We start from the raw sequence: 72,089 nt of genomic DNA, 5'->3' as shown, positions 1-72,089 counted from the left end.
GGAAAAACTTATACAGGATCTTTATTTATTTTCATGTATATCTAATATTAAATAAATTAATACGAGATAGCCTAAAACATGTTTCTAAAATTGAATTCAAAGAAAAACAAAGATTAGAATACTTACAGTATATGCAGCGGAATTAAAGAGTCATTCCTTCAGTTTCTCTAACTCTTGTATCCTCTATGTCGCAGAGTATTATCAAGAAACTGAATCGATCTTCTATTTTCTTCACGATCTTCCAATGTATCCTTAGAACCACCTAGAATAGTGTGGGCAATTCTCAACACATGAGATAGATATAGAGAGAAGAAGAGAAAATAACAAAGTGGCTTAGAAAAGGACTTGTGTTTAGAGAGAATATAAAACTATCAGAAAATCTGACTTGTGACTTATCTGTCGTCTCTAAAATCTTCTCTCTAAGCACTCCTTTTATAGACTCAATTAGGCCATTTAATTTAATTAAAAAATCAATAAAATAACAGCTATTTTGAAGCCCTAGGTCGAAATTACCATGGGTTATAGGCCCGTGAAATTTCCCATTTGATTATAAGCCCATTTGACTTAAAATCAAGGCCTGTATTATTTTCTATTGATTTAATTAATTAAATAATTATTTAAATCCTTTATCAAATTAATTATTTATAATTTGAACCTTGATTCAAATTTATTTATTAATTTAGATACCAATTTATCTTAATTAATAAATCTGCCATAATTTTTCTTTTCTTCTCAAAATTACACAACTCTGTGAAACTATCCAAAATTGACCTGGTCAACTTTGATAATTCTAATTGATAATTAAATCAATTAATTGAGACTATCTAGATGATTTTATCCAAGGTACAATGGGGACCATGGGCCTATGAAATCAAGCTCCAATAAGTTATCATAAATCTAACAAATAAATTTACTAACTTATTAATTCCTCGTGACTCCACTATAGACTTGGAATTGCACTCTTGAATTCATAGAACGCTCTATAACAAATATAGATACACTATTAATTATCCATTGTTACAACCATAATTGTCACTCAATCCTCTATAGACGGTCTACAATGAGATAGGACTAAAATACCGTTTTACCCCTCATTGTATTTTATCCTTAAAACACTTAGTTCCTTGTAAATGATATTTCAGTAAACTAATTTAATTACTGAAATGAGATCTCTATCATTTAACACCTTGAACCAAACTAAAAGGAAACCATCGTTTCAATTCTTCATTAGAAGCTATAGATGTTCATATCTATGATTAACACTCCCACTCAATTATACTACCGAGTTCCCAAGATGTAAGTATGGGCTAGTCCGTAGGGTAAGCTGGTAACGAACAAGTCAAAGAACTCAAATAATACAATCAGTTAGAATACTAACCACTCAGAATTGAGATTGAATTGACCTATGGTCAACTATATGATATGACTAGAATAGATAATAACGGTATGTTTACTTATCTTATCAACTGTCAATATCAGTCCTGTCCGATGTAACAAATACATCCGATCTTATCTACTTTGCTAATGTTCTAGAAAGAACATAACACTGTAATGTGCAAGTAGATCATATCGTAGATTGGCAAGTCAGTGTAAATCCGGTGCACTGACTAATCTTAGGACTAACTTATTTTGAACATATAATCATATTTATATTCCACTGTGATTACGTCACTATAAATAAGATTATCTATATGCTCGGGATTTAATAGAAGTTTATATTAAACAAATAATCATGAAAATAAAACATGTGAGCAAAGTGATTGACCAAGTCAAAAAATGATTTCTATTCTTTTATTGATAATAAAATGAGATTACAAAGAATTTGGGTTTTAATTAGGGCATAAAACCCCAACACCACCGTATAGCTTACGGTTTCATAAACCATCCCTCAAAAGGCCTCGGGGATTTTCTCCAAGGCCTGAGTGTTGACCGGGATGCGCACAGTGGGAGCTGGAGCTGCCACGGTCCCGGTTGAAACCTCATTTTCCCGACCAGGTACAGGAGGTCGCGAGGGAGGTGGAGCCATCTTCTCTACTGCGGGAGGGGGTGGAGGCACTTTCTCTGTGGCAGAGGGACCCTGGTTTTTCCCCTTGGCCAGGGACTTGGAGGTAGTCCCGACATCTTTCTTCGCCAACCGGAGCCTCTTCACCAAGGACCCGGACGACTCAGAGGAAGGGTTTCCCCCTGGAACATAGATCGCAGATTGTTATCCCCGGGATGTGACATTTCCTCACCTGAAACAAGGACAGTAAGTTGTCAGTACACATGTAAAAATATGATTGCAGAAGCTAAAGCATGTATTTAAAAAGGGTCCTACCCTCCGAGTTAGAGGAGGATTCTATTGTCACGACCTCCGGCCCTGGGGCTTCTACAGGGGAGTCTAAGACGATGACTTCACGGGTGAGAAGAGGCTCTAGGTCCGGATCCGCCTCAGGACTAGACTCCTCTACGTACTGCCTAAGACCCGAAGCTACTACACCCTCTCGAAGGGAGGGCCACGACCTAAGATTGGTCTCGTACTCCTCAAAAAAGGCCGACCTAAAGGCCATGGTATTATCTACTACTACAGTACCCCTAGGGTAGCCCATATCATAATGCAACACGAGATGGTCAACACACTGGAGTAGAGTGGTGTTGAGGTTTGGGTCGTTTTGGTGGCGGTGAACGAGTTGGATGGGGTTAAACCTAGCAAGCCGTAGGTCTGCGGCGACCCTGTCTAAGTCCCTAAATAAGTAAGGGTTACCTTGGCCAGATGGGTCGGCTGCTGCCCCGGACTGGGTCCTCTCTGCACTGATCTCCTGGGCGACCTCCAGAGCCCGCTTCCGGTGCACAAGGGGCACCTCGTCCTCCTCGTCTTCGTCCTCGTCCACGGCCCCCTCCTCGGGGGTGGGCGCCATCTCGCAAGCAGCGGGTATGGTCTGCGGCCTCCTCAAGGCCAGAGTCTGGCCTGGGGAAATTAACTTACACGCCAGCATCGTCTCATCAGACACGAGCTAGCGGTAATATTTTTCACTTGGGGGGAGCCCCGCCAAGGTTTCGTACTGACCCCCAAGGGTCACGGACTTAGCCGTCCTCACGAAAATAGTTGCATGATAGTTTTAAGTTAGCAACGAATGGAAAGAGACTAATCAGCGACAAGCTAATGAGCTAAAGTTAGAAGGGACTTACGAGGACGGTTGAAATAATGGTATTCGCAGTTGCGAAACCCCTTTGACATGAAGAATTGATCCTTGAAGTCATTGGGGTGGCTGGGCAGCTCGATGATTGCTGCCGAATTGGGAAAACGGGTTAGGTAGTAGAATCTGTCACCTCGCCCCCGCTGCTCCGGGCTGGCTTTGAGGCAAAAGAAGTAAAGGATGTCCGCCGGCATGGGGACCTCCCATTCCTGCTTCAGGAACAAATACTTCAACCCCGCTAATAGACGATAGGAGTTAGGGGGGAGCTGGAAGGGGGCCAGCTTCACGTAATTTAAAAAATCTGCGAAGTACTAGTCCAGTGGAAGGAAGGCCTCAGCCTTGAGATGCTCATCGCTCCAGGTGGCGTACTCCTTATCGAGCGGGGCGCAGCTCCGCTCGCCCTCAAGGGGAGGTCGGGCATCCAGAGTGCCCCTCCCTATCTCAATATTATGGGAAAGCATAATTTTGTTGACTTTCCCCTGGGTGGTGACCTTTGAGGCGATCCTCTCGGCCTCGAAAAAGGCGTCGGGCCCCACCTCGACCTCCTTCTCCTTCCCTTTGCTGGCTTGCTAGGAAGACGAGCTGCCAGCACTCTTCTTGGATGCGCTCTTCTTGGGTGCCATCTAGTCGCCTAATGAACAAAGAAGAAAGTTTAGAAAAGGCGACCTAAGCATAAGAAAGAATCTAGCGCGAAGGGTTTCCTTTACATGGGCTGACGTAATCCCAGCCCGCGGCGAGTGAGACAACGCAGTTCTATGAACACGCGCCTGTGCTCCCAACAGGTCCCCGATTGCTTGGGATCCGTGTGTCAGGAGGGTCAGGATAATTTTTGCCTTGGAAGGAAAGTTTCAAAAGGCAAAACCGCCTATGAAGCGTGTCCCCTAAGCTACCCAGTTTTTGCACCCTAAAAACTTGTTGTTCCAAACAGGCATAAAAAATTTTACCCAGAAAAGCACCCCAGAACTTTGTCCTATGAGTCATGTTCCTAAGCATCCTCTTTCCTACGGTCGATACCCCTAGGATAAATGCATACGCACAAAATACCAGCAAAGAAAGACAAAATACAAGCACCCTACTGCATGCGTCTAAGAAGAAATTTTACCTAAGCAAGAGAGAGAAAACATTTAAAGCATGCAACAAACGGAGGACTTACAGAAATTATTTGTTGTATGAAGGGTGAAAGGAGCATCTGGGTTGAAGCCCTGTTGGAATCATTGGTACCGAAGTCACGGAAGATCCCTCGTGCCTGAACCTCTGGAACGTTGGGAATAGTGACCGGAAGAAGGAAAGGGTTTTGATTCTGAGAAGAAAGAAGAAGAGGAGAAAATTTTCAAATAAAAGGGTGGCTCATGCGAAAGGTGGCCAGCCTTATATATACGTAAAAGGCCAAAGGATGAAGGTCATTCGATTGTCTTGATGGGGGATACGAGGATCACTACTCGAAAGACGAAACGACGGTCGAAGATAAGCTAGGCCATTTAATGCGGTTCTCGGAAGACAGGCCGTCACCAACCACGATGCTCCACGTATTCGATACCAGCGTAATGGGCGGGATATGAAGAGTCTGCAAAGAAGCCTAAAAGCCCCTACTGTGGCCCCAGGTGACGTCACGTGCCACGAGCAGGGGCTTGGGGGGCAAATGTACGCCCTAAATATCCACAGGTTATTAGCGAGCTGGAAAAGGGCTTAATTCTATCAGCCAAGTAGAGGCCACCTCCCCGGAGCTGTTGTTACAAGTCTCTACCTCTTTAGCCTGAGATAGGCAAAGGTTGTGAGATTACTAAGGCATCGGATCAGCAGCGTGGACACAACGAGTTGAGACTACATCAAGCTCGGGTACGAGCTTGAGCTGACACCTCCGACTCTTTATAAAGTCAACCACGCAATGTAAACGTGCATATATCAGACATCACGTGTCTACTCCATTCCTAAATTCTTGGACACGCAGCATAAACGTGCGTGTTCAGACACCCCACGACTGGTTTGGGCCATGCGGCCCATTATCCCCCTTACCTATTGATTAGACCACACTTCATTGTCAGGTTTTAGGAATTAATCATGAATGTCGCAGAAGTGACATGATGGGTAAGAAGGTCACGGGATGACCTCCTTTGCCAACACCCAGGTGTCCTCTCCCTATAAATATGGAGACCCTGGGAGTTGCAAAGGGTTGGCTTCCAATTTGTAAAGAAATCCCCTGTAAGGAATATCATAGATATATCAATAATATTGGTTGGTGGACTAGAAGGATTTTAACCTTTGAACCACCTAAAAAAGTATTTGAGTTATAATCTTCCTTTGAGATCATTCATCTATTACGGTTCATCACTTAGCACTAATCCCTCTCCTTATTTATATAATTATCTATTGCCTAAGAACAACGTCAACACCTAGTTTATCACAGGTTGGTTCCTTGTCTTGGTTCCTCAAAAAGAGCTTGAAAATTCAAAGAGAAATGGAAGAGAAAAACTATCAGGAGAGAAAGAGGAAGTGATACTCTATTTTTGGCAAGCTTCTACAGCCTCAATGGCTGATATAAATCCATAAGGGTGAAAAGACCTAAATGCCCTCAAGTCTAAATAAAAGCCTTAACAGCCACCAAGGGCATAACCGTCCTTTCCCGCCTATTTCGTTAATCATAATTAACACCCTCCAATTCCCGCTATTCTCAATATTCTCAAATACCAATAAATCATATCCCATTACCCTTTAATTCTCGGTAATGTTCTAACCATTAAAATCACCCCGAGACTCACCCCGAGCCCCGAACTTAAACCCGTTATGACCAGATCGAACACTTACATTTCTTGATCGTCTCATGCCGAAAGGCTCGAACAAATACACATATAATGTGGTACCATTCATAACTTACCCACATACACAAAAATACACAATTACGCCCTCAACGGACCAAATTACCAAAATGCCCTTATAATAAAATGTGGATTCATATGCATGCATTTATCATCATATAATAATATAATTCACATAAACATGCATATGATCATTTAATAATATAATAAATCAATTATGGCCCTCCCGTCCTCTTATCAAGGTCCTAAACCTTACTAGGGATTTTGGGGCATTACAAGGACACATCCAATGGATTTTATTGGATTGGATCGGTTGAGACAAGTTAATTGGATTGGATCGGTTGTAAAAATTCAACATCTAATGAATAATTGGTTCGGATCGGATCGGATCGACCTAAGAACATTGGATGTGATACAATGAGCACCCCTAGTATAAACCCTACCAGAGCGTTTTGTTACTTTATTTTTATCGTTTTATCAAATATATATTTATATACATGAAACAATTAGTTGGTTTGAACTTTTTATAAGAAATGTTAAGGGGAATTAATGGTATACAATACCATCTTATACGGTAAATTGTTATTAATATAATTTAGTATTGGGTCCCATATTTTATATATTAAATTAAAATATGTGAGATCCGATACTAAATTGCATCAATCAATGCAAGGTGGTATTGGACACCATGACTACCTTATAGAAATATTTTTTTTATTAGCAAAAAATTATAGTTGAATTAATTTTTTTTTTAATATTTTATCAACTCAAAATTATTTTTGAATTCAACAAAATTAATTATATAGAGTATGTTATATTTTTATGTTGTCAATCAATTTATATTCAATTTTTAAACTAAAAAATAATAGACGAACAACAAAACTAATTAATTATATTTTTATAAATGAATTTTCACATAATAAATTCAATTTTCTTTTTAGGTTCTTTCGAAGAGAAAAAATATGTCAACGTCAAAATTTATATTTTCTACATAGAGAAACTAAGGAAAATTCTTCTATAGGGGCTACACTTTAAGCGCTACCAGTGGGGCTCTCATTGTTGCAAACACGCTTGAATTTCTTCCCAGACTTTTTTTTCTTTGTTCCACTCTGTTCGCTCTCACCATTTCTCTTACTTTTGTTACTTCCCCCTTAGTTATTCTGGGTAACAGTTTAAGTTGTAGCTGCAACGTCCGTTACCACTCCAACGGGCTGGACAGGGATCTGGCTGATTCCTGCGATGGAAGCTCGCACCTCTTCCAGGTTAATCCATCTTTGAGATCGTGTCAAGAACTTGTCCACACTATTAACTCCTTTTCTATGTAATTCTTGCCACAAGTCGCCCCCAACAAGGATTCTCGTCCTCATTGCCATGAGCTTGGAGTTGTCATTGGCACCCCTAGCTCGTGCAGCGACATTGGCAAATCTACTTAGATATGCCTTCAACATTTCGCCAAGTTGCTGCTTTACATTGGCTAATGAATCAGCCTTAACCCGAGCTATCTAGGAAGCCCAGAATGCTTTCTTGAAATCAGAAGAAAACTTCATCCATGAACTTATAGAATGCCTCTTGTACTGTTTAAACCACTGCATGGCTGGCCCAATCAGAGTTGAAGGGAATAAAATGCACCTTAGATCAAGTTCGACCTTATGGGCCATCATCATGGTGTTAAACATCCCGAGGTGATCTGATGGATCTCCATCTCCATCAAACTTTGACAAGTGTGACATTCTGAAGCCTATCGGATATGTGGCTGCCACAATATTTGGAGTGAAAGGCCCGAGCTCATCCTCTGAGTCGCAATCATCTTTATCTTTTCCAGATAAAATCTTCTTCATTTGCTCTTCCATTAGAGCTAGCCTCTCGAGGGTTTGTTCTCTGGTCCCTAGGTTATCTGGGGGTTGTTCAACAACTCTCATCCTATCGTATGCGTTTGATGGGTTATTGTCCCTCCAAGCTCGAGCTTGGTTTGGTGGGGCATTCCCATTATCACGTACTATGGAAGGACCTCCCTCTTGTCGAGTATAACTAACATCTTCATTCCGAGCTGGATTCCTTCTCTATGAACTTAGGCGATCACGCAAATCAGGTTGTGAATCATATCGAGGGCTTTGTGTCGAACTCAGCTGATTTCTCAGATCGCCCTCAAACTAACCACTTCGACGACTTTCAGTCCAATAACTTCCATTTGTGAAGCTTACAGCTCATGGTTAAGGCCGAGGATCTGGATTTTCAACACGTGTCTGTGGGACGTAAGTTTGGGCAGACGGATGAGGATTTCTCCTATTGTCTCCATAAGTTGAAATGTCCCGCATAGGCCGTTGGATGTCTAATAGGTGACGGGGGATGCCTTATTGGTGAGTCAATCCTTGTCCCATCAGGGCGAACTAGATTAGCATGCCTCTGCTCTCCCCCACTGTCTCTTGCTCTCTGCGCCTGACAATCAAGTCATGGCGTAGGAGGGTTTGCTGGAACATTTTGTCTCTATGAGCCTGTCCCATCCCCTCTTCGTGGATTGCCATGGGTATTCCTAGGTGCTTGTGAATGAGTCATCGAACTTGGGGTTGCAGTTTTAACCAATCGACTTACATGCTGATGACCCCTATGAGGGCCACTGGGTTGAGCATTCTGGCGATCTCGCCCTGTAGGCACAAAACTTGGGGTGGCAGTTCTGACTGACCGACTTGGTTTGGATCGGTTATTCCTGTGGGACTTATGAGACCCACTTTTCCTATTTCTGACATTAACGTCGGTTTCAAGAAGGAGTAACTGAGCCAAAACCTCCTCAATTTGCCTGTTTGCCTTAGCGAGATGGCTTCTTAACTGCATGTTTTTCATCTTAACGACAGTTAAGTAGCCTGGATTTGTATTCGGTGGCAATGACGCCGAACTCCTACTGTCGTCATGACCCACCGGTTGTTTTCCTGGACGTTGCTAGACTTCAGGGCCATGCTCGTTTGAAACAGCAGTATGATGGGCCTCCTGCCAACTAGGTTGTTCTATCTCATTGTCGTGCATTGAGCGAGTGAGCACTAGGATGAGATTCGACTAGGATTTTGATAAAGCACTAATTTTCCTCTCAATGAAAGCACCAAACTATTGACACGGTTTTTCGCCAACAATGTATTAAGATATAATAAAGTAGATTAGTGCTTAGTAATAAACCGTAATGAAAAATGAAATGAATTCATAAGAACACAAATCTTTTACGTGGTTCAGTGGTTAAAATCCACCTAGTCCACGAGTTTATATTATTGTTGTTTCTCTCTCTATTTTGGCAGAGTTTTGGTATTACAGAATAATTGGTACCCTTCCCTGTCCAATATTCCCAGTATTTATAAGGGAATTTCATGGACAGATTTGGGTAACCGCGTGAGTCAATCATGCATTTACATATTTATTACATTTAATACATATACTTCCCATTTATAATGGGATCTGATTTGATCACAAAGTAAATGTTCTCCTAATATCTGGGACATTAAATATGATAGTTTGGTCATAAATAACCGTATAAAAGGACCCGAGTCCTTGGGGATCCGAGTGTATGCAATATATTAGAATTACAATGAGCTGGATATCTCTCCAAGCTCAGACTTTGACAGCTGTTTGAATATTCTGAGCTCGTGCTTCACAACCTTCGTGTTCATAGCTCGGGTTAAACCTAGGACGCCTAATACCACACGTGTCCACATGAAATTGGGGTTGTCTACATGGATAATAAATAGATATCTTCCTTTGTTATTTTTCTGTATATTTATTTTCCAATTGTACCCGAGCTAAGTGAATGAACTCGGGCTAAAATTAGGGCACAACAGTAAGAAGTATGTTCTTCAAACTCACCATTTGATTCTGTAAGACATTCCATTCTTTCATCATCATCACATCGAGGTTTAGAGTAATTTTGAATTGGCTCTGTCATGTTATCTACTTCAACTGAGATTAAATCCCCTGATTGTTTTTTCTTTGAATTGCCATGCTCCTCACTAGTACTTTGTCTAATTGTATTTTTCTCCTCTTCTGTAACTCCCTTGTCCTGGTGAAGTAAAGCATAATTCTCTAATCACTGACTCTCTATGCCTTGGTCAATCAACATTGTCTACTCTCTATATCCCTTTCAGAGCCTCCATCATAATCTCCATTCTTATTTGCCTCTCGTAATTCCTCTGTAAATCCATCTCTAACATTACTATTTGATCTCAACCAAACCCCACATGCCCTGGCTATATCTCTGTTAGACCCTTGAAACATTATGAGTTGCTCCTACACCCCTTTTGTTCATGACCGATCTTCCCACATTTAAAACACATAAATGGTAACCTTTCATATTATAAAGGAATCCATTTTCTTTGTCCCCAATCGGAAGAGAAACCCTAGACAGATCAGAGATTCGATAGACATCCACACTTTAAACTTGAAGAAACAATTAATTATCATACGAGTGACATCTCTGTTTTGAACTTCTATAATCTTCCCTGTCTTATTTGCTAACCTCTCTGTATTCCTAACTGTGAGATAGTCGGCTGGAACACCAAGCACTCTGCCCCAAATTGGAAATTGTAGTAATTTATGGTCCCAAGATTCGTCCTCATCCTCTATTTTCCCCAAGATTAATACCCTGTTATGCAAGAACCATGGCATTTTACAAAGGATATTATGCATATGACTCTCAAATTTAAGCTTAAAAATCAAGAAAATGGCTTCCTTAGATCTCGCTTTAATTTTCACCTCCCATTCATTATCCTTCATCTTCCACACTTCATAAACCCTCTGCTAAAGTCTCTGTCTGTGAATAATCAGCCCAACAAACACAACTTTCCAGCTTCTTCCTTCAACCCAATATCCACTTCACAGTCATCTTCATCGTTAACGTTCAGCTCCTTCGTCTTCATTTACAGTTCATCCATCTTGGTTACGCAACTAAGTGCAATCTATAGCAGAGGCCCTTCTCGCGAGAGAGAGCATAAAGTATGCTTGTGCAAAAATTATACAATCCAATTATAACCGACCGATACAATTACAACTAAACATAAAAAATTTGGATATTCAATTATGATTAGATCAGATCAGATTTTGAAGATTATCTGATCGGTTGTTGGATGATATATGCAAAAATACAATAAAACTTAATCGATCAAATTGTATATATATTTTTAAAATATATTTATTTATTTAGGATTATGCTTATAATTTTTGTTGTATTTTTTTGTTTCTTATTATGCTTATAATTTAATATATGTCGTATAAAAATATATTATGCTTATAATTTAATTACTCTCAAGTGTCAACATAGTTTCTTATTTTTTGTTTCATTATATATTTCACTTCTCTTTAGGTGAAAACAATTTAGTGTTTTGCACCTCAACGTGTAAACATCTTAACCATTATATTTAACAAATCTCAAAAGTGATGACATGTCGTTGCTATAGATTGGAAATTTTGGAGGGTCGGTCCAGTTTTCCCTCCAATTTTTTCCATTACCCTATAGTGACGACAAGATGTCACTGTCATCACTGTAAAGTCATATTCTTTGGAGGAATTTTTCATTTGCCTACCTTATGTTCCCTCCAATTTCCTGGCACCCTACTGCAACGACATGGGTGTTAAGAAATTATAGGGGTTAGCCATCTAATCATTGACCACTACAGCGATGACATGTCGTCGCTATAGACCTATATTTTCAATAAATTAAAAAAAAAAATTGGGATTCGCTTGTATTCAGGGAGTGTCGTCGCAATAGAATTCGTCATTATAGAGTGTTTTTCTTGTAATGCCCAACGTCACAATGGCTACTTCTTGGAATAACGACTGACCCTACAAACCAACATGAGTCTTTCCAGAGTGCTTTGTCCTCACTCCCACGCTTCTTAGGAAAACTTCCCAGGAGGTCACCCATCATGAGACTACTCCAGGTCAAGCATGCTTAACTTTGGAGTTCTCAAGTGATGGGCTACCGAAAAGAAGATGCATCTTGTTGGCATCGGTAGTACCCATCAATCCATTTAAGCCCTCTTCAACTGTGTAGTCCCATACCTACATAGTCTTAGAATCATCACACTTAACCTTCCCCAGGCGGTGTGGGATTTCACAGCTTTACCCGGTCTTTCCCCTTACGGATCATGGGATACTGACTGTCACACCAACTATCCTGAACAACCCCTTATAATCCTCATTTTCAATCCAAGCTTGTTCAAAATAGAACCTCATCTTCCACTTTTTCTTAGGATTCGTCACCTTGATTGGTTTCAAATTGAACATGAAAAGAAGAGGGCGATGATGTGAATTCCATCTTCTCAAATGACAAACTTTAGTCACAACAAAAAGTTTCTTCCATTCTCTGTTGTAAAAAACTCTATCTAGTCGTTCAAAGATCAAGTTCTCCTTTCTTCCACTGCACTAAAATGAGCACCTTCGAACTCCACCTCTTTAAAGCAACAATCATCGATAGCACTACTAAAATTTTACATCAAATACTTTGGCTTAACCCCCACCGCCTTTTTTTTCTGAAAGATCAATGATTTGATTGAAACCACCCCGACACACCCAAGGCTTCTTGTACATATCATGCAGTCTCCGAAGCAATTCCCAAGACTAATCCTTCAAGCTCAACACAAGGTTCCCACAAAAACCAGTCACAATCCACTGAGGATCATTACCAATAGTGACAAAGGAGTCAATATGTCCAAAAGAATAAGAACAAATAGTTACCTCAGTGGTGTTCCTCCAAAGAAGAGCAAGGCCACCACTCTATCCCACCGCATCTACACAAAAACAACCTTCATATCCCAAACAGATCTTCACCTAATTCATTTGATTTGACTTCATTCTAGTTTTGGACAATAATATCACTTCCGGCAAATAATCTCAATCATGGGAAATGAGAGTAATTAATGTTAGTGAATTTTCTTTTCCTTGGACATTCCAAAAAAGGATATACATATTTCTTGGAGGACCTTGTTGCTATATTATTCGTGTCGGAGTTTGAATCCACTCAACCGGAAATGCTCTCCTTCTTAGTCATATCATTCTTTGCAATACTATCCTCATTATGAACTTCTTTGGCCCCTACTGACTGATTCCTCTTCTTAACTGCCACGATTCTCCCGCCTAATTTATTTACTACCTCTCCTTCTTTGTGTAATTCCCATCTGAAAAGAATACAAGGTTGGTGGGACTTCTTCGAACTCACCATTCAATTTTGTAAGACATTCCATTCTTTCATCATCATCATATCGAGGTTTATAGTACTTTTGAATTGGCTCTGTCATGTTATCTACTTCAACTGAGATTCAATCCCCTGATTGTTTTTTCTTTGAATTACCATGCTCCTCACTTGTACTTTGTCTAATTGTACTTTTCTTCTCTTCCATAACTCCCTTGTCCTGGTGAAGTAAGCATAATTCTCTGGTCACTGACTCTCTATGCCTTGGTCAATCAGCATTGTCTACTCTCTATATCTCTTTCAGAGCCTCCATCATAATCTCCATTCTTATTTGCCTCTCATAATTCCTCTGCAAGTTGATCTCAACCAAACCCCACATTCCTTGGCTATATCTCTGTTAGATCCTTTAACCATTTTGAGCTGCTCCTGACTCCCTTTTTGGTCATGACCGGTCTTCCCACATTTAAAACACATAAATGGTAACCTTTCATATTTTAAAGGAATCCATTTTCTTTGATCCCCAGTTGGAAGAGAAAACCCTGGACAGACCGGAGATTCGATAGACATCCACACTTCAAACTTAAAGAGATAATTAATTATCATACGAGTGACATCTCTATTTTGAACTTCTATAATCTTCCCTGCCTTATTTGCTAACCTCTCTGTATTCTTAACGGTGAGATAGTCGGCTGGAACACAAAGCACTCTGCCCCAAATTGGAAATTATAGTAATTTATGGTCCCAAGATTCGCCCTCATGCTCTATTTTCCCCAAGATTAATACCCCGTTATGCAAGAACCATGGCATTTTACTAAGGGTATTATGCATATGGCTCTCAAATTTAAGCTTAAAAATCAAGAAAATGGATGCCTTAGATCTTTCTTTAATTTTCACCTCCCATTCATTATCCTTCATCTTCCACATTTGATCCAGTACTGTCTTCATCGTTAACCTTAAGCTCCTTCGTCTTCATTTACAATTCGTCCATCTTGGTTACGCAACTAAGTGCAATCTATAGCAAAGGCCCTTCTCGCGAGAGAGAGCATAAAGTATGTGTGTGCAAAAATTATACAATACAATTAGAACCAACCGATCCAATTACAATTGAACTTCAAAAATTCGATATTCAATTATGATTAGATCGGATCGGATCGGATCAGATCAGATTTTGAAGATTATCTGATCGGTTGTTGGATGATAAATGCAAAAATACAATAAAACTGAACCGATCAAATTGTATATATATTTTAAAAATATATTTATTTATTTAGGATTATGCTTATAATTTATGTTGTATTTGTTTGGTGTTGTATCATTTTGAACAAACTACTAGTTTTATTTATAATATTATGAATTATTTGAACAAGTTAAGCGAAGTAAATGTTAAAAAATATTGGATGGATCCAATCCAATCAAATGCATAACCAAGAGGATACATCCAATGGATAAAATTGATCTAATTCAATTAATTGGATCGAATTGGTTGAGACAAGTTAATTGGACTGGATCAGTTGTAAAAATTCAGCATCCAATGGATAATTAGATCGGATTAGGTAGACCTAAGAACAATAGATGTGATACAATGAACACCCCTAGCATAAACCCTAGGAGAGCGTTTTGTTACTCTATTTTTATTGTTTTATTAAATATATATCTATATACATGAAACAATATTTTTATAAAAAATGTTACGGGGAATTAGTAGTGTCCAATATCACCTTACATAGTAAATTGTTATTAATATAATTTAGTATAAGGTCCCATATTTTATATATTAAATTAAAATATGTGAAATTCGATACTAAATTGCATCAATCAATGTAATGTTGTTAGACACTATGACTACCTTAGAGCAATGTTTTTTTATTAGCAAAAAATTATATTTTTGAATTCAACAAAATTAATTATATACAGTATGTTATATTTTTAGGTTGTCAATCAATTTATATTCAATTTTTTAAACTAAAAAATAATAGACGAACAACAAAACTAATTAATTATATTTTTATAAACGAATTTTCACATAATAAATTCAATTTTCTTTTTAGGTTCTTTCTAGGAGAAAAAGTATGTCCTTGATTTTATTTTATTTAATTAAATCTTAAATATAAGTGTGATATTTTATTTAAACCAGAACGTCAAAATTTATATTTTCTACATGGAGAAACTAATATTGATTGTATAACTTTTAACTACATTAAAAAAAAAAAAAAAAACTTCCCTTATACAAGCACAACAATTATATATAGAAATAAAGAAAAGCATTGAAAAGAAACGAGGTGATAAGAAATGCGTTGGTTGCCCGACAACTTAAAAATAATAATAACACTTCTTTTAATATTTTTGTTCTCTTTTTTTTTTTTATTATGTCTTTTCTTCTTTTTATTTTCGTTCGCTTATTAGGAATATTCGCAGAATAATTATAAGAGCATTTTTAGTACGACACGATAAAAAATTCGATATTTTGACATTAATAATCACAATAAATTTTTATTTGTCAATTATTAATAAATTAAAATAATAATAGAAGCCTTTTTTTTCAATGTTTTATATTTTTATAATTATATTAATTTATTTTAAGATTTTTGAGTTAAATTTTTTAGCATTTATTAGTAGGTATTAAAATTCTAATAATTATCTTTGATATAATTTTGTGTAAAATATTGTTAAAAAATATATAAAAATATCTAAAATTATAATTTAAATAAAGAAATGTATATGGTTTGGTGGTAAGTCCATTGATGGTTAAAGAGGAAGTGGAGGGTTCAATTCTCTATCCTCAAATTTTTTGGCAACGATTTCGGCCAAGCACGAATTGAATATGGGCCAGGCCCAGCCCGGGCCGACCCGAATTTTTCGGAGGCATGAAAATGCCCGGGCCGACCCACATTTACACCTCTAATTTAACTTGCTTAATTTATTATCATTATTATTTTTTTTGTCTTTCAGCTAGAAATTTACTTTTTGTGAATAAAATTTGTTTTGTTCAATTTTCTTTATATGCAACCTATTGATTTATTTCTTAACTGTTACTCAGCTTCCAAATTTTAACACAGCCTATACTAAGTTTTTATATTTATATGACATACTTTTTTTTTTATTTCGTTCTTTTCAATTACTCTCAAGTGTCAACATAGTTTTTTATTTTTTGTTTCATTATATATTATACTTTGTAAGCTTTTTGTGAGATAGTAGTATATATATATGAGTAGATTAATTGGGTCATTTTTGTTTTGTCATTATGTTTTGTGATCTTCTTTTGCCTTTTTCTTTTGTTACTTTCTTCTTCATACTAATTGCATACATTGTAGATGAATGAATAAGACTTATGTTAGTAAAAAAAAATGTTACGTATGCGCCACTTTCTTTTGTTATAATATTTTTTATTGTTATCTTTTTTGTCTTTTTCTCATGTCATTTTCTTTTCTAAATAATTTACTACATTAATAGAGAATACACATAAATGAATAAGAATATTTTTTTACTACAAAAAATGTTACAACAGTTATGATTGATGAGTCTAATTTATGTATTCTTTATATTTTGTAATGTAGATTAATAAAAGAAATTCTTCACTAAAAAGTTATAAAAAAATATTATTTCACTTTTAAAAAAAATAATTTGAAAATTGTTAAAAATTAATTATGTTAAAAATAAAAATAAATTAATATAAAAATATTTCAGCCACTTTTTCCAACAAATAATTTATGTAAAAGGTTTTTATGATAATATTTTATTTCAAAATGCAAATATATTTTTATATAAATATTTTCATGTTTATTTAAATATATTATATTAAAGAATTCACTATTGATATATTGTCTTTATATATATATATTTAAAATTTATGTGTTATATATTTTAATTTCCATATGTTACACCCAGATTTCGAGATATGAGATTGCGACATCGAAAGTTGAATTCGTCAGGTGTGAGCTCGTGATATCTAAAGTGCATGTTCGTGATCCAGGTGTCAAACCCTCGAAGCAAGGTGGCAACCTCGAAGATATGTAACCTCGGAGTTCTTTCTAAGCTCGAAGGACGTAGCATCGGAGTATATCCCTTGTCAGGTGTCTCGGATCAAGTAGCCCGAGCTTGGTATGAGTATGAGCTCGGAATGTAACAGCCTCGGTGGTATTTACCCACCCCGAGCTGGTCTTGGGGAAAGCTGCATAGCTCATAATTTACCTAGAGACATAGACTGGCATGATGCTGATTGCCGACCTCGAACGGCTTAGTGGGTCATCTGATGAGATGCAGTCCATGAGTCCAAAAGATATTTATTGTTGTAACTTCCCTACATTAAAGGGATATTAACTAGTCTGTTATATGCCCTTCATCTTCAGGAGACGTTTCTTTGTATATAGGAGTTACAGAATTTAATGTCATTATTCTCATTAATGAAGATGAGTATCTTCCCGAAATATGTGGGAACAAGCTCTGAGAATCCTCTATAAATAGGTAGATCATAGACACTTAGAGGGGACGGAATTTTGTTATCTTGAGAGAATTTCTGGAGTATTCATCTCTGAAGGATTTCCAGAAAACTCCAAAGTCCTAATAAAAAAGACTCGTGGACTAGGCAGAGTTAACTGCTGAACCACATAAAAAATCCTCATTGTTTTACTATACTATTCATCTTTGTCATAGTTTTTATTATTTTACATGTTCTACCGTTTAAGTTGATGAAAAACGGCGTCAACACCATAAATATATAATGTATATTTTTATTTAAATACTATTTATTTAATTTATTATAATTTTTTTTTATTGTGATGAATTATTTATTTAATTTTATTAAAACATATATATATTTTATTAAAAAAGTAGTTTAATTTTTAGAGCTGATGGTGCGTGCTTTTTGCAGGCACTATCACTAGTATATATATATTTAATAAAATTACTTTTCACGTTTTCATATTTAACACATACACATATTCTTTTTTAGATTTTCTTCCAAACTGAATTATTAAATTTATCTAATAAGTTCTAAACTACTTTACTAGTTATTAGCTGGGGAAGAGTTGATCAGAAACAATATATGCAAAAATGGATTATTCGGATGATCAAAGCTCACTACTCTTGGAAAATCCTCTTCTTCAAGTTCCGGCTCTCTCTCTCTCTCTCTCTCTCTCTTAAAAATTTCCTTGAAAGCTTCTTCAGTAGCATCTTAATAAGATCATGACAATATATGACATGGTTACAAGCTAGGATTGCATTGTTTTCCAATCTTATGATATGATTTGATATATATATATATATATGTATATATATATATAAAGTTTTTGGGGTAAAATGGTTGTTCTCCAAGTCAGGTTTGGAGTAAATTTTTCAAGTCAACAGTATTTTGTATAATTTTTTTCATTGAGACGGATTAGTGTAGAGCTTTCACAACCTTTTCCATAAATAGGATCAATTTAGCTGCTTAAGGATGCTTAGAATTTTATAAAATGTTGTTTTGGTGTTCAGAATGGAGTCAGTGATGAGCTTCCCACTGGTGATTGCTCAGTTGACGCCAAGGGGAAGCGAGCAGTGAAGCAGAATACTGGAAATTGGAAAGCATGCTGCTTCATTATAGGTATTAACTCTATTATTACTTTTTATATATTGCTTACAAAATATTTATTGAACAATGATGAGTGTCCTTGTATAAAATTTTGACATGTAACAGGTGCTGAATGTTGTGAAAGCTTGGCCTTCTTTGGTATTTCCAGTAATCTTGTTACTTATTTGACTAAAGAGCTGCACCAAGCAAATGTGGATGCTGCGAAAACTGTTTCGATTTGGCAAGGCACTACATTCCTCACACCACTTATTGGAGCCATTGTAGCAGACGCTTACTTGGGAAAATATTGGACCATTGTTGTTTCCTCCATCATCTACTTCATAGTAAAATTCTCAAATTTATTTGTGTATTTAAGCCAATGATTTTCACTTCGAGTCATGGTGTTCCTTGGTTATTACAGGGATTGTGTGCCTTGACTCTCTCGGCATCAATTACTCCAGCTTTGGGGCCTGATAAATGCGAGGGCCCTTGGTGCCTATCATCAGCCAATGCTTTTCAATCTGCTACATTTCTATGTGGACTTTATCTGGTTGCTTTAGGGACTGGTGGTATCAAACCATGTGTTTCACCATTTGGTGGGGATCAGTTTGACGATACTGATCCAAAGGAGAGAGCAAAGAAGAGATCTTTCTTCAACTGGTTTTACTTTACAATATGCATTGGCGTTTTCATATCAAAAACTTTTGTTGCATGGATTCAAAATAATGTTGGGTGGAGTCTAGGATTTGGTATTCCTGCATTGTTCATGGGCATTGCCATTACTTGTTTCCTTTTTGGAACACCCTTTTATAGATTTCAGAAACCAAGGGGAAGTCCCATAACAAGAATGTGCCAAGTTTTGGTTGCCTCGTGCAGGAAGTGGAATCTTGAGGTGCCTAAAGACACCACTGCTCTTTTTTATGAGACACAAGAAAACAATTCTGGCATGGAAGGAGGCTGCAATAAACTTGAACATACTAATTCACTGAGGTAATTCTTAAATTGCTTATCTAGTACTGAAATAAGTGTTTATAGTTTGTGTTCTCCACTCACTGTTTCTAATAAGCACTAATTCGCACTACAGGTTTCTCGATAAGGCAGCTGTGATGTCTGGCAGTGAGATTGGAAATAGTGGGAACTCCTTAAATCTGTGGAGACTTTGCAGTGTAAATCAGGTTGAAGAACTGAAGTCTTTGATCTGTTTGTTACCAATCTTGGCCACTGGAATAGTATTCTCTGTTGATGTTGCTCAAATTTCTACAACGATGCTGGAACAAGGCATGACGATGGACTCAACTATTGGTTCTTTAACCATTCCTCCAGCCGCTCTCTCAACATGCAGCGTAGTTGTTATTCTTTTGGTTATTCCCATGTATGACAGGGTACTTGTCCCTATTGTTAGAAGATTTACAGGCAATGAAAAAGGCTTCACTGAGTTGCAACGAATCGGCATTGGCCTCTTCATTTCGGTTCTAAGCATGTCAGCAGCTGCGGCTGTAGAAATGTATAGACTTTATCTTGCCAAAGAACTTGGTTTAGCTGACAAAAAAGTCATTGTACCACTCAGTATATTATGGCAAATACCTCAGTATGTTCTGGTGGGAACAGCAGAGGTGTTCACTTCCATTGGACAGATAGAGTTCTTCTATGAAGAGTCGCCAAGTACTATGAGGAGTTTATGCAAGGCATTAATGCTTCTTACCCTTTCATTGGGAAACTATTTGAGCTCTTTTATTCTTACAATGGTAACTTATTTCTCAACAAGGGGTGGCAAAGTTGGATGGCTTCCAGACAATCTGAATGAAGGTCATCTTGATTATTTCTTCTGGTTTTTGGCAGCTCTTAGCTTCTTGAATTGGTTGGTTTACATGGTCTTTGCCATGAAGTTCAAACACAAGAAGTGTGCTTATTAAGGTGTGTTCATGGACATGGAGGTATCACTTCTGAGAAATATCATGAACTTTATAAAAGTACTTAGTTAAAGTATGCAACAGACCAAGTATAAAAATACTTTTTTTCTATTTCCGGTTGGTTTTTAAAACATGATTTGTAAAACATGGTTATATCAATCTCCCCCCTTGGCAAATTATGATCAATGAACAAAACAAGAACTCAGACTAACAGTAACCAATACTAGTACTAAATCAAAAGAAACAAAGTCAAGTGAACAAAGCACAAATGTTCAACAACACCACTAGAATAAATTGAGACTATAGAAACTAAATAGAAATAACAAGTCATAGAAACAACAAAAGAACTATCAATCGAATACACCAATTTCTCCCCCTCAGTGATCATAATCAAGGAACAGCTTTCTTGAGGCGAGGTCAGATGAATCAAGAGACGACTGAGATTTCTCCCCCTAAATATCAGGATTTGTGAACCATTTTGTGTCATGGAGGAGAAAGCTCCCCCTCAGTTGAAGGCACTTCAGAGACTATATTCATTATTGGATCTGTAAAGAGAAATAGAACTTATAGTGCTCTTAGAAAATGTTAGCGACATAAGCTCTCCCTTAAGAAAGTGTTTGGCTCAAAAAAATAGAACAACTAAACAAGACCCTTATTAAAGCAAAAAATCCAATGAACACGGCCAAAAACAAAACAACCAAATATCACATTTTTTTCAAAATTTAAAAGTTTATCAAAATAAACAAGCCTTTGAAAATACATGTAACCACAGATGACCAACAAATGATATTTCCCACAAAAAATGATCGCTAACCTCATGAGCACAATAGAGAAAATGAATATGAAGCTTTGTTCAAAAATAAAATCAATATCCAAAAGATGTAAGAATATGTTGTGATTCATAAAATCTGAAAATAAACTCCTAAGGAATGAAAGTTTGCAAACAAACATCAACCATTTTTTTAACAAGAGTTTTCAGCCTAAATTTACCTTATGTGTGTGCATGTGGTCTTATGTGAGCCAAATTTAAGGCTCACTCACTCCTGATTTTTTTTTCTTTTGTTTCTTTTTTTTTTTTTTTTTTGCCTTTTATTTCTTAGTTTGTAAAAAAAATGTCTCTTTTTGAATGTACTACTCATGGAATTTTTTCAAAGATCAGCTATGGCTTTCACTCATTTCTAGAGATGTAGCCGTCTCCCTTAATCAAAAAATACTAAGTAGAAGGAGCAAATTTGTAACGTCTCAAATTCGCTAATAAGACTTAGTGCCTCGATTAGTGTGCTGGGAGGGCATAAATGGATTCATATGTGAATTTAATTGAATATATGTGCGATTATGTGAAATTTATGAGTTGTGTGATAATATGACTATTTATTCATGCTTATGTGCATTAAATGTGATTGTGGGCCCGTTTTGGTGAAAAATGGTATTTTCATAATTTTGATCCATTGAGGGTATAATTGTAAACTATATGTGCTTTGTGAGTGGGACCACATTATTATGTGGATATATTCGAGATGTGTGACACAAGGCGATCCTTGTGAGCAATTTGGTAAAAAAGTCACAACTGGGAGTTATACTCGGCTCGGGGTGAGCCTAGGGGTATTTAGTAATTTTGTGTGTTGCTGGAGATATTAGAGTATGAATTGTAATTGGGGGAAAATATTAGTGTTTGGAAGATTAGTGGTATTAATTGGGAATCTTAAGTGGAATTTGAGGTTTACAGGAAAATGTGGCAAATGACGATATTGCCCTTGGGAGCATTAAAGAACTAAGTAAAGGTTAGGGGCATTTTAGTCTTTTCATGCCTAAAGATTAACCTAGTCAAGCCAAACCCTCAGAGTAAGGAAATTAGATAACACGACGTCTTACCAGACCACGATCACTGTAATTAACTGCTCCCAACGTGAGGGAGAGAATATACCCAAGAGAATTCCAAGAGTCTAAGAATAACTGACAATTTCCACTTTTCCCTTTAAATAGACCCATAAGTGTGCTCACAACTCACAAGCAAAAAGAAAACCAAAAGGCTCCCAAACCTCTTCATTTCCTCTTGGTCGTGACCTCCAAAGCTCCTCCTCCTCTTGGCCGAAAACCTCTAAGAACTCCAAGAAGGGCTCCAACTTTCTTCAAGCAAATCCGAGGGTTCCTCAAGAAATCAACACATATTCAAGACATTTGGGTAAGCTCTTCTTCCTCACCTCCATTTGTAGGTTTTTTTTTTCCTTAAAGCTAAAAAAAACCCTTGTATGCTGAATCCTTCATTTAAAATATACCCTTGATTTTTTGTATGAATCTTTGGTGAATGATGCATATTGTGGCTATTTTGATGTAGTTTAGGCTATGGGTAAATCAATTTTGTTTCCAATTTCATGAAAATTTGAAGAAAAAACAAATTTTCATCCCAAATTGCCTATGTGGGTTTATGGGTATTTGATGAGCAAATAGGATCCTTAGAACTTTATAAACCTTTCAAATCCCACACTTTGATCTTGTTGTAGTGTACTTTGAGTGAGAAAAAGGTTTTTGTGTATATGCCCTTTGAGATTTGGGTTTCTCGAAAATGGTCTATTAGGAAGTATACCCATGACCTATCGGTCATACTTCCTCCTGCTCGGATGCAAGGAGACACTCATTTGGAGACGCCCATGGCTACTCGGACACCGACCCTGGCTGCTCGGACACGCCTATCACCCGAGCGTACGCTCCTCCATCCGCTCGGATCAACGCCCAATCGATCGGGTAACACACGTCTTCTCTCGGACACCTGCGTCTTAGGCTCGGACTAGCGCCCCACGGCTCGGACACCATGAAACTGCTCGGATGTGCACCTAGCCGATCAGATGACACGCCATTCAGATGACATGCCATACGCCCAGCCGAGCGAATGACACGTCATTCGGACGCACACCTAGCCAATCGGATGCGCACTTCGCAATACGCCTTGTATGCTCGAACGCAGCCCTAGCCGCTCGGGCACCATGCACCCATCTGCTCGGACATACACACCCATATGCTCAGACGCTACACGGAACATTCGAAGGATACGCCCATCCGCTCGGGCACACACCTACCCGACCGGTCATGTGCATGCATTCACTCGAACACATGAATGCCCCCAAGCATTTGGGCTTGCAAAATTTCTTTTTCCCTCATATACTTTTATTTTAGGGAGTAAAACATATTTTTACTACCTAGAAAAATATTTTCCGAGCAGTAAATAAATATTTTTCCTTTGCACTGATCAATTTGTGTTTGTTTGGTTACTCACCTCCCCATACTTTCTTTTTTGTAGATGAATCGATTTGACTACAGGGGAGGTGACAACCATACAAACTCTAACACTTCAATTCCCTAATCAAGCGACACTCCTCAAAGTAGCGACTCTTCACCCAAGTCTCCTAGCAGTCGCACCCCCGAAGATCGCCTTCGCCGCCTTAAAAAGATTCTTCCCCGATCAGCCTTATATTTCCTCCATGAAGAACAGTTTCTCAACCAACAGGCTGAACATCCAGAAATGAGGGTGCAGAAATCCAATCGACTTCCTCAAGACCAAGACCCTCAGGTGGCTCGCAGAGCGACACAGAAGGTAGTGGAACGTAGTGAAGTCCAAACGCGGCTTCTTCAAGACCGCCTCGCCACATACAAAAAACCAGCAAACCTTGGAGAAAAATCATCCAGAAATTTACAACCGAGATTCAACAATTAGCTGTTCAAAAACCAAGAAAAGACGAAGACGAAACACCCTCTTGGTTCACAGCCAAACCTTCCAAACTTAACCCCTGCATGTTTGACAAACACATACAAGCTTCGGGCCTGAAAGGGGTAAACGTGATATGCCCGCGTCCTCATCAGAGAGCCAACAAGCCTAGTGGACCTTACTGTGCCTGGTCTAGATACCATGTATTTTCAGGAGCTACTATTCCGCTGCACCCTTTCTTCCAATCAGTAGCGGATTACTTCAATGTCTCTCATTTCCAAATTGCTCCCAATAGGATTCAGGCATTGTCCGCTTTATACATTCTATACTTCTTGCAAGGTTAGGATCCACCAACTCCTCATGAAGTGCACTACCTCTTCGCCTTTAGGACCAACCCAAGCCATAAGAATACAGGTTTTTTCCACCTATTCCACAGGCATAAAGGGATCAAATACCTCCACGGTATTGCTCATAAATCAAATCCCGGAAAATACTATACAGAGTATTTTCTAACTTCAGATATTAAGGCCAACAACTTAGCCTTCACACATGCGGGTACATTTCACCAGCCTCTGCCAACCAAGGAAATGTGTCCCCGAGCAGAAGAACTGGTCAACATGTCCACCGAGGAGAAAAATGTAAAAGAGTTGGTCAACGTAGACAATCTTCAGATGGTGGGGTTGTTACCAAGCAACCAAAACATCATAGGAGAAAGCACTACTGAGGAAGCAAACGCAACTGACCAGTCAAACGCTGACACTGAAGTGGTGACCGATCAGTTCTCTCCTGAACCATCTCCCTACTCTCGTAGGCCAGGCGACCTTATTATTAGGAAACCCCTTCCAGAGGACCAGTGTAGACGTGTCACTCCTACACAGCCTGGGAAAGGAAAGACCATTGAGCTCCACAGGGACTTCAGCTCATCATCTGAAGAAGAGGACGACTTTCTTGATCAAATCCTAAACTCAGGTTCAATATCCATAGTTTGATGCTTGGTTATAAGTAACTTTCCTCGAGAATGGTTGTACGGAATCTATAGAGTTGTCCGGTAGTAGTAAAAAATTTATTTATCTACATATTACTCCAATTTTTACTAACAAATCTTGTGCGTCACTCTTTTGCATATTCAGAGATGTTCAAGCAATTCAACACTACCCTTGCCCAAAAGAGGAAACCTGGGGAGGGAAGTAGCTCAAACCCTCCAAACAAAGCTGCAAGGACAATATCGACCAGACAGGGGAGACAATCCGACCAGCCCATCACCATCCTGCAGCTGACTCCCTCATCAATTCCTCCTTCCGCTAGTTTAACCCCCACTCGCTCGAATGGCTTAAGTGAGCCCTTTTGCATCGCTGGTAACATTGGGAAGTAATTGCTTGACCAAACTCTTCATGATGCTTCAACAATTCAAAGCTTTGAATCTTTACCTCGGCTCAGTGTTGAGGTCGTCCTGCAAAGGGGACTCGCCCAACTGATGAATGTAAGTATTTTATCACAGGATATCCCAGTTTGTTATTAATCGTTTTTACTTGTAGTAACTTTCTATTTTCCACTGCAGTCGCTTATTACTATTAGTCATGCTCAGCATCGAGCAGTAGACTACAAGGAGTTGATCAAGGTCCTAAATGATCAGCTGGTGGAAGCCCAAACCAAAGTAGAAACTTTAATTTCCTCTGAAAAGGATCTCAGATCCAAGGTTGAGCAGGTGGAGAAGACCATTGCCGAGCAGGATGGATCTCTTAGGGAGCTGGCTGATGAAAACCATAAACAAATTCAAATCAACAAGACGTTGACTAATCAGCTGTAAAAACTGACTTGCGAGAACGAGGAGCTGAAGCGAGAAAAGGAAGCTGATCTTGCTCGCTATGAAGAGATTTGTTTCAACTGCTTCTACCAGGGAAGTTGAACAAACCCCTCAACCTTGACTTTCTCACAGAGGAGGCCAATGCAGGAGAACTTGCCAAGTGCGAGGCAAAGGCCACTGAGGAGGCAGCCAATCCTGTTGGTGTTACGCCCTTTTCTCCTACGTTATCATTCCGACCAAAGGAAGCTACCTATGCCGAGGTTGGTGTTGATCAACCTGAGTGACCATCCGACCAGGGAGTCCCTTAGCCGACCAGTAAGCCTTTGGCTGACCAGAGAACCCCTCATCCGACTAGTAGACACTTATTTTATATTTTGTTTTTATACTTTGCTCGTATGGCTGAGCTGTTGGCATGAACACTTTACTTTTTAGACTTGAGTCATTTAAAAGTTTTATTCTGATAGATGCCTTACATTTTCATATGAGTACTTAGTTTTCTAACTTAGAAATTCTAAACATTTCATAAGTCATTACTAAGTATGCTTTCTCACATTCTTATTGCTTTAACATTTTATGAGCATAGCGTTTTGTTTACACACGAATAGTTGTTCTTAACTTAAAATTTTGAAAAAATTCCAAGTTACTTAAGCTTTGTAAAACAAGTTAGCTTAACGACCTTTTTTTACTTCAAAAATTTACAAGTCAACCTAAAAACAAATATCTTTGCTCGTGTTCTTATTGCTTGTATTGAATTATATACCAGTATACCCTATGTGGCCCCCAAGTGATTGAGGGTTGAAAAATCCTTGATCACTTGCTACTTGACCGAATTTGTCCGAGCAGTTTTTACTCGTGAAACACATTGAATATAAAGAGGATATTTCAGCAGTTAAACACTGCAAAACATTCAACCATTTAAATGTTGGTCATTTATCTGATGGGTACCGACCAGTTGAACACTGCCCGGTTTTTTTTTCTCTCAGAAAACTTTTTTTAAAAAAAATGCACTGACAGTTGAACACTGCCAAAGTAAAAATAATCAACACATATGCAAAATTTGTGGCAAGATTCGACTGCGCTGCGCGTGATCTCTTTATTACTCGTAAAAAATAAGGACAAAGCGTGTCTAATCACGAGTCTCAAACAAAATAAAATTATTCAAAAATAAAGTGACTGGTTAGCAAATAGTCAGTTCACAAAAAAACTTAAATAACAAGTTAAACACTTGAAATTAAGCTACTGCTCTGTAAGCAATATTATTGATAATATTTCCTCAAGTGCTCGCCATTCCAATAGTTCCTGATCAGTTCTCCATTTAATCGAGAAAGTTTGTAAGTGTCGGGTGGTAGGACTTGCTCAATCTAATATGGTCCCTCCCAATTTGTTCCTAACTGGGTCTTCGATGAACACCTTTCTAAGGACCAAATCTCCGACCTGGAACTTCCGATCTCTAACTCTGGAATTAAAATAGTGGGCCACTTTTTGCTGATGGGCAGCAACTCTCAAGCTTGCTTTTTCTCGTCTCTCTTCAACAAGATCCAAAGATTCAGTTAATAACTGGTGATTCTCCGCTTGTTCATACGTGGCTCTTTGATGAGATGGTGGGTCTACTTCAACAGGAAACATGGCTTCATATCCATATGCCAAGGAAAAAGGGGTATGACCAGTTGTTGTCCGGGCAGTAGTCCTATATGACCAAAGGACCTCTGGCAATTCTTCCGCTCAAGCACCCTTAGCTCGTTCTAGACGCATTTTTAGAGTATCCTTCAAAGTCTTATTTACGGCTTCAACCTACCCATTGGCTTGAGGATGAGCTGCCGAAGAGAAACTTTTCGTAATGCCATGTCTAGTGCAGAAATCAGTAAACAAGTCACTATTGAACTAAGTGTCGTTGTCAGAGACTATCTTCTTGGGCAGACCATAGCGAGATATTATATTCTTAACTACAAAATCTAACACTTTCTTTGAGGTGATCATTGCTAGTGGTCCAGCTTCGGTCCACTTAGTGAACTAATTCACAGCAACTTCTGCGAACTGTACTCCTCCTTTTCCTTTGGGTAGTTTCCCGATCAGATCAATTCCCCATACTGCAAAAGGACATGGACTCTGCATCTGCTTCAAGACATTCGGAGGTGCCCTGGGTACTTTAGAAAATCTCTGGCATTTATCACACTTCTTCACATACTCCATGGAATCCTCATTCATTGTAGGCCAGAAAAATCCTTGCCGCAAAATCCTTTTGGAGAGACTCTGCCCCCCAACATGATCTCTGCAGAACCCCTCGTGCACTTCGGACAGTAAGTTTTTTGACTGGTCGGGTGTTATGCATCTAAGCAGTGGCATAGAGTACCCTCTTCTATAAAATACCCCATCCATCATAATATACCTAGCAGCTTGCCTCATAATCTTCTTGGCTTCATTACGATTATCTGGTAGGACTCCTTGCTCAAGGTAAGTAATGATGGGTGTCATCCAAGTGTCAGCTATTGTGATGGGCATGGCTTCTCGTTCATTAATACTCGGTTCTACCAAGTATTCTACTGGTACTATATTCAAAGCTTCAGCATCTTTTGCACTAGCCAATTTTGCTAGAGCGACTGCATTGGAGTTCTGCTCCCGTGGTACCGGCTTAATAGTATACTCCTCGAATTGTGCTAGCAAGTCCTTGGTTTTATTCAAGTACGCCATCATGCGCAAGCCCCTTGCTTGATATTCCCCTAAGACTTGGTAGACCACCAATTGGGAATCACTGTTAACTTCAACCGACCGGGCACGAACATTTCTAGCCAAGCGCAATCCTGCTAGGAGGGCTTCATACTCCGCCTCATTATTAGAAGCGTTAAATCCGAACCTCAGTGCGCAATGAATTCGGTGCTTCTCCAGTGTGATAAATATAATTCCTGCTCCCGAATGATGTTCGTTTGACGACCCATCAACAAAAAGTTGCCAAGTAGGAAAATCCTCTCTCTGCCCAGTCGCATGCTCTTGCTGGTTGGGAATATCAGGAATCCCAGTACATTCAGCAATAAAATCCGCCAAAGCCTGTCCTTAAATAGCAGACCTTGGTTGATATTTGATTTTGAATTGGCCCAATTCAACCGCCCATTTAAGTAAGCGACCAAATGACTCTGGCTTCTGTAAGACTTGGCGTAGGGGCTGGTCGGTAAGTACTTTAATGGGATGTGCCTGAAAGTACGGTCGCAATTTTCGAGATGCAAGTACCAAGCAATAGGCCAACTTCTCGATCACGAGATACCTTGACTCCGCTCATATCAGCCGCTTGCTAACATAGTATACCAGATGCTGCACTTTATCTTCTTCTCGTACTAGAGCAGCACTGACAGCATGCTCTGTGACTGTTAAGTAAACAAAAAGGTCCTCCCCATCTACTGGCTTTGAAAGAACAAGAGGTTGAGCCAAGTGTTCCTTTATGGCTTGAAAATATTGCTCACATTCTTCTGCCCATTCGAATTTTTTGCTTCCTCTAAGCAAGTTACAAAAATGGGACACATTTGTCCGTTGATTTGGAAATGAACCTGCTTAGAGCAGCAATCCGCCCAGTCAAACTTTGCACATCCTTAATCCTGGCTGGAGACTTCATTTTCGCGAGCGCCTTTATCTTTTCCGGATTCGCTTCTATTCCTCGCAAGTTAACAATAAATCCAAGAAATTTTCCAGAACTTACTCCAAACGAGCATTTGAGGGGATTCAACTTCATGCTGTACTTTCTCAGTACTGCAAAACATTTCTCCAAATCTCGTACATTTCCTTCAACTTCCTTTGACTTTACCAGCATATGTCTACGTACACCTCCATGTTTTTGCCGATTAAGTCACAGAACATGCCATTCACTAAACGCTGGTAGGTGGCTCCCGCGTTCTTCAAGCTGAATGGCATGACCTTATAACAATACAACCCTATGTCTGTTCGGAAACTGGTATGCTCTTCATCGGGAGGGTGCATACTAATCTGGTTATACCCTGAGTAAGCGTCCATAAAAGACAAAGTTTCATGACCAGAGGTCGCGTCAACCAACTGGTCTATCCTTGGCAAAGGAAAACAGTCCTTAGGACATGCTTTGTTTAGATCGGTAAAGTCCACACAAGTCCTCCACTTTCCATTGGACTTGGGCACTAATACTGGGTTTGAAACCCAGGCGGGGTAATAAGCCTCCCTTATGAACCTGTTTTCCTTTAGTCGCTCCACCTCCTCCTTGAGAGCCTTTGTTCGATCCTTATCAAGCAATCTTCTCTTCTGCTGCACTGCTGGATAGCTTTCATCCACGTTGAGCACGTGGCTAGTCACAGTTGGTGAGATACCCACCATATCCTTGTGAGACCAGGCGAAGACATCTTGATTCCTCCGCAAAAATTCTATCAGCTGTGCTTTTACTTCTAACTTCAACTTTTTTCCAACCTTGACCCCTCTGGTTGGGTCATTCTCATCTATTGGGACCTCCTCTAATTCTTTCGTGGGTCCCACCTCACTATCATAATCCCTAAAGCGAGGATCAAATTCCATTCCCTCGCTTTGGGCAACGCCCTATTTGGTGACTTCATCACTGGATGGGGCTTGTTGCTTACTGAAACCAAGAGTGCTTTCTTGGCCAACACCTTCTAACATTCTTTCCTGATCGGCTACGACTGTAATGCTTTGTTGGTCGACATCCATCTCCTCTACCTCCTCTCTATCTGCACACACAATCATATTGTTTTCCTTAGCCCCCTTTCGCGCTTTAGCTACCGAGGCATTGTAACACTCTCTAGCTTCTCTCTGGTCTCCTCGGACGCAACCTATTCCTGCACTGGTCGGGAACTTCATAGAAAGGTGCCATATAGAGACTGTCGCATGCAAGGCCGTGAGTAGTGGTTGACCAATCACCACATTATAAGCTGACGAACAGTCGACTATCAAAAACTCTGTCATAATTGTCTCGTGCTTCGGAGCATCTCCTACTGTGACTGGTAACTTGATCGTTCTGGCTGGTGACAACCCTTCTCCAGTAAATCCATAAATGACCTGAGAGCATGGCATCAAGTCATTAATGGTTAGTCTCATCCTTTCAAAGGATGATTTATAAATGATGTTCACAGAGCTCCCAGTGTCGACCAGACATCTCTTCACCTTCATGTTTGCTATTTGGACTGTAATGACGAGGGGGTCATTATGAGGATATCTCACATGTCATACATCAACTTCAGTAAAAGTGAGAGACTCACTTTCATACCGTGGGTTCTTCCGAGGTCGCTCCTCTACAGTCATGACTTTAGACGTCGACGCTGCGTCCAACTCATGTCGGAGTGTTCAAGCATATCTCTCTCTTGCTTTGTTGCTATCCCCAGCCAGATGTGGACCCCCACATATAGTGTCCAGAGTGAATTCCATAGGCTCGGGTTGCAAGGGTGGAGACCGCTGTCGCTTAAACCCAGGATTGTTGTTACTTCCCTCTCCTTGGGTCTTTTCTGCTCAATGCTTTTTTAATTTTCCCGACCGGAGGAGAAACTCTATCTCGTCTTTGAGATGATCGCATTCATTTGTGTCGTGACCATAGTCTCCATGGAAACGACAGAACTTATTCAATTCTCTCTTACTCATCTCCTTCCTGATGGGTGGGGGTTTCCGGTAGGGGACCTCTTGATGACTCGCCAGATATATCTCCGCTTGGCTGGCCGAAAGAGTAGTGTAATTGGTGAATCGAGGTTCATACTTAGTTGGCTTGTCGTTTGGTCCCGACTTAGCCTTCTTTTCCTCATGGCGGTCAGACCCGTTATTTCCACGTTTCTTACCACCACTTTATCCATTTCCACCATTCTTAGGAGGATCAGTTGATCCGCCCGGATTGTTTAGGCCTTTCTCTCATTTCTCAATCGCGTCATCCAATTTCATATATTTGTCCGCCTGGTCAAGAAATTGTTGTAGTGTTGAAATTGGATTGCGATGAATACTGTCCCACAAAGGACTCCAATAGGTTATACCAAAAGAAATGGCAACCATCTTCCCCTCATCTCCAACCGCGGTTGCTCAGTTGGCTTCTCTCATGAACCTCTGTATGTAGTTCTTGAGAGATTCATCTTTCCTTTGTTTAATATCTGCCAAGTGATTGGCGTAAACCGGAGGGGTCCCAGCAGCATTGAACTGCCTACAAAATTCTTTCCTGAAACTCTCCCAAGAAGTAATGGAGTTCGGCTTAAATTTCCAATACTACTCTTGGGCAGTATCAGACAGTGTAGTGGGGAAAACTCTGCAACGATAGTCATCGCTCACTCCGAGCAACTCCATTTGGTCTTCGAACTTCCCCACATGCCTTATTGGATCTGCCTTTTTTGTATAAACTGGTAGTACCGGTGCTTTATACTTCGCTGGCGGCTAGGCTGCTCTAATTCAAGCACATAATGGGCTACCACTCCTGTGGTCTACCGGATCGATTGCAGAAGGTCGTTTCGACAGACCCTGAACTGCTGCCGTTAGCGCATCAACCTGGGCCTGGATGCCTGGGGCCACCGCTGGGGGCTCAAGGTCTGGACCGCCTGGTCGGGCGCTCCTATCCGGCGCACCATCATCAAGTATTTCTACTTGACTGGTAGGTCGGTTCGGATCTCGCCCTTCGACCGGGACGGTCCTTCTTCTGTCGGCAATGACATCTCTTAAATCCTTCTGAGAGGTATGCCTCCCCAATCGATCGAACACTGTGCTCTGAGTTTTTTTCGGAAGGCTTACTGCGCGGGACATGCTCTTTCCCACTGCGCTGCTGGTTGGGATGCAGTGGTGGCCTTCCTGTCTGTGTCGGGCGGTCTTTTCCTCCTCGCTGGTCGTTGCCATCCTTTTCCTTCGACTGGTCGATGTGATGACTATCAGTTTCATCACGACCATGCCCATCTTTGAAGTGCGAAGTTTCTTTACCTCGAGGAGTTATGGTTTGTTCCTGCCCGGGTGGATTCTTTTTACTGCCTGTTCTGTGACTTCCGGATCTGGAAGTTTCTAATCGGTGGCTCCTAGAGGGGGTTCTAGAGTTCCCCCTTTGATTTGAGGCAGTGCCCGATCGGATCCCATCCTCTTCCCGACCAGGAGGGTTACTCTCGCTTCTATTCGGTCCTCGAGAATTGGGTCTGTCAGTGGTTTTTCGACAAGCATCTGTGGTCCTTGCTCCTTGGGTAGCTGTTCCTCGCGTTGCAGCTTGGGCATTGTTCTGGGTCAACTGCGTAGCCGCCTCCAGAGCGAGTGCAGCCTCGCGGTGTTGCCTATCGGCCTCCTCCTGCCGTCGCCTGATCTCTTCTATCTTGGCATCCATCTCCCGTCTCTACTGCTCAAAGCAGCCTTCTGTCTAGCCATCTCTTTAGCGAATGACTCCTGTCGGGCATTGAATTGCGCCATCTCCTCCTGGAAGGCCCCCATGGCTTCCTAGAGTTGTTCAACCTCTGGAGTCATCTCCTCGAGCAAGACTCTGGGCTCAGTCTCATGGTCTTGAAGGCCAGGACCTTCTGATCTAGCAGGCTCTTTAGATGAACCTGGCTTCTTGGAGGCCACATTGGTGTTCTTGGGCGCCATAATGATACGGTAATTGTGTGTTTTTCTCTTCAGGCTCTCAATGAAAGCACCAAAATGTTGACCACGATTTTGGCCAACGACGAGTAGACGTCAAAACTACACTAAACCTTCAAGAGAAAAAACGACACTGACAATTTTTATAGTGGTTCGACCCCAATATGTTGGTAATAGCCTAATCCACTTAGAGTTATGATTTATGATCTACACTAAAGATCAGATGAACCTAAGTCAACTGAGTTTCTTCAGTGTAAATGAAAAGAATACAATATTTCTCTCAGAATACAAATACTCTCGTAGGAAAATCAAAATTCGAATCCCCTCAATGATGCCATGAGCTCTATATTTATAGGCCCAGGATCGTACAAACCAAAATCCCTTATAATCGGGATATTTATGTTACTCTCACAATATTTAATTAATAATAACATTTAAAATACAACAATATGCGACTTCTTTGGGATAATCTGAGATATTCCCACGTAGGTTCGACTGATTCTAGACGAATTCGTTGCTGGAATTTCGCTTGCATAACAATAATCTGTTTAGTCAGTCAACTTCACTCCTTGAAGAAAAATTGGTCGGCCAAAACACTTGATCGGTCAGTCAAAACAGCTGACTGGTTAGCCATGCACTCCACCGGTCGGCCAAACACTTCACTGGTCAGCCAAGCACTCCACTAGTCGGTCATGCACCTCACTGGTCGGCCAAGCACTTGACTGATCGGCCATGCACTCCACCGGTCGGCCAAACACCTATCTGGTCGGCCGGAGCAGGTGACTGGTCAGTCAAGTATCTTTTCCAGTCGGACAAATCACTTCCAAACCCGATAAGCAATTTTCATATCAATAATATCACCAGATTAATCTAAAAGCTTTGACTCAGTCACTTCTTGCCACTTGTCACTTTTATTGCCACGTCATCATTTTCAAATTTTGGGGATAATAGCAGGGTTCCGCTGCGGCGCTGGTCGTGGAGCGTTGCAACCCACATGAACTCAGAGGCTAGGGCGATTCTCTAAATCGCCTTGGCATCGTAGCACATGTCCAGGGAAAGGGCTTGGGGGGCTCTCTGACTTGTAGAGCGTCGCAGCCCTTAATGAGGGGCGTCGCAACTCAAATGGGGAAAAATAGCCAAATAGGGTTTTTGAGTACAGGAACCCAAACCTAAAGGCTCGCGAAGGATTCTGCTACCCGATTTAGTAGAATTTGAGGTCTCGGAGGCTAGGAATCAACCTTGAAGCTTTCAAATTGGTTTAGCTCATGATGATTATCCGTTGTTATGTTGTGACTAGGATATACCATTAGGTTTGGGAGTAAGGATCGCTCTCGGGATCGCCATACACTATCTACTCAGGACTTGAGGTAAGAAACCTGCACTTGAGTTGTGATTAAGGCTTGATCCTCGATTATTAAGTATGACTATAATCATATTTGTGAATATCTGTTTAAACGTGAATGAGTGTGTTATGTATGAACTGATCATTTGATTGAATCTGATTGAAAAGCTCAGCTTAAGGCCGTGATTGGCATAAGCATGTGGAATGCAGTTTGTATGGCTGAGCCATTTTAGAAGTGCGATATGTGTTAGAGTTGTTATATTAAGGTTATTTTAGTCTTTTAGTCCATTATGTTATTTTATTATATTTTGCCTTTTATAAAGGCTTTGCTGATTATTTTTGTACAAGAACATTTTTGCTCTTCTTTTGCAATATACTCTCTCTCTCTCTCTCTCTCTCTTCATCTCTTTATCTTTTTGAAATCTATTTTGAGTTCTATAGATTGTGTAATATTTTGTATAATTATCAATATGCACTCATTTGATCCTATAGTCGTGTAATTGAGTTGAACGCCTAATTAAGTATGTTTATTATTGCTAAGTTTGCTATCTGTGATCTGTTAATTATATGTATCTATCTATTTGAGTTTTCTTGTTGGACCTTGGCTCACGGGTGCTACATGGTGCAGGTAAGGGCAATAGGAAGCTGGACCAACAATGAGTTGGAGAGCTTCGGGGATGGTGTGTCATCATTTGTAACACGTAATAAAATTTAAAAAAATATATTTTATGTTAAATAAAATATAATAATAAATTAATCTACAGAATATATATTAATATTCTTCCATTTTAATTTATATTTGAAATAAGTTATCACTACGTACGTGCATTCGTTGAATTATAAACTTAAATTTGAAGAGAGGTATTTGATATAATGTTTAGAAACTCATGTTAAATTATATCCTTATATCATAAACGCATATACTATATAAATATATATATAAAGGATTGGCTGTAGCTAATATTTCGTATTTAGGAATGGAAACATAGTTTGTTTTAATTATTTTTAATATAAACGTTGCTCGTAAGTGACACCTCATTTGGCTCATTCGTGACCTTCAATTATGAAGTTGTTCCAACTTCACATAGTTAAGATTCAGAAAACTATGCTTTATGACCCATTACGTTCATATATACTTTTTATAATTTTGCTTTCATTGGAATTATGAAGCTGTGTTCTAACTTCACATAGTTAAGATTCAGAAACTATATATGCTTTATGACCCATTATGTCCATATATACTTTTTGATAGTTTCGTTTTCATTCGAACAAATAAACAATTAGCTAACCAATTCACTTGTTAATACTTTTTATACAACCAAATTATTACTTTTTCATTATTATTTTTTTGTACTCATTTTGTTCGGAGTGGAGATACAGAGAGAAATGGCTGCTGGGGAAAATTATCACAACTCGCTCACTAGTTTTGGTCAGGTTTGGCTTCTCTCTTCGTCTCTCAATATACGTTTTTAATATAATCTTTGTTCAATTCTAATCATGACCCTGGTCAGCTTTCTTCCATATCTAATAGAAACGATTAGGCTTTTCACAATACAAACAAGTTAACATTGATTGGATATCTTAAGCGTGTTTTGAGTTTTGTATGATATAATGAAAAACACAGTGTTATGTTCAGAATGACAGCAGTGGTGAGCTTTATTACACTATAGACGGCTCAGTCGACTTCTATGGGGAGCCTGCGCTGAAGCAAGATACTGGAAAATGGAGATCATGCTTCTTCATTTTAGGTATAATATATATATATATGTAAAGAATCTGCTTTCTTTGTTTGGTTCTTAAGGCATTGAATAAACGAGAGCCAATATATATCTAATACTGCAGGTGCTGAATGTTGTGAACGGATGGCCTTCTACGGTGTTTCCAGTCATCTTGTTGATTCAATTACAAAAAAACTGGACCTACAAAGAGTCATAGCAGTTCAAACTGTTACCATATGGCAAGGCACTACCTATATCGTACCACTTATTGGAGCCATTCTTGCAGATTCATACATAGGAAGATATTGGACAATTGTAGCTTTCTCCTCTATCCAATTCATTGTAATCATTTACAAAATCCAAACCCTTCTCTCATCTTTGTAGTTCTTCTCTCATTCATACAAATGAAACCCTCTCTTATCTTTGATTAGTTGGCTGTGTTATTTTTGTACAGGGAGTGTGTGCTTTGATTATCACAGGATCAATTCCAACTTTTGAGCCAACAGTGTGTGTGGAGAGATATTGTGCCTCAACCGCAGTTAGACAATACACTGCAATTTTGGTTGGACTTTCTCTCATTGCTTTAGGGACTGGTGGGGTCAAACCATGTGTTGCTGTATTTGGTGGGGACCAATTTGATGAATATGATCTAAGGGAGAGGAGAATGAAGGGTTCTTATTTTAACTGGTTTTATTTTGCAACTTGTGTTGGCATTTTTGTGGCAAGTTTTTTCATTGTCCGGATTCAATATACTTCTGCCTGGAGTGTTGGGTTTTTGGTGCCTGCCTTGTCTATGGGAATTTCAATTGCTTTTATCCTTTCTGGGACACCCTTCTACAGATTTCACAAACCAAGACAAAATCCTTTTACAACAATGTTCCAAGTCTTGGTAGCTTCTTGCCGTAACTGGAATCTCGATGTGCCTGAGGATAGTAGTCTCTTGTACGAGACACAAAATGGAGGGTTTACTATTGAAGAAAAATTTAAACTAAAACATACTGATACACTCAGGTAATTGATATTCTGATCTTGCTCTGCTCTAGCCTTATATGCCGCATTCGCATTGTTGTAGGGTACTCGCATTGTTGTAGGGTACGATCCTGACCATTCATTGTTTTTGCTTTTGTGATAGGTTCCTTGATAAAGCTGCTGTTATATCTAATGCTGAGCTTGTGAATGAGAACTTGTACAACCCTTGGAGGCTTTGCACTGTAAATCAGGTGGAACAACTAAAGGCTTTAATCAATTTATTTCCAATTTGGGCCACTGGGATAACCTTGCATGCTGCTAGAGTCCAAGTTTCAACATTGTTTGTAGAACAAGGAATGTTGATGGACACGAAGATAGATTCATTTTCCCTTAATGTAGACTTACTTGGGGTATTTGAATACACGAGTGGTATCATCTTGGTTCCCTTGTATGATAAGGTGATCATCCCAATTGTAAGGAGATTCACAGGCAATGAAAAAGGTTTCTCAAAGCTGCAACAAATAGGGATCGGTCACTTCATTTCGGTGCTGAGCATGGTAGCTGCTGCTATAGTTGAAACCATTAGGCTTAACATAGCTAAAGAACTTGGTTTAGTTTACCATGACAAAAATGCCATACCACTCAATATCCTATGGCAATTACCTCAGTACATTCTCTTTGGAATATCAATGGTGTTTTCATACCCGGCACAACTTGAATTCTTCTATGACGAATCTCCAGTGGCTCTACGAAGTTTGTGTAATGCATTTTTGATGTTAAGCTTTGGATTTGGATACTATATGACCTCTTCTTTTCTTCATATAGTAAAATACTGCACAAGTAAGGGTGATAAGATTGGATGGTTACCAAAAAATCTGAATGAAGGTCATCTTGATTATGTCTTTTGGACGTCGGCAGGTATTAGCTTCTTGAATATGTTAATTTTCATAATCTATGCAATGAAGTTTAAACAGAGAAAAGCCTTGTAAAGGTTTAGTGTAAATAAATGACTCTATAGACCTCTCATTTCATATTGTTCTGTATTGAATTGTATATGTGTTCGTTATTATATTGGCAATTAATGTTAATGAGAATGTAAATATGTTAATTAGTGTTGAAAGACCCAATTTATGGAAATTAATTTGGAAGAGAGAGTTATTCGATTTGTAGGGTATTTAGCGGGAATTTTTCTAGCTTTTTGTTTATGGGGAAACAGAGTGAAAATACTTCTAAAGTGTTGTAATCTATGAGGACTTAACTGTTAGATTAAATGAAATATATGCATATGAACAATTCTATACATGTAGGCGGAATTGTTATATAGATTAAACATATACGAAGAGAAGATCGAATATTGTATACCTCCAGCCATTGCAATTGATAACCTCGATCTAGCTTTAGATCTACAAAAAAAAAAGAAACAGAAATTAGAACGAGTACACAGGCTTCCAAGCTCTCACTAACTCTTTTAGATGGAGTTATTGATAGTCAGAATGAGCAGCAAGCATAGGGACCGGTACTCTATATTTATAGAGTGAGACCTACCATCAGAGTCTTTGCCACAGATTGACATATTCTCTCAATCAGTTGGGATATGCAAAATCGGGTAACAAATAATGTTCTATTAATTAAAATATTTTGTCAATAAATAAAATATTGACTTTGATATATTAAATAAATTAATTGTAACAAATTGATTTTATATACCATATAAATAAGTATTCTAACATTCTCCCACTTGGTCAGCATTTAAATATTAGATTTAGAAAAGCCAAGAATGTTCTATACATTCAATTCTATAGAGATTAAAGAAAAACCCTTAGGCTCTGTGTAACGCCCTACTACCCAGGGATCGTTACGTTGTGCATTTTAAACAGTGCTAAACTTGCTAACCGAGCCATTTAGCCATAATCGTGTAACTAAGTATGAATAACGGTTTAGGGTTAAAAAATTTGATCAAAGATACAAGGTTTCACTAAAACGTTTAATGTATACATTGGAATCCCAAAAATATATTTTAAAGGTTAATTACAAAAAAATATTTACAACCAACCGACCTAAGCAGCAAAATAGGGTTTAACCCTAGTTTCTCTTTAGACCCTCGACCGTGGCGATCGAGCAGCCGCATATGTACACATCGTCACCTAAGCTCTCCAACTCAAGGATGATCCAGCTTTCTTTTGCCTTTACTTGCACCACATAGCACCCGTTAGCTAAGGCTCAACAAGAAAACTCAATATGCTCATGAACAGGTAATAACATGTCACTGAATCATAATTGTAACGCCTTGGTTACTCCAAGACCGTTACTGTGAACTTTGAACCGTGCTTAACTCGCTAATCGAGTCATTTGGTTATAAACGTACATCTAAGTGTTATTAATAGGCTGAGATGAAAAACTCGATCAAAAGGAAATGATATATTTTATTTAAAACATAAAACTGTACATGGGCTCATAAAAGTGTTTACAAGTTATTTACAACTCAAAATGGTCATTACAGTGTAAAAATTACAACCCGCCTACCTAAGCGACAATAATAGGGTTAACCCCTAGTTCCTCTAAGAAACGCCTTGGCCGTGGTGGTCAAGCGGCTGCATATCTACACATCGCCACCTAAGCTCTCCACTCAAGGCTGAGTAAGCTTTTCTTTACCTTTACCCGCACCACAGTCATAAGGTAGCAAGAATTGCTAAACAATATCATCCCTGAATTTATTTGGCTTCAAATATATGGTTGTTTGTTCGTATGTATTATTGAAAGAACAAGTTTTTATTTTTATTTTATTCTATTTTTCTAATAAAAAAAGCAGGGATATTCGTTCTGGTTAAACAAGGGTTCAAGGATAAGATTGAGATTAGAAGCTCAGAGTAGTTCAATGAATCAACTTGAAGCGATTATGAGTAAAGGTTATTTCAACTTTAAGAAAACTTTAATTTTACCCGTTCAAACCGCCTCATGAATTTGGATTTTCTTGTTCACCTTTAAGAAAAATGTTTGTGTGTTTCTACAGGTGAACGAAATTATAAAACACTGCGACCTCAATTGTCAAGTGTTTCTTCTAGTGCCCTGGCCCTTAATGAACCAATAGAAGGTAACTTCAATTTTTCCATGCATGTTCTCAGAAAATTTCACATTCAGTGGCTAACCATGCTAGTTTGTTTATCTAAATGTTTCTTATATATAAGCAATTTGTGGATGATTATAGGTAAAGAAATGGAGTATATTATTGACGAAGATGAGAGGTACTACCTTGACATCATAAACTCAAATTCCAGAAGTATAGTTGTATCTCTGAGTGTGAATGTTTCATCAACGATGTATGATATTACTAAAGCCAAGAACAAGTGTTCAACAACAAAGGGGTCTTGCCGGCTCAGAATTCTAATCTCATATACTCACTATGTGATAGTAACCACGCCCAACGACGTAAGGCTTTCCCAAACAATGTTCTCTAACTTGTTTGACTCATTGTCTTGCTCTAATTAGATAATCTAATAATTATTTACAGGGTCATCTAGAAGGGTGTCATAACCTATATTGCAATTTTAGGTACAAAACATTTGACACAATATAATCCTTATTTGTTCACTCTTTTCCAAAACTTATAATTAACAATTAATATCCTGTAGGCCTAGCTAGCACTAACTCACGTACAATATTACAGGGTTTATTACGGTTTTTATACTTGTATTACTGAAATACCTTGGATCCTGTGATGGTGACGTAACTGAAAGTCCTGTCACGTACAACACCGTCGATGAAGTTGCTGAGACTCGCCCTATGCTGTTAGAGAAGCCAATTCGATGTACATATGGAACAACTGAACATGAAGAAGATGATGACTCTGAGGCGTCTAGTAGCAGCTCTGAGGAGTTGTATGATGCAAAATTATGTGTTATTTGTTACGATGATCAGCGCAATTGTTTTTTTGTTCCTTGTGGTCATTGTGCTACTTTCTATGATTGCGCTCAGAGGTATTTGAATGGATACAAGAGAAAATGTTATCTTCGGGGTACACCTTTTACAGAGAGATATTAACCATTAGGGTGCATGTTTTTTTTTTTTTTTTTTTTTGCAGGATCATGGATGGAGAGAGCAAGGTATGTCCCATATGTAGAAGGCTCGTTCACAAGGTGAGAAGGGTACACTTTTGAAAGAGAATGAAGCAATAGTAATGCTGTGGATAATGCTATTGAACTTGTGCCAAAGACAACGTACGCCTTGATTGACCAATAGAAGTGAGTACGGTCTGCCATGTCTTCGAATATATTGTCAGCAGTGGTTTATGAAAAGCTTCTCAGTTTTTTCAAGGAAAAGATTTTAGATTATTTCTGAAGACACCTGTTTGTGCTTAGTGCATCCACTGGCTAGTGAAATGTTCAGATAATGTTTTTGTGCCCAGGTAATATTAGACATGTATTCCTTTTTATTTCAGTATGTATGCTGGTATGGATTTACACTTGGGAAGCTTTTACCCAACTGTAGGCTTTTCTTTTTCCTTTTTTGGTATGAATTTCAGCTACAAATATAATTTGCGCTTTTATGGACTTTGGTTTTCACGAGTCCTTACTTCGTTACGCTACGGTCTTAAAATCATTTTTAATATAGTAGAGTGGCCTGCTATTGTAGCTTAAAGCGGAGTGGTAGTCTAAGCAATTTTACATATGTTGTTGCATTGGCCTATATTGAAATAGAGTGATATCTCCTCATATAAATAGACTTTTAATAACCAAATTTACAAATTGTGAAGGTCTGTGTTACCGGTCATTCTAGATCTATTCTTGAAATTACACAACTATCATCTTGCTAAGTAATTTCTTTTTTGATATTTGAACAAATGATCATGAGACTGATAGTTTCTCATTGAATTTAGCAGATTCTTTGCCACTGATTTTTACTCTTTTTAAAAAAAAAAAAAAAAAAAGAAAGTAATAAAGGACTACTGGACATGATGATTGATCTTTAGTTTATATCCTGTTCAAAATTTGTTTGAAATTGAACTTTAGGTTTTGTCGGTAAACGATTTGTTTCGTTGCTAGCATACTGAATACAAAAATGGGTTCTGCTGTTTTTCTCTGCATGCAGATACAGTACTTGCCATATTCAAATGTTAGAATCAGTCTTTTATATCTCGAGACATTGGAATATACTTTAAGCCTCAATCATGTGACATGCATGTTCAATATGTGTCTGTATATACAGAATGCAAATTGAAGCCATGATTGATACGTCAGCCAAATAACATCCAATTATAACAAGCCAAACCAGTTGCAGCATCTTTAGTTACACATTGAAGTTGATACTTCTAACTGGGCTAGGCTACAGCTAATTTTTAGTTTAATAAAAACTACCCCAAATTGACAAAATTGTCACATTGTGGCTAGCTTTTATCACATGGACCTTTCATCATCTTAATATCTCAAATGGAAGGACTACAATCTACAATCACATACGGCTGTCTAGTTAAAAAGCATCAAAGGATTCGTACATTACTATAAAAACTACATCGTACGTGAGTAACTAAGCAAGAAGAAACAGTACTATAGTTTCTCTTCGTCTCATATCTGGAGCAAATCATCAGAATTGCAGACAATCTCTCTTCATGGATACACAATTCTACTACTACGTTTTATTGTTCATCTCCCTTTATTTCATAAGTGTTTTTTTGCTTCATAATAAGAACAGGGGACTCCCACCAAGCCCTGCTTTTTCCTTGCCGATTATAGGTCACCTCCACCTTTTAAAGAAACCCCTCCACCGAACCCTCGCCAAATTATCCCACCAATACGGTCCCGTTTTACACATCCAGTTCGGTTCCCGTCCCGTCGTGCTCATATCTTCCCCTTCAGCCGCAGAGGAATGCTTCACCAAAAACGATGTCGTTTTCTCAAACCGTCCTACTTTGCTGGCCGGAAAACACCTCGGCTATAAATATACTACACTGACCTGGGCCTCTTATGGTCCCCACTGGCGCAACTTGAGGCGCATAGCTTCCATCGAGTTATTGTCGTCGAACAGACTCCACATGTTTAGTGGGGTGCGCTTATCTGAGACAAGGTCGTTGGTTCGCCATCTCTTTCGAAGCTGCCAGGATGGTGAGTTTCGGACCATTGAAATGAAGTCAACATTTTTCGAGCTGACTCTTAACGTTGTTATGAGAATGATTGCCGGAAAGAGATACTACGGAGAGAACGCAGTCGCAGTGGAAGCGAGTCAGTTCAAAGAAATTGTGACCGAGACATTTCGCTTGAGCGGGGCCACTAACATTGGAGACTTCGTTCCGGTTCTGAACTATTTTGGGTTAAGTGGGCTGGATAAAAAGTTGGTGTCGTTACAGAGTAAGAGAGACAAGTTCATGCAGGAGTTGATTGAACAACATAGAAAAAAAAATACAAATTCTTCTTCTGAAGAGAGATGGAAGACCATGAGCGATGTTTTATTATCACTACAAGAAACTGAACCCGAATATTACACTGATGAGATCATAAGAGGCATGATGCTAGTGAGTCTGTTTTCTTCTCTCTTTATGCTGATTTGGATTTTACTCTGTTTCTTTTCGCTCTATTCTTACTAATATCATTATTTTCAGGTAATGCTGTCAGCAGGGACAGATACTTCAGCCGGAACCATGGAATGGGCAATGAGCCTTTTGCTCAACAACCCAGAGGCCCTTCTAAAAGCCCATTCCGAAATCGAGGCTCATATCGGTCAAAACAGGTTGATAGAAGAGTCAGATCTTCTCAAACTTCCTTATCTCCGGGGCGTTATTTATGAGACCCTTCGAGTATGCCCAGCTGATCCACTCTTGGTTCCACACGAGTCCTCGGAGGAGTGCACCGTTGGGGGATTTCGTGTCCCACGTGGCACAATGCTATTGGTGAACATGTGGGCCATACAACATGATCCCAAAATTTGGACCGAGCCTGAAAAGTTTAAGCCGGAGAGATTCCAAGTTGAGGGAGTGGAAGGGTTGAGTTACAAATTTCTGCCGTTTGGGGCGGGAAGGAGGGGCTGTCCGGGCGAGAGCTTGGCGATGCGGGTAGTTGGTTTGGCCCTTGGATCGCTTATTCAGTGCTTTGAGTGGAAGAGAAGTAGTAAGGAGTTGGTGGATATGACTGAAGCGGCTGGGCTCACCATGCCTAAAGCCCAGCCCTTATTGGCAATGTTCAGGCCGCGCCCAACTATGATGGACCTTCTTTCCAAACTTTAGTGGGGATTTTTAAAAAATATGGTTTTTTAGTCGTCAATGTGCAAAAATATGGAAGTTAAACTTTACTTATTTTGTATGGAAAAATTTAACTACAAAAAATTAGAATATGAGAAAAGTTATCCCACATTACAAAATAAAAAATAAACAAACAAATCATCCATTAAGGAGCTGTATTTGTAATCTCGTTGATTGCTTTTTATTTGATTGGATTGTTTGTTGAGAATTATCCCCATTAGTTCCATCACCAAGCTAATTACATTTTTTTTTTTAATTTTTGGTCTTGGATTATTTGGTCAACGATGGCTCCGAAGTAGATTCTGAGGCTTTTTTTTTTTCTTTCTAAAAATAATAATTAGAAGAAATAATTTTTTTTTATGAATTGGAGTTTATATGATTTAATATGGAAATTTGTAGGAATATCGATTAGATGGTTACATATATGCACCAGTATACTAAACACTTAACAATAAGCAACTTTGATTGGCATTAGAAATGTCAAGATTGTTTGTAAAATCTTGCTCTGTCAAATACTATATTAATCTAATTTTCTTCAACTTAAAATCTATTAAATTCCTAATTCTTTTACATAATATAGAACCATTGATTTCATATTTTTCTTATAGCTATTTTACAGATTATAATGATAATCATGAAGTTCATGATGTCCATTTTAAAAAATAAAAAAAAACATAATAATTAACTTGAAATTTGAAAAAATTAATTAAACCTACTAATATGGTTGCATTGATTGACCAAAAATATACAAAAAACAAGAACTATGATTATTTTAGATTCAACTTTGTCTTTGCGATAAAAAGATATTTGATATTGGTCTGAATTCTAATTGTCAAAACATTCAGTAACAACAAAGTAACCAGTTACCTTGAAAAACTGTTATATTTTCCAATTAATTTTTTCAGTGACGTATTTAATTGCAGACTAAAGTAATCAGTTACCTTCAGCAGTTACACCCAGTTAAATACTTAAAAATTTACAAAATATTACAGGTATGGAAAATACTACTTATTTGGTTCAATTTGGAGGCAAGTGGTCGGCGGCGAGGGAGGAGATTGGTTCGTGGTCAGATCTGGTTTTGTTTTCAGTCTTGAGATCTGTGGTAACTGGTTACCTTCACGTTGTTTGTTTGTATATTTTAGGAGGTGACTGGTTACCTTCACATTCTGATGTGTGTGTATATTTTTGGGTTCTATATGGTAACTAGTTACCTAGGTTACTGAATCACACTGTAACTGGTTACCCCTCCTGATACATGTTATTTAACCTCTAAGATTATTTTTTACATAAATGTGAAAAAACACAAACAAGTAACTGGTCACCCCTCTAGATAAATGTTATTTAAGCTAGCTGTAGGATTTTTTTTACATAACTTTGAAAAATTAAATAAGTAACTGGTTACCTTACCCAGGTTTTTAAAAAAAACGTACAACCTAAAAAAAAGGAAAAAAATGTTTACAATAAATAAAAAATAATAATAAACACAATTCATATTACAAAAAAAAAAAATTTGCAAAACAACCATGGAAAAATTTAATATAAAAATAGGTATATAAAATTAATATAAAAAAAATAATCAAATAAGCTAAAAAAAATAATCAAATTACAAACATACCCTTCAAAATTCATAAAACTTGATTAAGAGTGAAAATATGACATAAACAAACTTTTATACAAAAAATATGGGAAACTAAACCCATAAAAGTGAAATTAAAACAAAAAAAGCCATAGATTAACTTTTCTTAAAAAAAAAAAGCCATATTTTTGCACAATCTATTAAAATTCTCATATAATATGTAATTTTCACAACTTTAGTTGTGTTTTAAAAGAGACTGGTCTAGGAAAGTAAAGCACTATTTTCTTTTGGAGATTTTTTTAACAATATACGTAATATTACAATTAATTACACATTTACCATTAAAAAATTTAAATTACAATTATGTCGTGACACATCAGCATAGTAATACTGAATTCAAAACTATTATACCGGAAATTGAAGACAGAAACATTGATCTAATCCTAGAAAAACATTGATACAATTTGCTGCATGATCCCAAATTTCCTTCCGAAATTGGAAAGCTACCAAAATCGTCTCCAAAAATAAAGGCAATCAACAAGAAATTCCTTTAGAACCACAGAACATTCTCAATCAAAACCAAACATTCAAGAAAAAAAAGTTTCTGATTTAATCAAGCTATCAATTCCATTAATTATACCGAGTTCCAGATTATACTTGCACAAAACGTTGCCAGAAATTTGGACACCATATATTTAGGCGATCAAACCCATTTATTCTGGCCAGTAATTTGAACTACAAAAATTCAGATCACAGCAACATCAATCCAATAAACTACAAACCAGATTTTTTTTTTTAAAAAATTAAATTTGTGTAGTAAAGCAGGAATCTAGTGTTATACACTAATTGATGATCAAAGTAATTGACAATACGATCTTATTTCATTCAACTATTGAGAAACCTTATCAACGAATTAGTTTGAAAACTAATTATGAAGTTTAAATCCAAATTCAAATTTTAATGTTTTGATTACTTTACTATTTCCTTAGTTTAAATGGCAGAACTATATAAACAAATCATAAAATGAGACAATTTAGAAAATTTTGGAATACAAAGTGTATCGTTCGGTTGCGTTCGTATAATTAAAACAAAAATCTACTTATATACGAAACCAGTAGGTTTATAAAAAAATTAACTTGATTTTTCTACCTTTATGAAAAATAAGTTTCAAAACAATTCTAAAGTTTATATCCAAATTTAAATTTTACTCTTTGGTTGCTTTCCTATTTAGTTACTTTAAATTGCATAGTCATATAATGAATTCATACAAAGGATACAATTCAGTAAATTTTTTAAGACAAATTGTACTGTAACGTCCCAAAATTACCTAGTAAAACTTAGGGCCTTGATTGGTGGTCAGGATGGCAATATGTTGAGTTATATGTTTATTTGTGTATATTTAATTGTAATTATGTAGATTATGTGATAATATGACTAGTTGTGCATAATTTAAGGATATTAAATATGCATGTGGGCTCGTTTTTTATTCGAAGGGCAATCTTGATAATTTGGCCTGTTGCACGCATAATTGTATATTTATGTGCATAAATATGATATATGTGTGAGAAGTGTTTGTTTGGGTTACTCGACATGAGATGGTCCTAGGGAGCAAGTTAGTGGGAAAGTCACAACAAGACCCAATCCCGGCTCGGGGCATGTCAATGGATATTTTGGGCATTCGACATTTAATTGGGTTATCGGGTAATGGAAATGAATAATTGGAGATATATTTGGAGTTAGGGAGTTTAGGAGGAAATACTGGGGAATTTGACCATTTTGCCCTTGGGGACGTTTTTGGTACCCCGAGCCTCGGGATTAGCTTAAGTCACTTAAGCCTTAGGAAACACAAGACAAAACACAAAAACACTTCTCACTAACCGACTCTTTCTCTCTCCTTCACTCTCTTCCTCTCAAAGCTTTCTTAGGCTAACCTTTGATGAATTAAGGAGAATTTCTAGCTGAAACTTGGAGAATTTCTAGTTGTGAACTTTGAACCGTGCTTAACTCACTAATCGAGTCATTTGGTTATAAACATGCATCTAGGTGTTATTAATAGGCTAAGGTGAAAAACTCGATCAAAAGGAAATGATATATTTTATTTAAAACATAAAACTGTACATGGGCCCATAAAAGTGTTTACAAGTTATTTACAACTCAAAATGGTCATTACAGTGTAAAAATTACAACCCGCCGACCTCAGCGGCAAAAATAGGGTTAACCTCTAGTTCCTCTAAGAAACACCCTGGCCGTGGTGGTCAAGCGGCCGCATATCTACACATCTCCACCTAAGCTCTCCACTCAAGGCTGGGTAAGCTTTTCTTTACCTTTACCTGCACCACATAGCACCCGTGAGTTAAGGCTCAACAAGAAAACTCATTACTGCATGTATACAATATCAAATTATGATTATGATAATCATACTGGGCTTATAGCCCTAAATAGATGGGTGATTATCACTTCAAGATTCTAGTAACCATGCTGGGGCTTGTAGCCCTAATCAGATATTATCGAGATTCTAATAATCATGTTGGGGCATGTAGCCCTAATCAGATGAGTGACTGATGAGTAAGTCACTAACTTAAACTAGATGAGTGACTGATGAGTAAGTTACTAACTTGAATCAGACGAGTGAGTCACTAACTTGGGCTCCGCACCCTTAGCCATGCGACGATGCAGTCGCATGGGCCTTCTGGCCCTGGCTCTAAGTAACTAGCCATTAGACTAGACAAGCGCTTTTGTTTTTCATCGAAGTTAAGGTCGGTCAAGCATTTCATGCTTAAGGTCGATCAAGCATTTCATGCTTATGTCGATTAAATCTAATTTTTTTCGGCTTGCATTAAACACGCTAATACCGTTCTTGACTCATGAGTCAATACCATACGACCAGTGCTCAGTACTACTGCCAAACTTGACTAATGAGTCACGGCTTCACAGTTAGTACTGACACCATTGTCGATTCCTGACTCATAGGTTAGTGCCATTCACAGATAAGCAAGATTTCTAAGCATTTAATATGCAATCAATGTCCACATATATAACACTCAACATGCCTCATTAATAACCATGCATGCCACATATGGGGTGCAGTTTTCTTACCTCTGGTTCGAGCGAGAAGTAATAAAAGAACGACCCTTGAGAACGATCGGTCTGATTCCTTAGCGGTCACCTAGTCATAACCAAATATAACTTCCATCAATGAAAATCAACAATAAAAGGTTCTTGGTCTAAACCTTACTCCCGGGACCTCGAATCGTACCCAAATGGTTAGTAGATTCAATCCCGAGCCTTAGGAATAGAAACCCCGAGCCAAAAACCCTCAAACGTGCTCAAAATAAGACTCAGGAAGAATAGGGTAGCGCTGCCCCCTAGCGCCATAGTGCTACAAGCAGGGATAATTGTGACACCCCACGTCACTATGGCTGCTTTCTGAAATGACAACTGGCCCTACAAACCAACACGAGTATTTCCAACGTGCTTTGTCCTCACTTGCACACTTCTTGGGAAAACTTCCCAGGAGGTCACCCATTATCAGATTGCTCTAGGTCAAGCACGCTTAACTGTGGAGTTCTCAAGTGATGGGCTATCGAAAAGAAGATGCATCTTGTTGATATAGGTAGTACCCATCAATCTATTTAAGCCCTCTTCAACTGTGTAGTTCCATACCTACACAGTCTTAGAATCATCACACTTGACCTTCCCCATTCAGTGTGGGATTGCACATCTTTTTACCCGGTCTTTCCACATACGGATCACAGGATTCTGGTTGTCACAATCACCCCCCCTTACGGGCCCGATGTCCCCGTCGGCCACACTTCCGGTTGGGTCAAGGCTCTGATACCATTTGTGACGCCCCACGTCACTATGACTGTTTTATGGAATGACAATTGGCCCTACAAATCAACACGAGTCTTTCCAGCGTGCTTTGTGGTGTAGGTAAAGGTAAAGAGAAGCTCAACCATCCATGAGTCGGAGGGCTATAGCAGTGACATGTACATATGCGGTCCGCTCGACCACCACGACTGAGATGTTCAAGGGAATTAGGGATGAACTCAACTTTTGCCGCTTAGGACGGCTTATTTTGTAACTTGAGTGTTGTAATCAACTTTTAAACTGTTGTTTTCGGGATCCCGTGTAAGGAACATGCTTTTAATTTAATGAAATTATTTATGAGTTAACCAAAAGTTTTCACACCTAAACCTTTAGTGGCTTAGTCACACGTTTAGTCCAAATGACTTGTTTAGCAAGTCCAACACTGGTTTTAAACACATTTGGTAACAGTCCCTAATTAGCAGGACGTTACAATAATTGTCCCTGGGTAGTGTTGTAGCACCTTCCTTTGAGCGATGTAGCGCTACAACTAGAGTTTTTCCTCCTTCGACTTCTTCATTTCCAACATTCAAAACATGCTTCCAAACCTCATTCAAACTACCAAATGAACCCAAATATCCACTCTACAAGTCCTAAGCATTATAACCCAATCAATCATAACCAAAAACTCCCATCAATTCTCACTATCCAATTCAAAATCCCAACTGAAAACCAAAAGGAAAACAGAGCATAAACCTAAATTTCTATGGCTAGCAACTTACCTCAAGCTCAGTATGGAACCCTCTTCAATGGTGGAACACAACCCTAGACCCTCAAGGTTTAATTCCCTAGCTTGATTCCTCAAATGGAGCTCAAAAATTCAAAGAGAAAAGGAGAAGAAAGGAACTATGCTCTATTTTTGCAAGTTTCTATAGCCATCTATGGTTGATATCTATCCTTAGGTCAAAAGACCAAAATACCCTCAAGCTTAAATAAAACCCTTAACAACCACCAAGGGCAAAACCATCATTTCTCCCCTATCTCGTTAATTATAATTAACGCTCTCCAATACCCATTATTTCCAATATTCTCAAATGTTAATAAATCATATCCCATTATCCTTTAATTCCCGATAATGTTCTAATCACCAAATTACCCCGAGACTCACCCCGAGCCCCGAAATCAACCCCGTTATGACCAAACCGCTAACCTACATTAAAAGATCGTCTCATGCTGAGAAACTCGAAAAAATCCACATTATAATGTGGCCTCATCAATAATTCACCAACATGCATGAAAATACATAATTATGCCCTCAATGAGCCAAATTACCAAAATGCCCTTATCAAGAAATGTGGACACACATGCATGCATTTATCATCACATAATAATATAATTCACATAAACATGAACATAATCATTTAATGACATAATAAATCAAGTATGGCCCTCCCGGCCTACTAATCCGACAATTAAACCTCATTAGGGATTTTGGGCATTACAATAATAGGCATGCATAGCAGTAATAACCCTACTCATGCATGCAAGCAGGTACAAATAAATGTTTGTGGAGTCCTGCGCTCTGAGTAGATGACTAATAAGTCTCTCGCTCTGAGGTAGATGACTAATAAGTCTCTCGCTCTGAGGTAGATAACTAATAAATCTCTCTGTATAGATGACTAATAAGTCTTTCCCTATGTAGATGACTGATAAGTCTATCTCTGTATAGATGACTGATAAGTCTATCTCTGTGTGGATTATGACTGATAAGTCTGTCTCTGTGTATGACTGATAAGTCTATCTCTAAAGTAGATGACTAATTAGTCTCTCTGTATAGATGACTAATAAGTTTCTCCCTATGTAGATGACGGATAAGTCTATCTCTGTGTAGATGACTAATAAGTCTATCTCTGTATAGATGACTGATAAGTCTATCTCTGTGTAGATGACTGATAAGTCTATCTCTGAGGTCCCATACCCTCCTAGCCATGTGACGTGTAGGTCACCTTAGCCTTTTGGCTCTGGCTCTAAATAACTAGACAAGCGCTTTTGTTTTTCATCGAACTTAAGGTCGGTCAAGCATTTCATGCTTCTGTTGATAATGCTTATGTCGATTAGATCTAATCTTTTCGGCTTGCGTTAAACACGCTAATACCTTCTTGACTCATAAGCCAATACCATACGACCAGTGCTCAATACTACTGTTGATGTTGACTAATAAGTCACAGCTTCACAATCAATACTGACACCAATGCCGATCCCTGACTAATAAGTCAATACTTCCTCAATGAGGTAATGCAAATATTATTATATTTTAATATAATGTTTGATTGATTAAATAAGTGTTACAAAAAGTGATTATTTAATCTAGTGGGGGAATGTTATATTATTTCATATAATATAATGTTAGATTAAATAATGTGACAAAATGTGATTTGTCACACCTTGTAACATATTATTGAGAGTCACAAAAATTAGACATATGTGTGTGCCCAAATGTGACATATTTTGGAGTTACAAAATCAGTTACAAATTTGTAACTCCCAAATATTACCCAATAATGTGTATATTATATGTTACACATTTGATATTGGATTTCATAAAGTCATTATGAAATATGGATGTTGGAGATATGATTCTAACCCCAATAATTTGTTTTGGGAGTTACAAAATCATTTGGGAGGGTTTGGAACCGTTTGGAAAAACAGCACATTTTCAAGTGCTGAAAATGGGCTGTGGCCGCGGCCACTGAATGATGGTGGCCGCGGCCACTGAATGATGGTGGCCGCGGCCTGGGGGATAGAGAGCAGTGGCCGCGGCCACTGATGTCCCTGGCCATGGCCATAGGTGCATTTCAGGCCAATTTTTTAGTTTTTTCCAAATGTGTTGAATGGTTCCAAAAACTCAAATAACTCCCAAATCTCAATTTTAATTCCATATTAATCTAATTAAACATTGGTAACAGCCATGGGGGTTGGTGGAATTTGAAATCCAAAGGGTATCTCAAACTCTATAAATAAGAGCATAATGCTCACTTATATGACACACCATTTTTCATCCACAAAGCACTTGGCTGAAAAATACACCAAAATGCTTGATAATTCCAGAGAGCTATTTCTTAGAGAGATCCCTTAGTGCTTAGAGAATAGGGGAAATAAGCTTTTGGACAAAGGTCTTGAACCTTGTTCAAGTTGGTGATCCCCACTATTCTACACTTTGGTTGTGTGAGAGTTTGTTTGTGTTTTCATTCTTTTGATCTTGTTGATCTTATTTACTTGTATTATTATTGTTTTGAGTTTGTAATCTTCTTCTTCTACATCTTTCTAGTTACTTGTATTTGAGCAATTGAGTTGTAATATTTATTTAATCAATTACCTTGTCTATTGTATTTTTTGCATAGAGTTGTATATTGATTTTTTCCATATTTCTATTGAGCAATAATATATATTCTCTAACAAATAGACATATATCATATGTCAAATATACAGATATAAGGTATTCAACATGCATCACGTATTGGGTACAGTTTTTGTAACGCCCTGGATAGCCAAGACCATTACACTGTGTGTTTATAAAGTGTCAGACTTGCTAATCAAGTCATTTAAATAAAATCGTGTTGATAAAACTATAAAGGAACTAGGGTTAAAAGCGTTTTGGTCTCAAAAGCCACATTTTCATTAAAAAGTATCAACCGTTACATGGGATCCCAAAAATATCAAGTTTATAGACCGTTTACAAAAGACTCAAGGTTTATTTACAACAACTGGCCATACTAAGGCAAAACAAGCTGTTAGGTGATCCCTGTCCTGGTCCACTCCTCAACCGTGGCGGTCGAACCGCTGGCTATGTACATTCCACCTCGGAGCTCTCCACCTCAGGCTTGGTCCAGCTTGCCCTTGCCTTTACCTGCACCACGTAGCACCCGTGACCCAAGGCCCAGCAAGAAAACACAACAACAACAGAGCATGAACATTTAATAGACAAGTCAATAACTCACATTGCATCACATAAACTCAGATATATCATCAGCCAATATAATCAAGTATTCCACATACTAGGCATTTCAGTTCATAACATTCACAATTCACAAACGATAACCAGGGCTAGCGCCCTTAGGCTGCTCCCTCTGTTATCCCATTGTTCCTGGCTCCCAGTGGCCAATCCGCGCCCTGTGCGCTAAAATCATGTACGGTACTCTTAGACCGCTTTTACATGTCCCATGGCGTAATACCAACATTGACATGATATAACTTTCGGGAGCACTTAGTCCCATCACAATCTTACAACCGGGTGCAGTTTTCTTACCTTTCAATTTACTAGTTTCTGATGCCACGAAGCCGCGAGCACGGTCCTCTACCCCGAGCCTCTCCAAAGTCCCAATCACAACACAAATGAAACATCCTTTGTCACTAATCAATCCAAAGCTACCTCCCTGGAACCAATCCCACACTCTCGGAACCCCCAAATCCCTAAAACAATGCACCGAAGACATCCCCCGAACCCCCCCGGAGCAAAGGCTCAAAATTGCAAATTCTAACATCCTGAAATTGGCCTAGCGCCGCAGCGCTGCCCTATAGGGCCGCGGCACCCAGCAAGTTTGAGCTGCGGCGCCCAGCAAGTCAGAGAACTTGCTCTGCCCAGAAACAGCCTCGCGCCGCGGCACGCTAGAACAGCGCCGCGACGCTCCTTCGCAAGCCCAGAAATCTGGGTTTTTCCCCTGCGTTTTTCCCGAACCCAAATCACTCCAAATCATCCCAACCTTATACTTAAGCCCCAAAATCAACTCAAAACCCCAAATAGACCATACCCCAACCTATAACCATCATAATCTAACTCAATTACACAATTATTCTCTGAATTCACACTTAAGTTTCAGACTCTAACACTTAAGCTAAAACTTGAGAAAAGTACAAACCAGACCTCTAAATCCTTAAACCATAACAGCTACGAGTTTGCAAACATATTTAATACCCTTACCTCAATCAGAAATTCGACTTGAGCTTCCTCCAATCCAAGCTTTAAGCTGAATTCCACCTTAACAAACCAGCTGAATTCCATCAAGACAAGCCATGGCTATCTCTCAATTCTTTCAAAAACCAAATTCAGAACTTAACAAAACAGGGACCAAATCCTTACCTCAGTATAAACCTTGATATATGCTTGATTCCACACCCTTAAGCCCTTTACTAGCCTCAAAGAACTCAGTTCAACTCCTCTTCCACTATGCCTTCTAGGTTTGATTCTCCCTTTCCTTCTTGATCTTTATAACCTTCCAAGTCTTAACTTCAGTTATACTTAGCATAAAAGAATCGTATATATCATTTTCCCTCAGCCAAAGACATCTATACCACTGCCAAAAGACCATTTTAGCCCTCCTCAAATATCCTTTTCTAACTAAACCTCAAGGGTACACTTGTCTTTTACTTACTTTACAGTTCTACCACTTTTCCAACAAAACTGGTTACTCTCTATGGTTACTAACAGTTACACAAGTTACCAAATCACCAGTTACCATTATCTAGCTTTCTAGGACCGTCTCGGCACGTGCGTCATATTGATACCACCACACCCACGCGGTACAAATCACATAGCATAATTATCACATAACATAATACACATAGTCATATAACATGCTTTAAATCATAACCATGCATCTAAATCATTAAAATCACACATAATCTCCATTACGCCCTCCAGGCACACTAATCAAGGCCCTTAAGCCTTATTAGTGAATTTGGGTCGTTACAGTTTTCTTACCTCTGGTTCGAGTGTGAAATAATAAAAGAACAACCTTTGAGAACGATCAATCTTTTGGTCCCTTAGCAGTCACCTAGTCATAACTAAATATGGAATTCCATCAATAAAATCAAGGGTTATAATCTAAAACCTCGCTCCTGGGACCTCGAATCGTACTAAAACTGTTAGTAGATTCGATCCCGAGCCTTAAGAATTGAACCCCCAAGCTTAAGCCCTTGAAAACTCCTCCCTGGCATAAAAGGAAGGGGCAATTTGCAACTTGGCCTGGCAAGTCAGAGAGCACACTCAGCCTGGGCACTAGGGCGGGTCGCGACTTACCTGGCCAAGTCGCGACTTGACCCCACAAACAGAGCCCCCTTGCCATTTTCTCCATTAAAACCAGCCAAGAACCTCAATCAAACCTCCATTAAACCAACCCAAAATCAAAACCAATCATTACCACAACTTATCCATTAGTTTAACCACAAAACCTAAGCTTTATACTATTTAAAACCCCATCAAATTCCCACATATTCAGTCCAAAATATTAACTAAAAACCAGCTGGAAAAACAGAGCATAAACCACAAAATTTGAATTGAAACCTTACCTTAAACTCATAATTAAACCATATTCAATGGCTGAACAGTAACCTAGAACCTCAAGCTTTGATCTCCTAGCTTGAATCCTCAAATTGAGCTTCAAAATTTCAAAGGGAAGGAGAAAAGAAGATGATCGGGAGGAAGAGGAAGGAATAACACTATGTTTTGTCCTCTTTCTTCTATAGCCATCCTACTTAAACATATCTTAAGGTCAAATGACCAAAATTCCCCCAAGCCCAATTTATTTCCTTAACAGCCCCAAGGGCAAAATCGTCATTTCCCGTCTAATCCCGTTAATTATAATTAACGTCCTCCAATTCCCGTTATTCTCAATATCCTCAAATAATTAATAAATCATATCTCATTACCCTTTTAATTCTCGGTAATGTACTAATCATTAAATTACCCCGAGACTCACCCCGAGCCCGATAAATAACCCGTTCTGACCAAACTGCTAACTTGCATTCAAAGATCGTCTCATGTCGAATAGCTCGAACAAATCCACATTATAATGTGGCCTCATTCATAATTCACCAACATGCATGAAAATATACAAATAAGCCCTCAACGGGCCAAATTACCAAAATGCCCTTATAATGAAAAGTGAACCCATATGCATGCATTTATCATCATATAATAATATAACTCACATAATCATGCATATAATCATTTAATGGCATAATAAATCAATTGTGGCCCTCCCGGCCTTCTAATCAAGGTCCTAAGCCCTATTAGGAAATTTGGGTCAATACACTCTGTCTCAAGCAACTTATATAGATAAGAAGCTTAAATGATTTAGTTTACAAAAATCCAAGAAATGATTTTTGCCTTCCCGGTAAGGAGTGTAACGCCCTACTTCCTTAGAGTCGTTACTAAGTGAGTTTAAAAACGTGCATTTAACTCGCTAATCGAGGTTTTAGGTCAAATAGTGTAATTAAGCCATAAACAGAGGAAAAACTTTAGAAATAATTCCATTTCATTGAAAATCATAAAAGTTTAACACCTGGGATCCCAAAATACAGTTTAGAAACATTTACAACATATTAATTAAACCAAGTTGACGAAACGACAAAATCTAAGTTCATTTACAAACATCTCCCAAAATCCACTGGTTGTGGCAACCAGGCTGGCCAAACATGTACACGCTGCTTCACACCTGCTACACTCATGGTTGGTTGGCTTTCTCCTTACCCTTACCTGCACCATAGAGCATCTGTGAGCCGAAGCCCAGCAAGAAAACCCACAAACAGATAACATATGCAAAACATACATCAAGCATATAAACAGGCCATCAATAGACTAAACACATACGGCCAAGCCGTCCCAGGCACTTTACCAGGCCCTGGGTTCGCGGTCTACACCGTGAGGATATCCCAGGTATCCTTTAGGGACTCGCCCTGGCAACTCGCACTCCACGTGCTCAACGCTGCTCCCGGCCCCTTGCCGTACTCGGCCTTGCACTCAACGTGCCTAACGCCGTTTCAGGCCATTTGCCGTTCCCAGCCCCTGCCGACCTCGGCCTACACCGTTCCCGGCTCTCGCCGATCATTCACATAATTGCATTCATAGCATAATAAACAAGTACAGAATACTAGCAAATCCAATCAGAGGGCTACGCCCTGCAATTCAAACACATTGGGCTCAGCCTTGCATACAAGCTCTATGGGAACAAGGGTTTTCTTACCTGAGTCCCGAGCTTCCTGAGCACCGATGTCCCGAGCCCAGTCCTCTAACTTGAGCCTCGCCGAAACCCTAGTCACAATACATTAACAATATCCATCCATCAAGTTCTAATCCACTAAATAACTTTAAGTCATAACCCTAACCTCCGAGACCTTGAATTATATCAATCTGGGTGATAAAATCCATCCTGAGCCTTAACCATTGAGTTCCTAAGCTTAAACACCCTTAAAAACACAAACTAGCACTAAGAGCCGCGGCCCTACCCTCAAGCGCCGCGGCTAGCCTCGAAACAGAAGCTAGCACTTCCCTGCAACACACACGGGTCGCGACGCGCACACCAAGCGCCGCAGCGCACATGAAACTTCTCGGCCTCCAATGGCCCCGCGCGCACACGGGCCGCGACTTGCCCATCCTAGGGTCGCGGCCCTCACCTCCAAACCCAGAAATCTTCATCATCTTTCTACATTTTCCTCAAGCCAATTCACCCAAAACTTAGCTAACAATCCAAGATAATCAACACAATCATTCTAGCTCAATATCAACATCAAAAACCCATTAAAACATGCTCCAAAACTCAACTTAAATACCCAAAAACAGATCAAATTCTACCCACATGCATAACCTAAAAACACAACTGAAATCCAAGCATAATCCCCATAGATAAAGCTTACCTTTGCTGTGTTATGCTTCTGAACTGGTTCCTCAAATGCCCAGCCCTTAGCTCCTTAACTCTAACAGCCCAAAGTCCTCAATTATTGACTAGTTCCACCAAAGTTCTCCTTTGATATGCCTTAGAGAAGAGAAGGTGAGAGAGGGAGAGTAATGAGAAGCTATCCTCAGCTGGGAAGGAAAGTATATGTCGGTTTCTCCAAGTTTCTAAATGATTCTTCCTTTTTTTGTTTTATTTAACTTAAGTCTATAGGGTTACCTCAAGGCTCGGGGTACCAAATCGCCCCTGAGGGCAAAATGGTAATTTTCCCCAGTATTCCCTCCTAGACATTCTATCCTCAAATATATCTCCAAATATTTATTTTCATAACCCGATAACCCCATAACACATCTAATACCCAAATTACCCCTCGACTCACCCCGAGTCGAAATCTCAACCCTGTTGTGACTTTCTGGCTAACTGCTCCCCAGGACTGTCTCAGATCGTGCTGCACAGACACATCACATATATACAACATTTATCACATTTATACCCCTAATATCCAGACGAGGCCCACATGCACATTTAACTCAATTAAACATGCATCATCATCATATATTCACATAAGTCCACATATTAACATATTAAATCGTTTATTGCCCTCCAGGCATAATAATCAAGGCCCTAAGCCCTATTAGCAAATTCGGGCCGTTACAAGGAGGATGTATTATCTAAATAATAAATGTTCATTTATTCTTTTACTAGAAAAGAGGACATGAGACAGTAATCCTACAACTCAATGATAGACTGTTTAATGTATCGAATGTTATATTTTCGAATTGACATTTGCTAAATGGTGGGAATAGTCAGCATTTGTCAATCCATTATGGATTGAGTCATTGAATAATTATAAGGACTTATTTTTTAGTATCTTAAATATAATAGAGATTATATGTATGTGCATTTAGGCAGAGACCTAAAATCTCAAAGGATGAACTGATTTTAAACTAGATATTCAATCTTCAAAGATTGATATCAGAATCAACTTTCATAATTGTAGAGCAGACACATTAATCTGGAAATGTACTAGACATTTCAGACTTGTATTTTTCACTACAAAAGCTTAAATATAACAGCTACGAGTAGTTAAATAGGCTATTTGATTTAGTTGAGTTCTTTGTCATTCTGGAAAGGGTTTTAGACTAGAATTAACAACTAGTATATCATTGCAAAAACAACGAAGATACAACTATTATAGAAAAACTAGAAATCATGATAGGGTAAAGCACATGAAATGAAGTGTCCTTTAATACAAGATAACTTTACATAATTGATGTAATAATCTTGAAGATAACTTCCAAACAGTTTCTTACAAAACTGTTACAAAGACTTTGTTAGACAAATTCAGTCAAGAGAATATGATTGACATATTGTAAGAGAGGCCTCAATATGCTTTAGGGCAAGTGGGAGATTGTTGTGAATAGTTTCCTTAAAGTAGTTGTGGTTGACAAATGTTTTAAATGAAATAAATAATTGAATTGAATTATTATATATATAGACTATGCCCGGTATTATATGATAATATTAAGTGAATATCAGAAAATTCCAAAGTTTATCTATATGGTCTTAATCTCATATTGGTATGAGAGGATCGAGATTAAGATAATAAACTTAAAATAGTTCGCAGTAAAATCAAGTTAAGAAATATTTAGATTAATTATTGCTAGTGCGGTCCACTAGTATTGTGAATACACGTGACCTAGATCCGAGTTACTAGTGTAGTAGGACACTTTAGTGGAGGTACTTTACATGCTGAGAGTATGTAGAACTGGACCAGATGTGATTTGTTAATACTTGTTTAAACATTGTTTCATAGTATTAATCAAACACATCAAACGATGATCATACACACGATGATCTTAATCTTGAGGTTGCTATGAACTCCTATATATGTCATCTGATCCTTTGATTCATGCGTTAAGGTTTGTTAAAATGATCTGGGTAAGAACAATTATTTTGGGGACTCAATGATGTATATGGTTGGGAACGTAGTTTAATATATATGAAATCTATACCTTTTTATAGATTGAATAATGATTCCCTATTGGGTTGGATTTTGGAACTTAAAAGGTTATGAGCGCTCACATCGCAAACTTGTGCACAACCTTCACTAGTAAAGTCAATGGTACTCTAGGAACAAGATATAGCTAAAAGGGTAAAACAATAATTTTATTCCCTTTTAATTATGAACCATTAATAGAGGATTAACGTTGTATGTAATGATTAGTCACTTGTTAAAAGGTACAGACCCCCTGTTAGTGACTTGGTAATTAGATACTCGTTTAAAGGCACAGACCCCCTGTTAGTGACTTGTTGATCAGTCACTCGTTCATTATTTGAACTTATTTGCCTGCTTGAATAGGGCTGTAATTGCTAGGCATGTGCCTTATGATTCGATAACATGTTATTACTATTCATTAGCATATTGAGTTTTCTTGCTGGGCTTCGGCTCACGGGTGCTATGTGGTGCAGGTAAAGGCAAAAGAAAATGGACCATCCTTGAGTTGGAAAGCTTAGGTGGCGATGTGTACATATGCGGCTGCTCATCTGCCACGGTCGAGGGTTGAAAGAGGAACTAGGGTTAAACCCTGTTTCGCCGCATAGATCGGCTAGTTGTAAATATTTTCTTGTAATAGACCTTTAAATTATATTTTTGGGATCCCAATGTATATAGTAAACGTTTTAGTGAAACGTTATATCTTAACCAAAATTTTTAATCCCTAAACCGCTAATCATACTTAGTTACACGATTTTGGCCAAATGACTCGATTAGCGAGTTTAGCACTGTTTATAAGGCACACCGTAACGGTCCCCGGAGTTTAGGGCGTTACACACTTCCTAGCTACATAGCTAAATAACATCCCACAAATTCGTGCATGATGTTTACTAAGAACTCATTAACAGATCTCTCAACATGAAGAATATTGTACATATGCTAATAAAACACAAAATATAACTTGTTTTCCATAAAAACTAATGTGATGACGTGCCATGGATTATCGACACATGACAACCAAAAAATGACGTCAACAGTGAAGACTCTAGTCAACCCTTGACCAGGTTACAATGATGATTAGAGTTTGCCACACAACTGCTGATCAAAACGTAATTAAGAGCTTCATTCAAGGCAAGGTTGGTCAGCTCAATGTTTCATTAAGAACTCGTAAAACGAGCAGCTCAGGCAAATATTTATTAGATATTTACTATTTCAAATGTAACATGTATTATTTACATATTATTTTATTATTAATTGGCAAACAAATCATGTAAGGCCCATGACCCATCTTGTAAAATCTCTAAGCCTATAAATAAAGGGCTTAGTGCATCATTATTTTCTCAGCTTATTTTTGCGTACTTTTATATACAAAACATTGTACTCTCTCAGGCTTACGAAACTCAGTTAACTCTGGTTCATCTGATCGTGGGTTTGAGACTTTTTACATTAATAAAAGTGTCAAAGTGGACGTAGGTCCTTACCAACACTTGGGGCCAAACCATTATAAATCCCTGTGTCATTTGCTATTTTAGTTCAGCTCTTTATTTCATATCGTCTATTTGACTCAGTGTCGTTGACCAAATTTGTGGTCAACATAACTCAACATTCGAAATAGTTCATTGCATAATGCAAAAATTGATTTAGGATTGAGAGTGTAGCGTCTCGAAATTTTACTTAGTGAGAAAGTAGTAGCTTGCGCTGTAGTATTTTAGTTTTCGTGGATATTGGTCAAGGCCAGGATTTAGTTAGAAACTCATAGAGATAGTTATGGATTTTATAAGTTTAGCCTATAGTTTAGAAATATTAATTTTAACATAAAGTTTGATTAATATAGCTGGTCTTAGAAATATTATTTATTATAACCTAAGGTTTAGATAGAATAATTAAGAATGTGACATTTGTCACATGCATGTTTATTAAGGATTCAAGCATTTTAGATTAATAAATTAATAAATGATAGATCTAGAAGCTCCGGAACCTTCCAACAGCTGTTAGGATCACATTTTACCTAGTAAAAGTTGTTTAAACAAACTTCAAGTGTGCTGAAAGTGTGCAAAAACATGTTTAAAATATCAACGTATGCCGATATATCGCAGCTATAGGGGTCGACATATCGCCTAAGGTTAATACGGAAAACACGTTGACTTCGCACGAACGAAACCACGAAGGCTCAGAATATAGGTGTTATTTTATTTTATAATATAATGTAATATTATATTATTTTATAATATAATGTTTTAGATTAAATAAATGTGACATAGAGTGTCACATATTGCAACATATAATAGAGAGTTACATTATTTGGATATATGTGAAATATCCAAACATGTAACATATTTGGTGTTACAAATTCATCACAAATTTGTAACTCCTAAATATCACTCATTATTGTGTAGATTTGTTGTTACACAATATTGAGATGAATTTCTTAAAGCCATATGAGAAATGGCTGTTAGAGAAGTGATTTTAACTCCCATAATTTGTATGGAAGTTACAAAATCAAGTGGGAATGAATTTGGAACGTTTTGGCAAATTTGGAAAATTGGTTGCTGAAAAAACGACTTAAGCCGCTGCCTATGTTTTTCAGGCCGCAGCCCAAGAGGCAAAAAACACACCGTGGCCCGCGGCTCGTGTTTTTCAGGTCGCAGCCTGAGCGGCTAACATCATTTTTCAACTTCGGTTTTATCCAATTTCGAACGTTTCCAACAACCAAGTAACTCCCAAATCTATATTTTAATTCCATAAACATCCAATTAATCATTGGTAATAGCCATGGGGGTTGGTGGAATTTGAAATTCAAAGGGTGTCTCAAAACTCTATAAATAGGAGCCTAATGCTCACTTGTAAGATATAATATTTCTATCCATTAGAGCACTTGGCTAGAAACACCTTGAGGCTTGATAATTCCAGAAAGCATTTCCTATAATCTGTGAGAGATCCCTTAGTGCTTGAGTTAGGGGGAAATAAGCTATTGGACAAAGGTTTCAAACCTTGTTCAAGTTGGTGATCCCCAACACTCTTCACTTTGGTAGTGTGAGTGAGAGTTGTTTATCTTTTGTTTCTTGTTCCTTTCTTTCATTCTATTACTTTTCATCTTTATATTGTTCTTCTCTATTTACTTGTATTTCTTGTTCAAGAGTTGTAATCTTTTATTTTCTTTTGTTTCAAACACATTACTTTATTTGTAACCTTTTGCTTAGAGTTGTATTTTACTATTCTCTTCTTCTTCATCATCTTCTTCATTTTCTTTGTTTATTTGTAATTTTCAGTTATAGAGTTGTAACTCTTTTTAATCAATCATTATTTATTTGTAATATATTGCATAGAGTTGTAATTTATTATTATTTCCATTGAGGCAAAATACATATTTTCCTAACATTCAAAAGCTTATCCCTTGTTTGTTTCAATGGAAGGTGAGACCATCTAGATCATGAACCAAGACCTAGTGAGGTTGGATAGGTTTGATGGATCCAATTTCACTAGGTGGCAAGACAAGATGAAATTCCTTTTGACAACACTCAAGATAGCCTACATCCTTGAGTCATCCTTGGCACCTCTAGCCGAGCCATCCGACAAAGACACAATCGAGGAGGTGGAGAAAAGAAGGAAGAGGGAGGAGAACAATCTCCTTTGTAGGGGTCATATCCTCAACGCCCTATCCGATAGGCTCTATGACCTCTACACCGAGACCAAATCAGCCAAGGAGATATGGGATGCACTTGAGAAAAAGTTTAAGGCGGAAGAGGAAGGTACCAAAAAAATTTTGATATCTCAATACTTTGATTTCAAATTTTTTGGTGATAAACCTATTCTTCCTCAAATTCATGAATTATAAATAATTGTTAACAAACTGAAAGTTTTAAAGATTGAGCTTCCCGAGGCCTTTCAAGTTGGTGCTATAGTGGCTAAATTACCACCAACTTGGAAGAGCTATAGGAAAAGAATCCTTCATAAAAATGAGGATTATTCTTTGGAGGAAATCCAAAAACATATTCAAATCGAAGAGGAATCGATATGTAGAGATAAACTTGTGGATGGGTCTAATGGAGAGACTTCCAATGCAAATGCGGTGTCACAACCAAAACATCCCAAAAACAAAGGGAAAAAGGGCAACGAGAAACCTTTAGGTCCAAAAACCAACCCAAACAAGTTTAAGGGCGAGAAAGGTCCTTGCTTTGTGTGTGGGAAAAAGGGTTACTATGCTAGAGAGTGTAGGCATAGAAAAGACCAACAAGGACCTAAGGTGAACGCAACTCAAGAGGAAAACATAGTTGCTACCCTTAGTGAGGTGAATGCGGTCCAAGGCAAGGTGAAAGAGTGGTGGTATGATACATGTGCCACCGTCCATGTCACCTATGACAAATCATTGTTCAAGATCTTTGAAGAGACAAAGGGAAACCATGAGATACAAATGGGCAATGAGGGCAAATCCAAGGTACTTGGCAAAGGTACTATTGAAGTCTACTTTACCTCCGGCAAGAAAGTTACATTAGTGAATGTACTTTATGTTCCCGAAATGAGTAGAAACTTGGTAAGTGGTGATTTTCTTGGCAAGCCCGACATTAAAGCCGTTTTTGAGTCCGATAAACTTATGCTTACCAAATCAAATGTATTCTTGGGAAAATGGTACTCTTGTGAGGGAATGGTTAAATTGTGCACCAATGATGTAACTTTCAATGTTATCAATAAAAATGTTAATTCCGTCTGTATTGTTGAGTATGATTCTTTATTTTTGTGGCATCTTAGACTACGCATATAGGTTTTTCAACCATGAAAAGAGTAGTATAATGTGGTATGATTGCATGCAATATTAAAAACTATGGTAAATGTGAAACATGTGTTAAGGCAAAAATGATTAAGAAACCTTTTCCTAGTGTAGAAAGATCATCTAATTTACTAGATTTAATCCATAGTGATCTTTGTGAATTAAATGGTGTTTTAACTAGAGGTGGTCAAATGTATTTTCTTACTTTTATAGATGATTTTAGTAGATATACCTATGTGTTTCTTTTAAAGCATAAAGATGAAACTTTTGATGCTTTTAAATTGTATAAATTAGAAGTTGAAAATCAACTAAATAAAAAGATTAAGGTGCTAAGAAGTGATAGAGGAGGAGAGTACTTCTCTAATGAATTCAATACATTTTGTGAAGAAAATGGTATAATTCATGATTGCACTGCACCTTATACACCACAACACAATGGTGTTGTTGAAAGGAAAAATAAGACTTATCCAGAGATGATAAATTCTATGTTGGTGTTTTCTAAGTTGAACTTCAACTTATGGGGTGAAGCGCTTTTAACCGCTTGTCACATTCTTAATCGAATACCGATGAAGAAAAATGAGATATCTCCATATGAGTTATGGAAAGGAAGAAAACCCAACATAGGGTAGTTCAAAGTGTGGGGGTGTCTTGCATATTGCAAGAAAAACGAACCTAATAGAACAAAGTTAGGTTCAAGAGCCATAAAATATGCTTTTGTTGGTTATGCCAACAATAGTAAAGCTTATAGGCCATTAGACTTAGAGTCTAATATTGTGATTGAATCTAGAGAAGTTGAATTTTTTGAGAATATGTTATGTGACAACAATTCTCAAGCCTCGACATCTCTAAAGGAGAATTTGTTATACGAGAACAATTCTCAAGCTTCTACATCCAAAGTTGATTCTCAAGAGGAGAATTCTCAAAAGGATGTAAAGCAACCCTTTGAACCTAGAAGAAGTCAAAGGCCTAAAAATCATAAAAGTCTAGTAGTGGATGAGATAGATTCTCAACAAATTTCATTCTACATGGTAGAAGGAAATAGAGAGAAAGTCATTAGGAAAATTCCTATTGTACTTCTCGTTAAGGATGATCCTAAGACTTATAGAGAAGCTATGCAATCGAGAGATAGTACATTTTGGAAAGAAGCCATCAATGATGAGATGGATTCCCATCTTTCCAATAACACTTGGGAATTGGTGGACCTCCCACCAGGGTCTAAGCCAATTGGGTGTAAGTGGGTATTTAGGAGAAAATACCACACTGACGACACTATCCAAACCGTTAAATCTAGATTAGTAGCTAAAGGGTTTAGGCAAAAAGAGGGTATCGATTATTTCGATACCTATGCACCTGTTGCAAGAACAACTTCTATAAGAATTTTGTTCGCTTTAGCTTCTATAAACAACTTGTATGTTCATCAAGTGGATGTCAAAACGACATTCCTTAATGGTGACCTCAATGAGGAGGTCTATATGGAACAACCCGAAGGGTTTGTCCTACCAAAATATGAGCATAAAGTTTGTAGACGTGTAAAATCCTTATATGGATTGAAACAAGCTCCTAAGCAATGACATGAGAAATCTGATCAAGCCATCATGTCTAATGGGTTTAGACATAACAATGGAGACAAGTGTTTGTATTCCAAAACTTGTAGGGATATGTGATCATTGTTTGCTTATATGTGGATGGCATGCTTATTCTAAGTAATAGCATGAAAGGGATAGATGAAACGAAGAGGTTTCTATCATCAACCTTCAAGATGAAAGATCTTGGAGAAGTTGATACCATACTCGGTATCAAAGTAAAGAAACATAGTGGGGGTTTTGCGTTAGGGTAAGCCCACTATGTTGAGAAAGTATTGAACAAATTTAACCATCTCAAGGTTAAAGATGTCAATACTCCATTCGATCATAGTGTAAGACTAGAGAAGGATGAAGGAAGAGCAGTGGCTCAATTGGAGTATGCTAGTGCTATAGGGAGTCTAATGTACGCTGCCCAGTGTACTAGACCTGATATAGCATTTGCGGTAAGTAAACTTAGTAGGTTTACAAGTAATCCAAGTGTGGATCACTGGAAGGCAATTGGAAGAGTCCTAGGTTATCTCAAGAAAACCAAAGGACTAAGCCTTCACTACTCCAAATTTCCTTCAATATTAGAAGGATATACAGATGCAAGTTGGATATCCAATCTAGGGGACAACTTGTCCACAACTAGTTGGGTATTTACACTTGGTGGAGGTGCAATTTCTTGGGGTTCCAAGAAACAAACTTGTATATCTCATTCCACTATGGAAGCAGAGTTCATAGCTCTAGATGCTACCGACAAAGAGGTCGAATGGTTAAGGGATCTATTGATAGAGATTCCCCTAATCAAAGAGAATGTATCTACTATATCGATACATTGTGATAGCCAAGCGACATTGGCTAGAGCATACAGCGGAGTGTATAATGGGAAGTCTAGACACATTAGTCTAAGACATGGATATGTAAGAGAATTGATTCAAAGAGGAGTCATCTCAATATCCTATGTGAGAACAAGTGAAAATATGGCGGATCCTTTCACTAAGCCACTAACGATGGATTTAGTGGCCACATCATCTCGAGGGATGGGACTTAAACTCCCTAAAGAGATTCACGATTGATGGTAACCTATCTTAACACTAGTTATTCAACCAGTGTTAGGTTCAATAGGTAATAACAAGTCAATCAAGTGAATATTAGTTGTACTCAAAACAAGTCTCATCTAAGATATTGAGTACTTGTGTGTTACCAAGTGGAGGGTTAAAACCGAAAGGTTTTTTAATAGAATTCAGTCTTGTAAAGACAAGTATTTTTGGTAACAAAATACTGTAAGAATTCTACCTATATGGAGCTAGGGGTGGTGCCGCCTCTCATGAGAATTGGGAGTATTCTTGAGAACGTCCATGAATGGAAAGTGCACATGGCCATTAACGGTGCACAGCAAGACATAGAGGTCTCAAGTGAACATCGCAAAGGTGTGTGTATTATCACCGATTTGTCATCATGAAAAGATGGTTCAATGCCTAGTGCAACCAAATTTTCGACAAATTTTGTGATAATTACACTATAGTAAAGTTCAAGTTGAAAAACACTTTACTTTATGCATCAATGCAATGACTCCTATAAGAGAGAGTTCTTATTTAATCAAGTGGGGGATATGTTATATTTTTAAATATAATGATTGATTAAATAAGTGTTACAATAGATGAATATTTAATCTAGTGTGGGAATGTTATATTATTTTATAATATAATGTTTTAGATTAAATAAATGTGACATAGAGTGTCACATATTGCAACATATAATAGAGAGTTACATTATTTGGATATATGTGAAATATCCAAACATGTAACATATTTGGTGTTACAAATTCATCACAAATTTGTAACTCCTAAATATCACCCATTATTGTGTAGATTTGTTGTTACACAATATTGAGATGAATTTCTTAAAGCCATATGAGAAATGGTTGTTAGAGATGTGATTTTAACTCCCATAATGTGTATGGAAGTTACAAAATCAAGTGGGAATGAATTTGGAACATTTTGGCAAATTTGGAAAATTGGTTGATGAAAAATGACTTGAGTCGCTGCCTATGTTTTTCAGGCCGCGGCCCAAAAGGCAAAAATAGGCAAAAATAGGCAAGATCCCTTAGTGCTTGAGTTAGGGGGAAATAAGCTTTTGGACAAAGGTTTCAAACCTTGTTCAAGTTAGTGATCCCCAACATTCTTCACTTTGGTAGTGTGAGTGAGAGTTGTTTATCTTTTGTTTCTTGTTCCTTTCTTTCATTCTATTGCTTTTCATCTTTATATTGTTCTTCTCTATTTACTTGTATTTCTTGTTCAAGAGTTGTAATCTTTTATTTTCTTTTGTTTCAAACACTTTACTTTATTTGAAACCTTTTGCTTAGAGTTGTATTTTACTATTCTCTTCTTCTTCATCATCTTCTTCACTTTCTTTGTTTATTTGTAATTTTCAGCTATAGAGTTGTAACTCTTTTTAATCAATCATTATTTATTTGTAATAAATTGCATAGAGTTGTAATTTATTATTATTTCCATTGAGGCAAAATACATATTTTCCTAACAATAGGGACAGGCATTATATCGCCTATAGGGGGCGATATATCAACTGCCTTTTGTATTATTGAATTTTCATGGAATCCAAATTAGAAACAGCCTTAACAACTTAGATTTGCTCCTGAACGTTTTTGACCGAGTTTTGGGCATCTGTTGAACAGAAAATTCAAATTTATTCAATTATTATTCATTTATTTATTATTCTTAAAATGGTTTAGTTTCACTCCTTGAACTCTATAAATAGGACCTTGCACATTCTTCAGAGCCTCCAAGCTGCTAAGTTTATTCTAGAGAGAAAACACTAGGATTTTGGGATTAAAAGCTTTCCAATCTAAAGCTTTTCTAAACACTTTGGAAGTAAGATTTTGGAGTGATTTCGGTGTTTGAGGTATAGAACGAAGCCGTAAGCTGTCTAAGGTATTTTTAATCTTCAAGTTTAGTCTATTTCCATTCTTCTTATTCTTTCCTTTTATTTCAAAACCTAACTTGTTATTATGGCTTTTGGTTAGGTGTTTGAGTTTCTTGAAACTTAAGGTCTTCGGTAAGTTACTATTTTGATGGTTTAGATTTTCTATTCATCTTCTTTTCTCTAGAGGACTTATGGTTTCTTTATGTTTGGTTTTAGGAGTTTCCAATCCCGCTCTTGTCTCCAACATCCCGGTTTTGGTAAGGAAAATTAGGTAGTTTAGTTTATGATTTAGTTTATGTTTTGTATGACCTAACATTTCAGGTACAATAAAGGGGTAAGTGTGTCTGGACCTAAGGTGTCTAATGATGTATGATAGACTTATTTTCGATAGGCTGGGTTGCATAAATTTTATGACGAACCTAAGTTGATGTCCAGTGTATGACAGACTATTTTCCGGGGCTTAATTGCCATCCCTGTATAAGCATTTATTTGACTTGTTATTATGACCTATAGTTATGATTATGGCCTATGACTTATGATTATGATTTTGATTTTGATTTGTGATTATGACTTAGGCTATGATATGACCTAGAGATTTATGTTGTATAAATAAGTTTTGTTATGACTCTTGTTTATTTATGTTTGTAGCGTCTCAGAATTTTACTTAGCTGGATAGTAGTAGTAGTAGTAGTAGTAGTAGCTTAGTATTTTAGTTTTCATGGTTATTAGTTCAAGTCGGGATTTAGTTGGAAACTCATAGAGATAGTTATGAATTTTATAAGTTTAGCCTATAGTTTAGAAATATTAATTTTAACATAAGGTTTGATTAATATAGCTGGTCCTAGAAATATTATTTATTATAACCTAAGGTTTAGATAGAATAATTAAGAAAGTGACATTTGTCACATGTATGTTTATTAATGATTTAAGCATTTTAGATGAATAAATTAATAAAGGATAGATCTAGAAGCTCTAGAACCTTCCAGCAGCTGTTAGGATCACGTTTTACTCAGTCAAAGTTGTTTAAACAAACTTCAAGTGTGCAAAAACGTGTTTAAAATATCAGCGTATGCCGATATATTGCAGCTATAGGGGCCGATATATCGCCTATGATTGATACAAAAAACATGTCGACTTCGCACGAACGAAACCACAGAAGCTCGAGGCATAGGTATAGGCGATATATCGCCTAGGGTAGGCAATTTATCGGCTCTTGGAGCCATTTTTTAAAACTTTGTGGATTTAAACTGAAAATAGCCCTCAACAACTTTGACTCGTTCTTGAATGTTTTTTATCGAGTTTTGGGCATCTATTGAACAAATAATTCAAATTTATTCAATAATTATTCATTTTTTTTAAATGTTAGTTTCACTCCTTGAACTCTATAAATAGGACCATTCACTCAGCCATTTTATTCATCATTCAAGCACATTTCAAAGCCTCCAAGCTGCTAAGTTCGTTCTAGAGAGAAACACTGGGGATTTGGGGTTAAAGCTTTCAAATCTAAAGCTTTTCTAAACACTTGGGAAGTAAACTTTTGTGTGATTTTGATGTTTGAGGTATAGATCGAAGCTCTAAGCTATCTAAGGTATCGTTAATCTTCAGGTTTAGTCCATTTCCATTTTTCTTATTCTTTCCTTTTCTTCAAAACCTAACTCGTTATAATGACTTTTGGTTAGGTGTTTAAGTTTCTTGAAACTTAAGGTCTTCGGTAAGTTACTGTTATGATGGTTTAGATCTTAAATTCATCTTCTTTCTCTAGGGGACTTATGGTTTCTTATGTTTGGTTTTAGGAGTTTCCAATCC

General features: G+C 38.0%; 3 protein-coding genes and 1 pseudogene across 3 annotated transcripts; all 4 read left to right on the top strand.

The window, feature by feature from the left end:
* Positions 1–18,075: 18,075 nt before the first annotated feature.
* LOC133824294 (protein NRT1/ PTR FAMILY 8.3-like) lies at positions 18,076–20,717 on the top strand. The gene is made up of 5 exons (XM_062257170.1): positions 18,076–18,254; positions 18,621–18,729; positions 18,823–19,040; positions 19,118–19,686; positions 19,781–20,717. Exons 1-5 carry the CDS (start codon positions 18,201–18,203, stop codon positions 20,607–20,609), a joined length of 1,779 nt encoding a protein of 592 aa, XP_062113154.1. The 5' UTR covers positions 18,076–18,200; the 3' UTR covers positions 20,610–20,717.
* Positions 20,718–36,377: 15,660 nt separating this feature from the next.
* Positions 36,378–38,667, top strand: LOC133825716 (protein NRT1/ PTR FAMILY 8.3-like). Its single transcript, XM_062258624.1, has 5 exons — positions 36,378–36,425; positions 36,616–36,739; positions 36,834–37,051; positions 37,164–37,720; positions 37,842–38,667. The coding sequence occupies exons 1-5, from the start codon at positions 36,378–36,380 to the stop codon at positions 38,665–38,667; spliced, it is 1,773 nt and encodes a 590-aa protein (XP_062114608.1).
* A 1,814-nt stretch (positions 38,668–40,481) lies between these two features.
* Positions 40,482–41,832, top strand: LOC133825715 (E3 ubiquitin-protein ligase APD2-like; annotated as a pseudogene).
* A 1,374-nt stretch (positions 41,833–43,206) lies between these two features.
* On the top strand, positions 43,207–45,377 carry LOC133824290 (cytochrome P450 81Q32-like). The gene is made up of 2 exons (XM_062257169.1): positions 43,207–44,180; positions 44,268–45,377. Exons 1-2 carry the CDS (start codon positions 43,281–43,283, stop codon positions 44,886–44,888), a joined length of 1,521 nt encoding a protein of 506 aa, XP_062113153.1. The 5' UTR covers positions 43,207–43,280; the 3' UTR covers positions 44,889–45,377.
* The last annotated feature ends 26,712 nt before the right edge of the window (positions 45,378–72,089 follow it).

Source organism: Humulus lupulus, chromosome 3 (assembly GCF_963169125.1).
Source record: "Humulus lupulus chromosome 3, drHumLupu1.1, whole genome shotgun sequence".
Classification (NCBI taxonomy): domain Eukaryota; kingdom Viridiplantae; phylum Streptophyta; class Magnoliopsida; order Rosales; family Cannabaceae; genus Humulus; species Humulus lupulus.
The sequence above is the reverse complement of the archived record's forward strand: the minus strand, read 5'-3'. Positions and strand labels throughout refer to the sequence as shown.

Excerpts from the sequence above, each read along its gene's own strand:
- LOC133825716 (XM_062258624.1), top strand. The coding sequence starts at position 36,378 with ATGGCTGCTGGGGAAAATTATCACAACTCGCTCACTAGTTTTGGTCAG. Across the intron at positions 36,740-36,833 it reads ATCATGCTTCTTCATTTTAG|GTGCTGAATGTTGTGAACGG; the intron begins GTATAATATATA and ends CTAATACTGCAG. Across the intron at positions 37,721-37,841 it reads AAACATACTGATACACTCAG|GTTCCTTGATAAAGCTGCTG; the intron begins GTAATTGATATT and ends CTTTTGTGATAG.
- LOC133824294 (XM_062257170.1), top strand. The coding sequence starts at position 18,201 with ATGGATTATTCGGATGATCAAAGCTCACTACTCTTGGAAAATCCTCTT. Across the intron at positions 18,730-18,822 it reads AGCATGCTGCTTCATTATAG|GTGCTGAATGTTGTGAAAGC; the intron begins GTATTAACTCTA and ends GACATGTAACAG. Across the intron at positions 19,687-19,780 it reads GAACATACTAATTCACTGAG|GTTTCTCGATAAGGCAGCTG; the intron begins GTAATTCTTAAA and ends TTCGCACTACAG.
- LOC133824290 (XM_062257169.1), top strand. The coding sequence starts at position 43,281 with ATGGATACACAATTCTACTACTACGTTTTATTGTTCATCTCCCTTTAT. Across the intron at positions 44,181-44,267 it reads TCATAAGAGGCATGATGCTA|GTAATGCTGTCAGCAGGGAC; the intron begins GTGAGTCTGTTT and ends CATTATTTTCAG.